General features: G+C 40.0%; 1 protein-coding gene across 1 annotated transcript; it reads left to right on the forward strand.

The window, feature by feature from the left end:
* Positions 1 to 3587: 3587 nt before the first annotated feature.
* Positions 3588 to 32541, forward strand: LOC128644258 (galactose-1-phosphate uridylyltransferase-like; the record flags this gene model as incomplete). The annotated part of the gene is made up of 6 exons (XM_053696936.1): positions 3588 to 3757; positions 8996 to 9071; positions 9229 to 9277; positions 13068 to 13197; positions 14075 to 14131; positions 32430 to 32541. Coding segments are annotated over 6 exons (581 nt in total), but the record flags the coding sequence as incomplete, so codon positions are not given.
* Between the last annotated feature and the right edge of the window lie 20061 nt (positions 32542 to 52602).

The raw sequence follows: 52602 nt of genomic DNA on the forward strand, positions 1-52602 counted from the left end.
TGATAGAGAGCAAGTAATGTATGTCACTGATAGAGAGCAGGTAATGTATGTCACTTATAGAGAGCAAGGTAATGTATGTCACTGATAGAGAGCAAGGCAATGTATGTCACTGATAGAGAGCAGGTAATGTATGTCACTGATAGAGAGCAGGTAATGTATGTCACTGATAGAGAGCAGGTAATGTATGTCACTTATAGAGAGCAAGGTAATGTATGTCACTGATAGAGAGCAAGGTAATGTATGTCACTGATAGAGAGCAGGTAATGTATGTCACTGATAGAGAGCAGGTAATGTATGTCACTGATAGAGAGCAGGTAATGTATGTCACTGATAGAGAGCAGGTAATGTATGTCACTGATAGAGAGCAGGTAATGTATGTCACTGATAGAGAGCAGGTAATGTATGTCACTGATAGAGAGCAGGTAATGTATGTCACTGATAGAGAGCAAGGTAATGTATGTCACTGATAGAGAGCAGGTAATGTATGTCACTGATAGAGAGCAGGTAATGTATGTCACTGATAGAGAGCAAGTAATGTATGTCACTGATAGAGAGCAAGGCAATGTATGTCACTGATAGAGAGCAAGGCAATGTATGTCACTGATAGAGAGCAAGACAATGTATGTCACTGATAGAGAGCAGGTAATGTATGTCACTTATAGAGAGCAAGGTAATGTATGTCACTGATAGAGAGCAAGGTAATGTATGTCACTGATAGAGAGCAGGTAATGTGTGTCACTGATAGAGAGCAAGGTAATGTATGTCACTGATAGAGAGCAAGTAATGTATGTCACTGATAGAGAGCAGGTAATGTATGTCACTGATAGAGAGCAGGTAATGTATGTCACTGATAGAGAGCAGGTAATGTATGTCACTGATAGAGAGCAAGGCAATGTATGTCACTGATAGAGAGCAGGTAATGTATGTCACTGATAGAGAGCAAGGTAATGTATGTCACTGATAGAGAGCAAGTAATGTATGTCACTGATAGAGAGCAGGTAATGTATGTCACTGATAGAGAGCAGGTAATGTGTGTCACTGATAGAGAGCAAGGTAATGTATGTCACTGATAGAGAGCAAGTAATGTATGTCACTGATAGAGAGCAGGTAATGTATGTCACTGATAGAGAGCAGGTAATGTGTGTCACTGATAGAGAGCAAGGTAATGTATGTCACTGATAGAGAGCAAGTAATGTATGTCACTGATAGAGAGCAGGTAATGTATGTCACTGATAGAGAGCAGGTAATGTATGTCACTGATAGAGAGCAGGTAATGTGTGTCACTGATAGAGAGCAAGGTAATGTATGTCACTGATAGAGAGCAAGTAATGTATGTCACTGATAGAGAGCAGGTAATGTATGTCACTGATAGAGAGCAGGTAATGTATGTCACTGATAGAGAGCAGGTAATGTATGTCACTGATAGAGAGCAGGTAATGTATGTCACTGATAGAGAGCAGGTAATGTATGTCACTGATAGAGAGCAAGGTAATGTATGTCACTGATAGAGAGCAAGTAATGTATGTCACTGATAGAGAGCAGGTAATGTATGTCACTGATAGAGAGCAGGTAATGTATGTCACTGATAGAGAGCAAGGTAATGTATGTCACTGATAGAGAGCAGGTAATGTATGTCACTGATAGAGAGCAGGTAATGTGTGTCACTGATAGAGAGCAAGGTAATGTATGTCACTGATAGAGAGCAAGTAATGTATGTCACTGATAGAGAGCAGGTAATGTATGTCACTGATAGAGAGCAGGTAATGTATGTCACTGATAGAGAGCAGGTAATGTATGTCACTGATAGAGAGCAGGTAATGTATGTCACTGATAGAGAGCAGGTAATGTATGTCACTGATAGAGAGCAAGGTAATGTATGTCACTGATAGAGAGCAAGTAATGTATGTCACTGATAGAGAGCAGGTAATGTATGTCACTGATAGAGAGCAGGTAATGTATGTCACTGATAGAGAGCAGGTAATGTATGTCACTGATAGAGAGCAAGGGTAATGTATGTCACTGATAGAGAGCAGGTAATGTATGTCACTGATAGAGAGCAGGTAATGTATGTCACTGATAGAGAGCAAGGTAATGTATGTCACTGATAGAGAGCAGGTAATGTATGTCACTGATAGAGAGTAGGTAATGTATGTCACTGATAGAGAGTAGGTAATGTATGTCACTGATAGAGAGCAGGTAATGTATGTCACTGATAGAGAGTAGGTAATGTATGTCACTGATAGAGAGCAGGTAATGTATGTCACTGATAGAGAGCAGGTAATGTATGTCACTGATAGAGAGCAAGGTAATGTATGTCACTGATAGAGAGCAAGGTAATGTATGTCACTGATAGAGAGCAGGTAATGTATGTCACTGATAGAGAGCAAGGTAATGTATGTCACTGATAGAGAGCAGGTAATGTATGTCACTGATAGAGAGCAAGGTAATGTATGTCACTGATAGAGAGCAAGGTAATGTATGTCACTGATAGAGAGTAGGTAATGTATGTCACTGATAGAGAGCAAGGTAATGTATGTCACTGATAGAGAGCAGGTAATGTATGTCACTGATAGAGAGCAGGTAATGTATGTCACTGATAGAGAGCAGGTAATGTATGTCACTGATAGAGAGCAAGGTAATGTATGTCACTGATAGAGAGCAAGGTAATGTATGTCACTGATAGAGAGCAAGGTAATGTATGTCACTGATAGAGAGCAAGGTAATGTATGTCACTGATAGAAAGCAAGGTAATGTATGTCACTGATAGAGAGCAAGGTAATGTATGTCACTGATAGAGAGCAAGGTAATGTATGTCACTGATAGAGAGCAAGGTAATGTATGTCACTGATAGAGAGCAAGGTAATGTATGTCACTGATAGAGAGCAAGGTAATGTATGTCACTGATAGAGAGCAAGGTAATGTATGTCACTGATAGAGAGCAAGGTAATGTGTATCACTGATAGAGAGCAAGGTAATGTGTGTCACTGATAGAGAGCAGGTAATGTATGTCACTGATAGAGAGCAGGTAATGTATGTCACTGATAGAGAGCAAGGTAATGTATGTCACTGATAGAGAGCAGGTAATGTATGTCACTGATAGAGAGCAGGTAATGTATGTCACTGATAGAGAGCAGGTAATGTATGTCACTGATAGAGAGCAAGGTAATGTATGTCACTGATAGAGAGCAGGTAATGTATGTCACTGATAGAGAGCAAGGTAATGTATGTCACTGATAGAGAGCAAGGTAATGTATGTCACTGATAGAGAGCAGGTAATGTATGTCACTGATAGAGAGCAAGGTAATGTATGTCACTGATAGAGAGCAGGTAATGTATGTCACTGATAGAGAGCAAGGTAATGTATGTCACTGATAGAGAGCAAGGTAATGTGTGTCACTGATAGAGAGCAGGTAATGTATGTCACTGGTAGAGAGCAGGTAATGTATGTCACTAAGTGACACCTCTATAAGTCCCATGTGAAATGTTTATGCATAAATTGATTTATAAACTTCAAATGACTTATAGTTTTGGCCTTGGCCAGTAGATCGGTAGTTACAAATAAACATTTTATTTTGTGACTTCTGCAGAACATCAGCACATTCGTTACAACCCGCTGCATGATGACTGGGTGCTGGTATCTGCCCATCGCATGAGACGTCCTTGGCAAGGTCAGCTCGAGAAACCGCCAGAGGAGAATATTCCCAGACATGATCCAAAGAATCCACTGTGCCCAGGAGCTCAACGGGCAGGAGGGGAGGTAACAATCCTATGTGCCCCTGTATAGTGGCTCCAAATCCCTCTGGGGGATAGCAACAGGGGCCGGGGGTTCAGATTGGCACAGTTGGCATTTTTGGCACTTAGCAAGTGAAGGTGAATTAAACTATTACATTCTAGCGAAAGGAAATGGTTGAGATAAAGGCTGTTGGCGCAACGTGGGCACATCTGAGACACCACATGGTTTTTATAAAACCACCTTTTCACCTTATTAGTGGGAAAGAGTCAAAGTGTCTAGAAATGACTAGAGCTGGGCTGTTTGGTAGTAAGTCCTGCTCACTGCACAGTGATAGAAGGGAGTGAGGCTCAGAAGATGAGGACATAGGAGGTGGTGGTTAGAAATGACTAGAGCTGGGCTGTTTGGTAGTAAGTCCAGCTCACTGCACAGTGATAGAAGGGAGTGAGGCTCAGAAGATGAGGACATGAGTGGTGGTTAGAAATGACTAGAGCGAGGCTGTTTGGTAGTAAGTCCTGCTCACTGCACAGTGATAGAAGGGAGTGAGGCTCAGAAGATGAGGACATGAGTGGTGGTTAGAAATGACTAGAGCGAGGCTGTTTGGTAGTAAGTCCTGCTCACTGCACAGTGATAGAAGGGAGTGAGGCTCAGAAGATGAGAACATGAGTGGTGGTTAGAAATGACTAGAGCTGGGCTGTTTGGTAGTAAGTCCTGCTCACTGCACAGTGATAGAAGGGAGTGAGGCTCAGAAGATGAGGACATGAGTGGTGGTTAGAAATGACTAGAGCTGGGCTGTTTGGTAGTAAGTCCTGCTCACTGCACAGAGAGAGAGGGGAGTGAGGCTCAGAAGATGAGGACATGAGTGGTGGTTAGAAATGACTAGAGCTGGGCTGTTTGGTAGTAAGTCCTGCTCACTGCACAGTGATAGAAGGGAGTGAGGCTCAGAAGATGAGGACATGAGTGGTGGTTAGAAATGACTAGAGCTGGGCTGTTTGGTAGTAAGTCCTGCTCACTGCACAGTGATAGAAGGGAGTGAGACTCAGAAGATGAGGACATAGGAGGTGGTGGTTAGAAATGACTAGAGCTGGGCTGTTTGGTAGTAAGTCCTGCTCACTGCACAGTGATAGAAGGGAGTGAGGCTCAGAAGATGAGGACATGAGTGGTGGTTAGAAATGACTAGAGCTGGGCTGTTTGGTAGTAAGTCCTGCTCACTGCACAGTGATAGAAGGGAGTGAGACTCAGAAGATGAGGACATGAGTGGTGGTTAGAAATGACTAGAGCTGGGCTGTTTGGTAGTAAGTCCTGCTCACTGCACAGTGATAGAAGGGAGTGAGGCTCAGAAGATGAGGACATAAGAGGTGGTGGTTAGAAATGACTAGAGCTGGGCTGTTTGGTAGTAAGTCCTGCTCACTGCACAGTGATAGAAGGGAGTGAGGCTCAGAAGATGAGGACATAGGAGGTGGTGGTTAGAAATGACTAGAGCTGGGCTGTTTGGTAGTAAGTCCTGCTCACTGCACAGTGATAGAAGGGAGTGAGGCTCAGAAGATGAGGATATAAGAGGTGGTGGTTAGAAATGACTAGAGCTGGGCTGTTTGGTAGTAAGTCCTGCTCACTGCACAGAGAGAGAGGGGAGTGAGGCTCAGAAGATGAGGACATGAGTGGTTGTTAGAAATGACTAGAGCTGGGCTGTTTGGTAGTAAGTCCTGCTCACTGCACAGTGATAGAAGGGAGTGAGGCTCAGAAGATGAGGACATAGGAGGTGGTGGTTAGAAATGACTAGAGCTGGGCTGTTTGGTAGTAAGTCCTGCTCACTGCACAGTGATAGAAGGGAGTGAGACTCAGAAGATGAGGACATGAGTGGTGGTTAGAAATGACTAGAGCTGGGCTGTTTGGTAGTAAGTCCTGCTCACTGCACAGAGAGAGAGGGGAGTGAGGCTCAGAAGATGAGGACATAGGAGGTGCTGGTTAGAAATGACTAGAGCTGGGCTGTTTGGTAGTAAGTCCTGCTCACTGCACAGTGATAGAAGGGAGTGAGGCTCAGAAGATGAGGACATAAGAGGTAGTTAGAAATGACTAGAGCTGGGCTGTTTGGTAGTAAGTCCTGCTCACTGCACAGTGATAGAAGGGAGTGAGGCTCAGAAGATGAGGACATGAGTGGTGGTTAGAAATGTCTAGAGCTGGGCTGTTTGGTAGTAAGTCCTGCTCACTGCACAGTGATAGAAGGGAGTGAGGCTCAGAAGATGAGGACATAAGAGGTAGTTAGAAATGACTAGAGCTGGGCTGTTTGGTAGTAAGTCCTGCTCACTGCACAGAGAGAGAGGGGAGTGCGGCTCAGAAGATGAGGACATAGGAGGTGGTGGTTAGAAATGACTAGAGCTGGGCTGTTTGGTAGTAAGTCCTGCTCACTGCACAGTGATAGAAGGGAGTGAGGCTCAGAAGATGAGGACATGAGTGGTGGTTAGAAATGACTAGAGCGAGGCTGTTTGGTAGTAAGTCCTGCTCACTGCACAGTGATAGAAGGGAGTGAGGCTCAGAAGATGAGGACATGAGTGGTGGTTAGAAATGACTAGAGCTGGGCTGTTTGGTAGTAAGTCCTGCTCACTGCACAGAGAGAGAGGGGAGTGAGGCTCAGAAGATGAGGACATGAGTGGTGGTTAGAAATGACTAGAGCTGGGTTGTTTGGTAGTAAGTCCTGCTCACTGCACAGTGATAGAAGGGAGTGAGGCTCAGAAGATGAGGACATGAGTGGTGGTTAGAAATGACTAGAGCTGGGCTGTTTGGTAGTAAGTCCAGCTCACTGCACAGTGATAGAAGGGAGTGAGGCTCAGAAGATGAGGACATGAGTGGTGGTTAGAAATGACTAGAGCTGGGCTGTTTGGTAGTAAGTCCTGCTCACTGCACAGTGATAGAAGGGAGTGAGGCTCAGAAGATGAGGATATAAGAGGTGGTGGTTAGAAATGTCTAGAGCTGGGCTGTTTGGTAGTAAGTCCAGCTCACTGCAGAGTGATAGAAGGGAGTGAGGCTCAGAAGATGAGGATATAAGAGGTGGTGGTTAGAAATGACTAGAGCTGGGCTGTTTGGTAGTAAGTCCAGCTCACTGCACAGAGAGAGAGGGGAGTGCGGCTCAGAAGATGAGGACATAGGAGGTGGTGGTTAGAAATGACTAGAGCTGGGCTGTTTGGTAGTAAGTCCTGCTCACTGCACAGTGATAGAAGGGAGTGAGGCTCAGAAGATGAGGACATAGGAGGTGGTGGTTAGAAATGACTAGAGCTGGGCTGTTTGGTAGTAAGTCCTGCTCACTGCACAGTGATAGAAGGGAGTGAGGCTCAGAAGATGAGGACATGAGTGGTGGTTAGAAATGACTAGAGCGAGGCTGTTTGGTAGTAAGTCCAGCTCACTGCACAGTGATAGAAGGGAGTGAGGCTCAGAAGATGAGGACATAGGAGGTGGTGGTTAGAAATGACTAGAGCTGGGCTGTTTGGTAGTAAGTCCTGCTCACTGCACAGAGAGAGAGGGGAGTGAGGCTCAGAAGATGAGGACATGAGTGGTGGTTAGAAATGACTAGAGCTGGGTTGTTTGGTAGTAAGTCCTGCTCACTGCACAGTGATAGAAGGGAGTGAGGCTCAGAAGATGAGGACATGAGTGGTGGTTAGAAATGACTAGAGCTGGGCTGTTTGGTAGTAAGTCCTGCTCACTGCACAGTGATAGAAGGGAGTGAGGCTCAGAAGATGAGGATATAAGAGGTGGTGGTTAGAAATGTCTAGAGCTGGGCTGTTTGGTAGTAAGTCCAGCTCACTGCAGAGTGATAGAAGGGAGTGAGGCTCAGAAGATGAGGATATAAGAGGTGGTGGTTAGAAATGACTAGAGCTGGGCTGTTTGGTAGTAAGTCCAGCTCACTGCACAGAGAGAGAGGGGAGTGCGGCTCAGAAGATGAGGACATAGGAGGTGGTGGTTAGAAATGACTAGAGCTGGGCTGTTTGGTAGTAAGTCCTGCTCACTGCACAGTGATAGAAGGGAGTGAGGCTCAGAAGATGAGGACATAGGAGGTGGTGGTTAGAAATGACTAGAGCTGGGCTGTTTGGTAGTAAGTCCTGCTCACTGCACAGTGATAGAAGGGAGTGAGGCTCAGAAGATGAGGACATGAGTGGTGGTTAGAAATGACTAGAGCGAGGCTGTTTGGTAGTAAGTCCAGCTCACTGCACAGTGATAGAAGGGAGTGAGGCTCAGAAGATGAGGACATAGGAGGTGGTGGTTAGAAATGACTAGAGCTGGGCTGTTTGGTAGTAAGTCCTGCTCACTGCACAGTGATAGAAGGGAGTGAGGCTCAGAAGATGAGGACATAGGAGGTGGTGGTTAGAAATGACTAGAGCTGGGCTGTTTGGTAGTAAGTCCTGCTCACTGCACAGTGATAGAAGGGAGTGAGGCTCAGAAGATGAGGACATGAGTGGTGGTTAGAAATGACTAGAGCTGGGCTGTTTGGTAGTAAGTCCTGCTCACTGCACAGTGATAGAAGGGAGTGAGGCTCAGAAGATGAGGACATGAGTGGTGGTTAGAAATGACTAGAGCTGGGCTGTTTGGTAGTAAGTCCAGCTCACTGCACAGTGATAGAAGGGAGTGAGGCTCAGAAGATGAGGACATGAGTGGTGGTTAGAAATGACTAGAGCTGGGTTGTCGGTTTGATAGTCATTGTGCTAAGTGCTGCTACACGGAGCAGGAGCAACTTTACGGGGTGCTTTGTTTAGTGCCCAGAGGTTAAAAAATGACATGAAACCAAAAATAGATGTTATCAATTCTGCTTAGTTCTCTTGGAATCTGTTGTTAAAGAGTAAAGTTATGTGAGCTCAGGAGTGTGCACGTATCTTTAGCCATCTGGCAGAAGTGCTTGCAACACAATGTAAGTTGTAAAGTTGCTGTATTTGATTCATGGTTTAATTTTGACTAAACTGTCCCTTTAAAGTACACGTTTTATTTGTACATTTCCAGTAATAGTTCCCATCTTTACAAATGGTGTCTCTATGATTTACCTTTTTATTACATATATTTTTCAATCCACTAAATATCGCTTGAGTATATTTGCTTTACTGGTTTCCTTTGTGTTGTAATTTAGGGAGCTTGTCCGCTCTGTGCCTTGGGCAATTGTATGTAGGTTTGCTGTTCCTGTCTTTAGTGGGTTCAGTCACTTTATTAGACAATGATAAACCTGAGATATTGTGCCAGGGGATGACTAACCTGACTATATCCATCCTTTCTCTCTTCTGGTTGAAGGTGAATCCTACATACGAGGGGACCTTTCTCTTTGGGAATGATTTCCCAGCTCTGCAACCTGATGCCCCTGGTCCAGGTAAGACCTCTGTTAGATTGTTGGGTAAGTGAAGAGTTAATGGTGGTTTACTGCTGCTTTGGAACATGGGGGGTGTTGGTTTTTAATAGGTCACAAGCCCCTGTATGCCAATAACTGCTATTCCACAGATCTCCCAGTATCCTCTGCTCTCTCCTAGATACCAGCGGTCATCCTTTGCTACAAGCAAAAACAGCCAAAGGCATTTGGTAATGTTTCTTTCATCCACTTCTAACAGCTCATCTGACTCTCGTAACCTGAACCTTTCTTTTTAATAGAGAGAATGTAAAACCATTAACTCCTGATCACTGTAAAATACAGAATATTCCTTAGGGTATGATACTGCCCATGGGGCCTGTTATATGTGGTGCTATTAGACTAATACACAGGTTCAGGATCTTCCATAGTCTTATGGGGAAACATTGTTACCTAAAACACGGTCTATGTAATGTTTCCCTAAACTTCTTTCACAACCTAGAGTACAACTTCCTGTTATTAATTTAAAGTTTTTTTTTTTCTTCAAATGTTATCTTCTGTATCAGCCACAAGAGCCTCAAGTGAAATGACATTATCAGATGGCACATATCATTTTAACAATAGTCTCTAATTTATTTTTATTAACAAATCTGGCTCTTTGCTTAGTTACTTCGTTACGTTTCATGAGAGCATGCTGAGGTATGCTCAGGAGCATGCAGGTGACTTAAAGGGACAGTCAACCTAAAATTTCTGCTAAATGATATATATAAAAAGTGAAATCGATCATTATGTACAAATGTAGCCCAGTTTTGTGATCTTTATCGTTTGCAAGTAAAAGCATTTACTGATCGCGCCGCTGCTGTTTGAAAATGTCCATTTGGCCGATTCCCCTATTTCGTCATCGCCTACATCATCATCTTCATGGAATAATAGTCACTGTGCGATCCTCCTCGTAACCTTCTTTAGCGCATGTGCAATGCGCCTATTATAGTGAAGGGGGAACGTTTGTAACCGTGTAATCACTGTGTAGTGTATATTTAGCTGAGTCAGGCAGTTTGCAGCATATTTAAGAACAGAATCTGAGCTGTTTTTTGCTAAATAAATAATCTATATTGTAATGTGTTTACATTTCAGTTTCAAGTATTACAGCCTTTCAGAGAGGAAGTAGATCAAGAACAGGAAACACAAGTAATTGTATAGTGTAATGATGTTTTGTTTTACTTTAACATTTTACAGGGAGAATAACTGGTGTCCCTTAAAGGGACGTGTTACTTAGCATAAATTCCCATTTTTCCGTGGTGCCACTGGGAGATAGGAAAAGTTTTATGAAATACACCCGTTTTTGTTTTCTTTAGTTAAAGCTAAGATCAACGCATCAGAGTAAGTGCTCTGTGCGCAACAACCATTTAGCTGCTCTTTTTACTGTCCGCTGCATGAACAGCCAATCGGTGCTGAGTTGGCACTTTGCTTTATTGTGAGCTTTCTATAACTGAGAAGTATCATAAAGTGACTGTGCAAATTTTTAGATAATTTTTTTTTCTTTCTTCCATTTCCTTTTTCACTGTTTTTAATCCATGCAAGGGGATTTCTGTGCAGCTCAGAGGTATTGATTTGTGGATATGTATGTAACAACAGTGCTTCTAAGTGTCTCATCAGCCAAGTTCTTCTCAAGAGTGACAATGCACTGCCCCTTGAGGGAGCAGCTTTAACATAGCCACATATGATACTTCTCAGTTATAGAAAGATCACGATAAAGCAAAGTGCCAACTCAGCACTGATTGGCTGTTCATGCAGATGCTGCTGACATTAAAAAGCGGTTGTTGCGCACAGAGCACTTACTCTGATGCGTTGATCTTAGCTTTAACTAAAGAAAAAAAACAAAAACGGGTGTATTTCATAAAACTTCCTATCTCACAGTGGCACCATGGAAAAATGGGAATTTATGCTAAGTAACACGTCCCTTTAAGGGACACCATTTATTCTCACTGTAAAATGTTAAAGTAAAACAAAACATCATTACACTATACAATTACTCGTGTTTCCTGTTCTTGATCTACTTCCTCTCTGAAAGGCTGGATTGGTTCAGTAATACTTGAAACTAAAAACTGAAATGTAAACACATTGCAATATAGATTAGATTCTGTTCTTAAATATGCTGCAAACTGCCTGACTCAGCTAAATATACACTACACAGTGATTACACGGTTACAAACGTTCCCCCTTCAGTATATTAGGCGCATTGCGCATGCGCTAAAGAAGGTTACGAGGAGGATCGCACAGTGACTATTATTCCATGAAGATGATGATGTAGGCGATAACGAAATAGGGGAATTAGCCAAACGGACATTTTCAAACGGCAGTGGCGCAAACAGTAAGTGCTTTTACTTGCAAAGATAAAGATCACAAAATTGGGCTAGATTTTTACATAATGATCGATTTACTCTAACTCTTCGCAGAATTTTTAGGTTGACTGTCCCTTTAAGCACTTAATAGCAGCAGATGCTGCCTATTTAATTCTAATATTTTCTTTTCAACCTGTGATGAATAAACAGCATTCCATGTACTTGGAAGGGATATAGAAACACATAAATATTTAGAAAGCCCAGCACTCACTTGCATGCACGTAGCTAGATTTAAAAACGTAAATTATAGAGGGCTTGATTATGAGTGGAGCAGTATTTTGCACGCCCGCTTGTGTGCTGACAGTAAGTAAGCTTTTTGTGCGTCGGGTAGCACTTGTATTACAAGTTGAAAGAAAAAAGATTTTGCAGGATCGCTAAACTGGTGTACGCAAAAAGCCGATCTTCGAATATTGCGATTGCATTAACGTTTTCCCCCTTAGAAGCCAATGGAGCATGGAAAGTGGGGGGAAAAAAAGAACATTTTTCCCTATGTGCAGAACATTGGAATGTGAAGTAGTTACAATAAATAGTATAACACTTTATTCAATATGAATATTGCATAAATATGCTTTTACATGTTTTCATCTACTGTAAAGTCCTGCATATTTAGAGATGTGTACGTATATCTATGTTAAAGCCCTTTGCAGTCCTTTTTTTTTTCTAACACCTGAGACCTCATATCTTTAAACCTTTTATTAAAAATAATTTTATTAGATGTTGTTATGAGCGTAACCGTTAACCAGAGTTCTGAGGTCACGCTATCCTGACGTGTTTACTTTCAACTTGCAATACGCGCGTTACTTACGAAGCGTGCAAACGGCTGCAATAAACCTGATGCGCATAACTGTTAGCCTGCCACTCGTAATCTGGCCCAGAGTTAGTTATATATAGCATTTAAATGGTGACAGGGCAACGTCAGTCTCTTCCTCCCTGAGTCCCGAACCTACAGCCACACATGCATGCTTCCAGTCAAACAAACTGAGATAAAAACAAGTGTGATGCAGGCCTATGTAATTGTCCTTGACAAATGCAAAGCGCAGAAGTAGACTGCACTATCAGACCAGAGAGGGCACGTGTCTTTTTGCCTACAGTGATGCAAGCAGTTAACCCTAGACAAGCTTGCGTGCAAAGCCTGTAGAAATAAAATACAAAAGTCTGTGTTAGGGACTCATGTGGGTAGAGACATTGATGTGGTCCTGTGCCTTTCACCATTTGTCCAAATACTGTAACTAGTTCAATTCATACTTATTAATCTAGCTGTATGCATGTAAGTTAGTACTGGACTTTCTATATGTGATCTTTATGTATTTTTTCCTATGGGCTTAAATAGCAGATTGGCTGGGGTCACTGTAACTGCTGGTGAGCACCCAGAGCTGTAAGTTTATCCTGTGGATCTCTTCCTACTCCGGTATGAGAGTGCAGTCCATTTGCTCCATATTCCTCCTTCGCTTGTGCCCCTTTTTAATACCTGCTAATATCTTTTGAAATGTGGCTAGTATTGAACATAACTGTTTCATAAGCTTCTTACCAAATTACTTTTCCCTTCTTAGTGTCCCTAGAGTTATTCTCCTAAGTGTATTATTACACATGTCAGTGGTTCTCCTCTTCTGTCTCTGTCAAGTCAGGTCATGTGTTTCCATCCTTGGTCAGACATTACTCTTCCGCTAATGTCCACTCAGGAGATCCGAGCTGTGATTGACAAGTGGGCGGAAATTATGACTGATCTGGGAGCCACGTATCCCTGGGTTCAGGTAAAAGGTCACACAGGGTGGGGTGGGGCAGATTATAGAGAGTCATATGATGTATCTTCTAGTCCTGTATATTATATGTGTGTGTGTGTGCCTGATCTCTCATGTTAAGCACTGTCCTAAGTAAGGAATTACATTTTTGGGGTGCATTATTTTTGCTGAGACAAGGGGGATTAAGAGGCATATGCACCAATAGGAAAGTCATTTTACAGCCAGGAGCAGATCAGGGTCAATCAATGCATTTCAGGCTATGGTAGGACTGGGCTTAAAGGCAGCAGGGCTGGACTTTTGGAACAACACTTGAGTGGGTTTCAGTTTGAAGGGTTGTCATCCAGGTCATAGTATAGCAGCACCTGGATATGAAATGATTGCGCTTGCTCAGCCAGTGCTTCCAAGGGTAAGAGATGACAAGCCAGAGGAACTGATCTCTGTAGCAAATCTAACCATGTATTTACAAGATGGACATAAACAAGGGAGGGTGATATTGCAGGATTGACACACAGGAATGTTGGGGCTTGTAGGCATTTTCCTGTACAACATAGAACACACAGAGAACCCAACATAAACACACACAAGACCTTTCATCACCTGGCGTTGCAGTGATAGGCACGTGCTGCTATATGCACATTATTTGTCCTGTGTGTTAGATCTGCTCCCGTGTGCTTGTTCTGTTCTTATGGGTAGACTTGATTGGCCATTTTGGTTCTTATCTACCATCAAATTCTAGGTTTCTATGTTTCTAACTTGACCCGTCAGTGTTGGATCACCTGTGATTGTCTGTGTGACTGTATATTGGAAGTGAATCTGTGCTGTCTGTGTGTTACAGGAGCCACATAGGAAGTAAATCCTGTACTATAATGGATTTTCTCTTTTTCTGTAGATCTTCGAGAACAAAGGGGCCATGATGGGTTGTTCTAATCCTCACCCTCATTGCCAGGTAAGGTCCTGCTGGGCATCTGGCCTCTTTATGATATATGTGCTTGTTTCTATATCGCCTGCATATACAGTAGCATAGCTGTAGGGTATAATAATAATAAATATATACATTATCACACAAAAAGGATGCACCCTCCAGGATTTTGATATCCGTCGCCTTTAATGTAATGTTTCAGGCTTTCACCCCCTTCGTCAGACGCCACAAAAACGACAAGTCACATTTTATATATATATGTATGTATGTATGTGTATGTATGTGTGTATATATGTATATGTATGTATGTGTGTATATAAATATGTATATGTATGTATATATATATATGTGTATGTATGTGTGTATATATGTGTATGTATGTATGTATGTGTATGTATGTATGTATGTGTATGTATGTATGTATGTATATGTATGTATATATATATATGTATGTATGTATATGTATGTATGTATGTGTATGTATGTATATGTATGTATGTATATGTATGTATGTATGTGTATGTATGTATATGTATGTATATATGTATGTATGTATGTGTATGTATGTATGTATGTGTATGTATGTATGTATATGTATGTATATATATATATATGTATGTATGTATGTAGTATAGGCTTTGACAGAGGGAAAATGTTACTTAGAAAAGAGGCTATGTGGATGCATAGATTTAGTGCTATGCATCCTAGGACCTCAATAGGGATTATAATTAGCTATCCTATTATAAATAATAAATTGGTTTATTTTATCTTGTCCTTCTATATATACAAATCAGTAAATATAGTGATTGCTGGTTTTGAATAGTTATTATAAAATAGTATATATTGTATTATCAGTGATTATCTAGATTTTTTGTTTCATAGACAGACTTTGTTTGTTAAGATTTATTGCTATTGTTATTTTGTTTTAAGTTGAACAATGTACTTTAACATATGATAGACCTGATTTTCTATGGGGAGTGTCTATGATGTCAGAGGTGGGCGTGGTATATGTGGCTATTTAAAGATGGAAGATATTTTCATTTGTATTGAGCCTGAGGAGGGGGTAAAATCGGAAATGTTGCTCTGCCTATGAAGTAAAGTGTTTTTGAATTTGACTACCTGAGTGTCTGCCTCATTTCTCAATAAATAAATCTACCTATCTTTTTCTTGATGCAGTTGTTCTATGACAGCTTAGCAAAAACATGAGGAGAGTGAAATAAAGGTGTATTGCACTCTAAAAAAACAGAATCATGTGCTGTAGTTGATGCATCAGAACTGAAAGACCAGAGAAAGATATTAAGTCCTTTTAGTCTCTGAACAACAAATTCTTTTGTAAGGAGTGATGGAAGCTCTGGTCTTCGGAGCTAATGACTTCCACGGAGTGGGTGAAATTTTCTGTAGAGTGGCAGTAAAGGATTTATAGCAGAATACCTGGGTAGTGTAGGCTGCAGATATGTTACGTACTAGAGATGCAGTACTTGTTTTGTTACAAATGCAACATCTATCAAATTTACTGAAATGTGGTTAATCAGTAACGGATTGTAAACACATAGAAAAGATGCTCAACTTATCACAATATGGTTACTTGGGCAGTGGGCAAAGCGCCTGGATAGTGCACCAATAGCTTCAAACAAAGGACGCCTAGCCATCCAGAAAATAGGAGTAGATAGTGAGTAGTGAGAAGCGCCAAAGGCAGGTGCAGTAAATCTGTTCTAAATTTAATGTATAAGCGATAAATGAGTTACAATGTGCCTAAAAACCATACACTGAGATGGATATACACAATAACTTGCAATAAAAGTACAATAAAAGTACAATAAAAACACAAAATTACACTAAATTACAATGTAATACAATGTACTGAAATTGTGGATCCACCTGGCTAACAGGAATAAATCAATAGTACTTTAATGGAGTTAACCTATCTTTTGTATGGTCTATGATAAGACCCTAGTGTACGCCTGTGACTTATTGTGAGGCTGGCTCACACCTGGTGGAGTGTGGCAATAGGAGTGACCAGTAAAAAAGTTAAAAATGCAAAGAGGTGAATAAAAAGGATGTGAAAAAACGGTTGTGGAAATACCACACAATAAAACAAAAACAAAAATTAGAAAAACAAAAATAAAAATAAAAATTGGATGGTGGTGATATCACTGTGAAGTGAGTGAAACCCCAATAGGTGTTGTGAGTGATAACCAAAAAACAGAAAACAACATCAAATCCACAAACAGTTAAATAAGTGTCACAATCCAGCTGAACATTATCCAAAAAAATGTGTGATCCAAAAAATAAAGTTAGTCACAAAAAAGAGAGTACAAACTTGTTTCCTGGTGGTGAGAAGTGTTGAGGGGGTTCTGATGGTGAAAATCCTGTGATGAATGTCCTATTGTTCCTGGACTTCCATTGCTCCTAATGTCCTATAAAGATAAAATACAATGTACAAGACTCAGTCTTGATAAAGGCCCACACAGTTGGGCCGAAACGCGTTGACAAGCAGCTGGTAAGCTCTTTTCCAATCTTTTAAAACAGTTTGGACAATCTTGTACATTGTATTTTATCTTTATAGGACATTAGGAGCAATGGAAGTCCAGGACCAATAGGACATTCATCACAGGATTTTCACCATCAGAACCACCTCAACACTTCTCACCACCAGGAATACAAATATACTACACCACGACACTTCTCACCACCAGGAAACAAGTTTGTACTCTCTTTTCTTCTGTTATGTGTGATCAGTCCACGGGTCATCATTACTTCTGGGATATAACTCCTCCCCAACAGGAAATGCAAGAGGATTCACCCAGCAGAGCTGATATAGCTCCTCCCCTCTACGTCAGTCCCAGTCATTCTCTTGCACCCAACGACTAGATAGGATGTGTGAGAGGACTTTGGTGATTATACTTAGTTTTTATGACTTCAATCAAAAGTTTGTTATTTTATAATAGCACCGGAGCGTGTTATTACTTCTCTGGCAGACTTTGAGGAAGAATCTACCAGAGTTTTTACTATGATTTTAACCGGAGTAGTTAAGATCATATTGCTGTTCTCGGCCATCTGAGGGAGGTAAAAGCTTCAGATCAGGGGACAGGGGCAGATGAATCTGCATTGAGGTATGTAGCAGTTTTTTATTTTCTGAATGGAATTGATGAGAAAATCCTGCTATACCGCTATAATGACATGTATGTATACACTTCAGTATTCTGGGAATGGTACTTCACCGGAACTACTTTGTTAAAGGTCACTAATCTTTTTAATAAGTTTTATATCATGTTAAACGTTTTTGCTGGAATGTAGAATCGTTTACACTGTTGAGGTACTGAGTAAATAAATGTTTGGGCTTTATTTTCCACTTGGCAGTAGTTTATTTTGAATTGTGACAGTTTCGTTTCTCTTCACTGCTGTGTGTGAGAGGGAGGGGCCGTTTTTGGCGCTCTTTGCTACGCATCAACAATTTCCAGTCAGCTATTATTTTTCCTGCATGATCCGGTTCATCTCTGACAGATCTCAGGGGTCTTCAAACTTCTTGAAGGGAGGTACATTCTCTCAGCAGAGCTGTGAGAATTTTTTATATTGACTGTGGATAAAGACGTTACTCAATAATTTTTGTGTCAAATTTAGTTATGTTATCTTACTAATGGGAACAAAACCCTTGCTAAAAGTTGTGTTGTTTTAAAATTGATGCTATAACTGTTCTCAGTGTATTATCTCAAACTGTCATTTAATCATTTAATCGTTTAAGTACCTCTTTGAGGCACAGTACGTTTTTGATAAAAAAGATTATAACCAGGTTGCAAGTTATTGCTAGTGTGTTAAACATGTCTGACTCAGAGGATATCTGTGTCATTTGTTCCAATGCCAAGGTGGAGCCCAATAGAAATTTATGTACTAACTGTATTGATGCTACTTTAAATAAAAGTCAATCTGTACAATGTGAACAAATTTCACCAATCTGCGAGGGGAGAGTTATGCCGACTAACTCGCCTCACGCGGCAGTACCTGCATCTCCCGCCCGGGAGGTGCGTGATATTATGGCGCCTAGTACATCTGGGCGGCCATTACAGATAACATTACAAGATATGGCTACTGTTATGACTGAAGTTTTGTCTAAATTACCTGAGCTAAGAGGCAAGCGTGATCACTCTGGGGTGAGAACAGAGTGCGCTGACAATACTAGGGCCATGTCTGATACTGCGTCACAGCTTGCAGAGCATGAGGACGGAGAGCTTCATTCTGTGGGTGACGGTTCTGATCCAAACAGATTGGATTCAGATATTTCAAATTTTAAATTTAAATTGGAGAACCTCCGTGTATTACTAGGGGAGGTCTTAGCAGCTCTCAATGATTGTAACACCGTTGCAATACCAGAGAAACTATGTAGGTTGGATAAATACTTTGCGGTACCGGCGAGTACTGACGTTTTTCCTATACCTAAGAGATTAACTGAAATTGTTACTAAGGAGTGGGATAGACCCGGTGTGCCGTTCTCACCCCCTCCAATATTTAGAAAGATGTTTCCAATAGACGCCACCACTCGGGACTTATGGCAAACGGTCCCTAAGGTGGAGGGAGCAGTTTCTACTCTAGCTAAGCGTACCACTATCCCGGTGGAGGATAGCTGTGCCTTTTCAGATCCAATGGATAAAAAATTGGAGGGTTACCTTAAGAAAATGTTTGTTCAACAAGGTTTTATTTTGCAACCCCTTGCATGTATCGCGCCGATTACGGCTGCGGCAGCATTTTGGATTGAGTCTCTGGAAGAGAACCTTAGTTCATATACGCTAGACGACATTATGGACAGGCTTAGAGTCCTTAAACTAGCTAATTCATTCATTTCGGAGGCCGTAGTACATTTAACCAAACTTACGGCTAAGAACTCAGGATTCGCCATACAGGCACGTAGGGCGCTGTGGCTAAAATCCTGGTCAGCTGATGTTACTTCTAAGTCCAAATTACTTAATATTCCTTTCAAGGGGCAGTCCTTATTTGGGCCCGGTTTGAAAGAGATTATCGCTGACATTACAGGAGGTAAGGGCCACGCCCTACCTCAAGACAAAGCCAAAGCTAAGGCTAGACAGTCTAATTTTCGTCCCTTTCGGAATTTCAAAACAGGAGCAGCATCAACCTCCACTGCACCAAAACAGGAAGGAGCTGTTGCTCGTTACAGGCAAGGCTGGAAGCCCAACCAGTCCTGGAACAAGGGCAAACAGGCCAGGAAACCTGCTGCTGCCCCAAAGACAGCATGAATCGAGAGCCCCCGATCCGGGACCGGATCTAGTGGGGGGCAGACTTTCTCTCTTCGCCCAGGCCTGGGCAAGAGATGTTCAGGATCCCTGGGCGCTAGAGATCATATCTCAGGGATACCTTCTAGACTTCAAATTATCTCCCCCAAGAGGGAGATTTCATCTGTCAAGATTGTCAACAAACCAGATAAAGAAAGAAGCGTTTCTACGCTGTGTACAAGATCTGTTATTAATGGGAGTGATCCATCCGGTTCCGCGGTCGGAACAAGGACAAGGGTTCTACTCAAACCTGTTTGTGGTTCCCAAAAAAGAGGGAACCTTCAGACCAATCCTAGATTTAAAGATTCTAAACAAATTCCTAAGAGTTCCATCGTTCAAAATGGAAACTATTCGGACAATCTTGCCCATGATCCAAAAGGGTCAGTACATGACCACAGTGGATTTAAAAGATGCTTACCTTCACATACCGATCCACAAAGATCATCACCGGTATCTACGGTTTGCCTTCCTAGACAGGCACTACCAGTTTGTAGCTCTTCCATTCGGATTGGCTACGGCCCCAAGAATCTTCACAAAGATTCTAGGTGCCCTCCTGGCGGTACTAAGACCGCGAGGGATTTCGGTAGCTCCGTATCTAGACGACATTCTAATACAGGCTTCAAGCTTTCAAACTGCCAAGTCTCATACAGAGTTAGTTCTGGCATTTCTAAGGTCGCATGGATGGAAAGTGAACGAAAAGAAGAGTTCTCTTTTTCCTCTCACAAGAGTTCCATTCTTGGGGACTCTTATAGATTCTGTAGAAATGAAGATTTACCTGACAGAGGACAGGTTAACAAAACTTCAAGATGCATGCCGTGTCCTTCATTCCATTCAACACCCGTCAGTAGCGCAATGCATGGAGGTGATCGGCTTAATGGTAGCGGCAATGGACATAGTACCTTTTGCACGCCTACACCTCAGACCGCTGCAATTATGCATGCTAAGTCAGTGGAATGGGGATTACTCAGATTTGTCCCCTACTCTGAATCTGAATCAAGAGACCAGAAATTCTCTTCTATGGTGGCTTCATCGGCCACACCTGTCCAGGGGGATGCCATTCAGCAGGCCAGACTGGACAATTGTAACAACAGACGCCAGCCTACTAGGTTGGGGCGCTGTCTGGAATTCTCTGAAGGCTCAGGGATTATGGAATCAGGAGGAGAGTCTCCTTCCAATAAACATTCTGGAATTGAGAGCAGTTCTCAATGCCCTTCTGGCTTGGCCCCAATTAACAACTCGGGGGTTCATCAGGTTTCAGTCGGACAATATCACGACTGTAGCTTACATCAACCATCAGGGAGGGACAAAAAGCTCCCTAGCAATGATGGAAGTATCAAAGATAATTCGATGGGCAGAGTCTCACTCTTGCCACCTGTCAGCAATCCACATCCCGGGAGTGGAGAACTGGGAGGCGGATTTCTTGAGTCGCCAGACTTTTCATCCGGGGGAGTGGGAACTTCATCCGGAGGTCTTTGCCCAAATACTTCGAAGTTGGGGCAAACCAGAGATAGATCTCATGGCGTCTCGCCAGAACGCCAAACTTCCTCACTACGGGTCCAGATCCAGGGATCCGGGAGCGGTTCTGATAGATGCTTTGACAGCACCTTGGAACTTCGGGATGGCTTATGTGTTTCCACCCTTCCCGCTGCTTCCTCGATTGATTGCCAAAATCAAACAGGAGAGAGCATCAGTGATTCTAATAGCACCTGCATGGCCACGCAGGACTTGGTATGCAGATCTAGTGGACATGTCATCCTGTCCACCTTGGTCTCTACCTCTAAGACAGGACCTTCTGATACAGGGTCCGTTCAAACATCAAAATCTAACTTCTCTGAAACTGACTGCTTGGAAATTGAACGCTTGATTTTATCAAAACGTGGTTTTTCTGAGTCGGTTATTGATACCCTGATACAGGCTAGGAAGCCTGTTACCAGAAAGATTTACCATAAAATATGGCGTAAATACCTATACTGGTGTGAATCCAAACGTTACTCCTGGAGTAAGGTTAGGATCTCTAGGATCTTGTCCTTTCTACAAGAGGGCTTAGAAAAGGGTTTATCGGCTAGTTCATTAAAGGGACAGATTTCAGCTCTGTCCATCTTGTTACACAGGCGTGTGTCAGAAAATCCAGACGTCCAGGCCTTTTGTCAGGCTTTAGCTGACAAAAAGAGCAAAAAGAGGCTGCTTCTAGGGTGGTAACTAGCCATAGAACAAGCTATTATGCTATTGTTCGTTCCCAGGTTGAGCGCTTCTCTCTTTTTATTTATGCAAATTATGACACTTAGGGAAGTCTCCCTAAGTGTGATGCGGTAATCCAGACGTGGACCCGTTGCTCAGTGTGCCTAGAGGGATATGGCTGCACCTCACTGACGAGGCCCACAATAGGCCGAAACGTACGTCTGGGGTTTTGCTATTTCTCTTGTTCAGAGAGGGATTGCCTGGTATTTCGGGGCTGGACTGCACTGTTAAGTCAGGATCAGACTGATATGCTACAGGAAAGTTCTTCTCTGTGAAAGGCACATATTGAGCAAAAAGAGGCTGCTTCTAGGGTGGTAACTAGCCATAGAACAAGCTATTATGCTATTGTTCGTTCCCAGGTTGAGCGCTTCTCTCTTTTTATTTATGCAAATTATGACACTTAGGGAAGTCTCCCTAAGTGTGATGCGGTAATCCAGACGTGGACCCGTTGCTCAGTGTGCCTAGAGGGATATGGCTGCACCTCACTGACGAGGCCCACAATAGGCCGAAACGTACGTCTGGGGTTTTGCTATTTCTCTTGTTCAGAGAGGGATTGCCTGGTATTTCGGGGCTGGACTGCACTGTTAAGTCAGGATCAGACTGATATGCTACAGGAAAGTTCTTCTCTGTGAAAGGCACATATTGAGCAAAAAGAGGCTGCTTCTAGGGTGGTAACTAGCCATAGAACAAGCTATTATGCTATTGTTCGTTCCCAGGTTGAGCGCTTCTCTCTTTTTATTTATGCAAATTATGACACTTAGGGAAGTCTCCCTAAGTGTGATGCGGTAATCCAGACGTGGACCCGTTGCTCAGTGTGCCTAGAGGGATATGGCTGCACCTCACTGACGAGGCCCACAATAGGCCGAAACGTACGTCTGGGGTTTTGCTATTTCTCTTGTTCAGAGAGGGATTGCCTGGTATTTCGGGGCTGGACTGCACTGTTAAGTCAGGATCAGACTGATATGCTACAGGAAAGTTCTTCTCTGTGAAAGGCACATATTGAGCAAAAAGAGGCTGCTTCTAGGGTGGTAACTAGCCATAGAACAAGCTATTATGCTATTGTTCGTTCCCAGGTTGAGCGCTTCTCTCTTTTTATTTTAGCTAGGATCAAGCCTGTGTTTAAAGCTGTTGCTCCACCATGGAGTTTAAACTTAGTTCTTAACGTTTTACAGGGTGTTCCGTTTGAACCCCTTCATTCCATTGATATAAAATTGTTATCTTGGAAAGTTCTGTTTTTAATGGCTATTTCCTCGGCTCGAAGAGTCTCTGAGTTATCAGCATTACATTGTGATTCTCCTTATCTGATTTTTCACTCAGACAAGGTAGTTCTGCGTACTAAACCTGGGTTCTTACCTAAGGTAGTTACTAACAGGAATATCAATCAAGAGATTGTTGTTCCATCCTTGTGTCCAAATCCTTCTTCAAAGAAGGAACGTCTTCTACACAATCTGGATGTAGTTCGTGCCCTCAAGTTCTACTTGCAGGCAACTAAAGAGTTTCGTCAAACTTCTTCCCTGTTTGTCGTTTATTCTGGACAGAGGAGAGGTCAAAAAGCTTCTGCTACCTCTCTCTCGTTTTGGCTTCGTAACATAATACGTTTAGCCTATGAGACTGCTGGACAGCAGCCTCCTGAAAGAATTACAGCTCATTCCACTAGAGCTGTGGCTTCCACTTGGGCCTTTAAGAATGAGGCCTCTGTTGAACAGATTTGCAAGGCTGCAACTTGGTCTTCGCTTCATACTTTTTCCAAATTTTACAAATTTGACACTTTTGCTTCTTCGGAGGCTATTTTTGGGAGAAAGGTTCTTCAGGCAGTGGTTCCTTCTGTATAATGAGCCTGCCTATCCCTCCCGTCATCCGTGTACTTTTGCTTTGGTATTGGTATCCCAGAAGTAATGATGACCCGTGGACTGATCACACATAACAGAAGAAAACATAATTTATGCTTACCTGATAAATTCCTTTCTTCTGTTGTGTGATCAGTCCACGGCCCGCCCTGTTTTTAAGGCAGGTAAATATCTTTTAAATTATACTCCAGTCACCACTTCACCCTTGGTTACTCCTTTCTCGTTGATTCTTGGTCGAATGACTGGGACTGACGTAGAGGGGAGGAGCTATATCAGCTCTGCTGGGTGAATCCTCTTGCATTTCCTGTTGGGGAGGAGTTATATCCCAGAAGTAATGATGACCCGTGGACTGATCACACAACAGAAGAAAGGAATTTATCAGGTAAGCATAAATTATGTTTTTTGTGACTAACTTTATTTTTTGGATCACACACTTTTTTTGGATAATGTTCAGCTGGATTGTGACACTTATTTAACTGTTTGTGGATTTGTTGTTGTTTTCTGTTTTTTGGTTATCACTCATGACACCTATTGGGGTTTCACTCACTACACAGTGATATCACCACCATCCAATTTGTATTTTTATTTTTGTTTTTCTAATTTTTGTTTTTGTTTTATTGTGTAGTATTTCCACAACCATTTTTTCACATCCTTTTTATTCACCTCTTTGCATTTTTAACATTTTTTACTGGTCACTCCTATTGCCACACTCCACCAGGTGTGAGCCAGCCTCACAATAAGTCACAGGCGTACACTAGGGTCTTATCATAGACCATACAAAAGATAGGTTAACTCCATTAAAGTACTAATGATTTATTCCTGTTAGCCAGGTGGATCCACCTCTTCAGTACATTGTATTACATTGTAATTTAGTGTAATTTTATTGTGTTTTTATTGTATTTTTATTGTACTTTTATTGTAATTTATTGTGTATATCCATCTCAGTGTATGGTTTTTAGGCACATTGTAACTCATTTATCGCTTATACATTAAATTTAGAACAGATTTACTGCACCTGCCTTTGGCGCTTCTCACTATCAACTTATCACAATAGTTATGTATAACACCCAAACATGTTAAAATATATAAAATATATATATATATATATATACGTTGATTGGAGTAGCCGTGTTAGTCCAGAGATTTAGATTTTAAAATAACAAGAGTATTGCATTGAGCAATGATACTTTTTTATTGGACTAACTATACATTTATAAATTGACAAGCTTTCGGAAGAGTTCCTTCCTTTATCAAGTCTGAAGCAATACTGACCAATTCAATGGAATTTACAGATTATGGCATCTACTTATCAAGCCATCAACTTACTTGCATTTGACGGCACCAATATGCTCGCCTAACCTGAATACGTTCTCAAAAGTTACCAAAAAAGCCACGCACCAAGTATGGGGCGATGAGCAGCGGACTGTTGTTAACTAACAGTCATCGATCTCGCTGCTCTTCGGCTTTTTCCCAGCTTTATTGGTATACTGTCACTTAACACCGACACTATACTATACTGTTTTATCCTTATACTGCCGCTCACGGACCCCGCCGCAACTAAATAAAGTGTTTAACCGCTAAACCGCTGCTCCCGGAGCCCACCGCCACCTACATTATACTTATTCACCCCTAATCTGCCCCCCCTACTTTTTTTTTACAGGTAAAAGAGCTGATTACTTGGGGGCAATGCCCCGCAAAAGGCCCTTTTAAGGGCTATTTGTAATTTAGTGTAGGGTAGGGCTTTTTTTTATTTTGTTAGGGGGATTAGATTAGGTGTAATTAGTTTAAAAATCTTGTAATTTGTTTATTGTTTTCTGCAATTTAGTGTTTATTTTTTTTGTACTTTAGATAATTTTATTTAATTGTATTTAATTTAGGGAATTAATTTAATTATAGTGTAGTGTTAGGTGTAATTGTAAATTAGGTTAGGTTTTATTTTACAGGTAAATTTGTATTTATTTTAACTAGGTAGTTAGTAAATAGTTAATAACTATTCTACCTAGTTAAAATAAATACAAACTTGCCTGTAAAATAAAAATAAACCCTAAGATAGATACAATGTAACTATTAGTTATATTGCAGCTAGCTTAGGGTTTATTTTATAGGTAAGTATTTAGTTTTAAATAGGAATAATTTAGTAAATGATAGGAATATTTATTTAGATTTCTTTAAATTATATTTAAGTTAGGGGGTGTTAGGGTTAGACTTAGGTTTAGGGGTTAATGAATTTAATATAGTGGCGGCGACGTTGGCGACGTTGGGGGTGGCAGATTAGGGGTTAATAAATGTAGGTAGGTGGCGGCGACGTGAGGGGGCAGATTAGGTGGCGGCGGTGTCAGGGGCGGCAGATTAGGGGTTAATAAGTATAATGTAGGTGGCGGCAGTGTCAGGGGTGGCAGATTAGGGGTTATTAAGTATAATGTAGGTGGCGGCGGTGTAGGGGGGGCATATTAGAGGTGTTTAGACTCGGGGTACATGTTAGGGTGTTAGGTGTAAACGTTACCATAGGAATCAATGGGATATCAGGCAGCAGTGAATATGAGCTTTCGCTGCTTTCAGACTCCTATTGATTCCTATGGCAAACCCCGCCTCCAGGGCAGCGGATTGAAAACCAGGTACGCTGGGCCGGAATAGTGGCGAGCGTACCTGGTAGAAATTTGATAACTAGCAAAAGTAGTCAGATTGTGCCGAATTTGCATTCGGAACATCTGTAATGACGCAAGCATCGATCTGTGTCGGACTGAGTCCGGCGGATCGTATGTTACGTCACAAAATTCTACTTTTGCCGGTCTGTAGGGTTTGATAACTAAGGCGAATCAGACTCGCCACAAATACGCTGTGGAATACCAGCGTATTTGCAATTGACGGCTTGATAAATAGATGCCTATATCTTAAAACACAGAATAGCTAAGAAGACAGAAAGTGCAGGGAGAGGAGGAGGTGTCGTAAAAATCATGAGGGGGGCTTAGGTAACAGGCAGACGGTGTCCAGTGTAGGAGAACAGACAAGGGAAATATATAGCTTAACATACTGACATAAAGTTATATATCAACATTGAATCAATATCTAGAAAGATGTGACATTGTATATACAGGGGGAATACAAAAGTTAAAAAAGACAAAAGTGTGGACATAGGCTTACCTGTGTACCTATGTATAAAGAATGTGGAATATACAATGTAATTGTTTGACTAAATGAAAGTACATTACAGAAAATTTTGATAATGTGTTAACAATCCAGAGTCCATCTGAAGGTGCAGTTTTTGACTTGTTTCTCCAATATAACATTCCACTTCACATGCAGTGCAATGTATCATGTATACCACATTTGCAGATATACATGAATATGCCCCTTTAATGTTATAGGATTTATTATTGTGATTTGCTGTGCTGCTTTCACAAACGTGTTGACATAGTTTGCAGAGAGCTTTATAGCAGCACTTGGTTCCATTCTGAGTGTTCTTTTTCTCAAGGGGTAGCTTCCTATATACCAGTTTCTGCTTCAGGTTAGGTGGTTGCTATATTGGAGAAACAAGCCAAAAACTGCACCTTCGGATGAACTTACACAGACACTCAATCAAAAACCACTGTGAAACAAAATACTGCACCCCCGTTGGTCACCATTTCACCCAACCTGACCACTCCATCAAAAACCTCAAAATCAAAATTCTCAGAGGCAACTTCAAAAACACCATGGAAAGAAAAACCTTTGATATGAAAATGGTAATGCACTTCAACTTGTTTAATTCTGGACTAAATGTAGACTCTGGATTCTTAACACCTTATAACATTTTTGTGTAGTGTACTTCATTTAGTCAATTACATTGTATATTCCACATTCTTTATACATAGGTACACAGGTAAGCCTATGTCCACACTTTTGTCTTTTTTTAACTTTTATATTCCCCCTGTATATACAATTTCACATCTTTATAGATATTGATTCAATGTTTCAATTGATTCAATGTTGATATATAACTTTATGTCAGTATATGCTCTATGTAAAGCTATATATTTCCCGTGTCTGTTCTCCTACACTGGACACTCTCTGCCTGTTACCTAAGCCCCCCTCATGATTTTTCCTCTCCCTGCACTTTCTGTCTTCTTAGCTATTCTGTGTTTTAAGATATAATCTGTAAATTCCATTGAATTGGTCAGTATTGATTCCGACTTGATAAAGGAAGGAACAGCCGGATGGATGAAGATAGAAGATGCTGCTTGGATGAAGATGTCTGCCGGTCCGGATGTCCTCTTCTGCCCGGATAGGATGAAGACTTCTGCCGCTCCGGATGTCTTCTTTTGGTCCATCGGTGCCCGGTTGGGTGAAGACGACTCAAGGTAGGGAGATCTTCAGGGGGGTAGTGTTAGGTTTATTTAAGGGGGGTTTGGGTTAGAGTAGGGGTATGTGGTTGGTGGGTTGTAATGTTGGGGGGTGGTATTGTGTTTTTTTTTTTTTTTTTACAGGCAAAAGAGCTGATTTCTTTGGGGCATGCCCCGCAAAAAGCCCTTTTAAGGGCTGGCAAGGTAATAGAGCTGTTAACTTTTTAAATTTAGATTAGGGTAGGGAAATTTTTTTTTATTTTGGGGAGCTTTGTTATTTTATTAGGGGGCTTAGAGTAGGTGTAATTAGCTTAAAATTCTGGTAATCTTTTTTTATTTTTTGTAATTTAGTGTTTGTTTTTTTTGGTAGTTTAGTTTATTTAATTGTAGGAGTTAATTTATTTAATTTATTTATTGATAGTGTAGTGTTTTGTTTAATTGTAACGTAGGTTACGATTTATTTTACAGGTAATTTGGTAATTATTTTAACTAGGTAGCTATTAAATAGTAAATAACTATTTAATAGCTATTGTACCTAGTTAAAATAAATACAAAGTTGCCTGTAAAATAAATATAAATTCTAAAATAGCTACAATATAATTATTCGTTATATTGTAGCTATATTATGGTTTATTTTACAGGTAAGTATTTAGCTTTAAATAGGAAGACTTTAGTTAATTATATTTAATTAATTTCGTTAGATTAAAATTATATTTAATTTAGGGGGTGTTAGGGTTAGGGTTAGATTTAGCTTTAGGGGTTAATACATTTATTAGAGTAGCGGCGAGGTCCGGTCGGCAGATTAGGGGTTAATAAGTGTAGGTAAGGTAGCGGCGACGTTAGGGAGGGCAGATTAGGGGTTAATACTATTTATTATAGGGTTTGCGAGGCGGGAGTGCGGCGGTTTAGGGGTTAATACATTTATTAGAGTGGCGGCGAGGTCCGGTCGGCAGATTAGGGGTTAATAAGTGTAGGTAGGTAGCGGCGACGTTGGGGGGCAGATTAGGGGTTAATAAATATTATGTAGGTGTCGGCGATGTTAGGGGCAGCAGATTAGGGGTACATAGGGATAATGTAGGTGGCGGCGATGTGCGGTCGGCAGATTAGGGGTTACATTTTTTTATTAGAGTGGCTACGATGTGGGGGGGCCTCGGTTTAGGGGTACCTAGGTAGTTTATGGGTGTTAGTGTACTTTAGAGCACAGTAGTTAAGAGCTTTATAAACCGGCGTTAGCCCAGAAAGCTCTTAACTACTGACTTTTTCCTGCGGATGGAGTCTTGTCGGTAGAGGGTGTACCGCTCACTTCAGCCAAGACTCTAAATACCAGCGTTAGGAAGATCCCATTGAAAAGATAGGATACGCAATTGGCGTAAGGGGATCTGCGGTATGGAAAAGTCTCGGCTTGGAAGTGAGCGTTAGACCCTTTCCTGGCTGACTCTAAATACCAGCGGGCGGTAAAAAGCAGCGTTAGGACCCCTTAACGCTGCTTTTGACGGCTAACGCCAAACTCTAAATCTAGGCAATAGTGACTTATCAAACTATGTAACATACATACTAATGGGAATACAGTCCCCATAATCTATATATTTACAGCCTATTGGGAAATACCATCCTCTCTCTACGATACTAGTACAGCTAGCACATAGATTAGATCAGTCGCTAATACTCATAATACCTGACAGCTTATTACTAAGTGAATCTCCCCATCACTAAAGGCTAATGCTGCATTATCTAGCGCTAAGTCTTTGGACTATAAGGCCAGAACTCCCATGGTAATAACAACTGCAAGCGGAGTCATCCACATATTATCCACCACTTTAATCCTGATGCCAGGAATATCAGGGGATAAGCTAGCCTGGAACAAAAATATATCCCTATAGCAGACATAAAGACAGTTATTAATGTAGGCAGCGTATATCTCAAGCTTGTTTACTTAGGCTCACCGCCATCCCTACATCCATACACCCACCATAAGGGTGTTATTAATGGGATACCTAGTGTCAGGATATTATTACACTTCTATTGGATTATACACTGCCATAATAGATAGGGTAAAGCCTCCACTACAAAAAGCAATGATAATCCAAATGCACATTAAGTCCCTTTGGATACATAGTATCCAAGTTAAAAATCCACTGGGACTCCTTTTGAAGTAGACATTTAGCCCTATCACCTCCTATAGGACATCTAGGGATATGATCTATTATGATGCATCTCAAATCAGAAACCCCAGCCATGCCTGTTAGTGCAAAAATGTCTAGCCACCGGTTGGTCAGAATCACCCACTTTGATGGCCTGCCACAAGGACAGTGAAGCAGGTATACAACAAATGTAGTAAAGGTGACCCTGTGTTGAATATAGAATTTTTTGTTAGACCAAGGATGTGCTCAACTCCAAGTTACTGAAGGATTATCTGCAGGTAGATCATCCCATTGTACCTGTCATTTATACTCTGGCGAAGGTGCATGAGAATCTCACATCGCCCCCGGGTAGGCCGATTGTATCGGCACAGGGATCTATTTTACAACCTTTAGTGACATTTGTGGATGCGATATTACAGCCACTGGTTAGGAACACCTTCTTTCCTCTTGGATTCCATTGAACTGATCAAGCTGCTAAAAACCTGGCAAAATGTTAGAGCTAATGATATTCTGGTCACACTGGACCAGTGTGACCAGTCTATACACCAGTATTCCTCACACTCAGGGGATGGCATCAGTGTCTTATCTCCTCAAATACCCCTATGTGGGTCCTCCGATCAATGTCATTCTGGAGTTGTTGGATTTTTGTTTGAGATGTAATTATTTCAAATTTGAAAAAGAATTCTTCCTGCAAACATCAGGGATTGCGATGGGGTCCAATGTGACCCCATCATATGCAAATCTTTTTATGGCACAGTTTGAAACTGAAGAAACGGATGCCTTCAGGGATAATAGAGTGAAACTGTACAGGAGATATATAGATGATCTGCTGGTGATATGGGGGGGCACCCCTTAAGAACTCTTATCCTGGTTTGCAATCCTAAATAGCGTAAATCCTCAGGTACGCTTTAAGTTAACCTTCAACACAGAGAGTATCGATTTCTTGGATTTGAGGATCTATAAAGACAACATGAAGTTATGCACCACTTTGTTTCAGAAGGAAACAGACAAACTCACTGTTGGATGTTTCTAGTTGCCACCCCCCTAGCCTAAAGAAGGCTTTGCCCAAAGTCACAATTTAAGCGGGTGATCCGTAACAACACTAATGAAGTGAACAAGGAATGACAACTAGTTGCCATGCAGAATACATTTGAATAACAGGGCTATGGCTTCACACAGCTAAGGCCAGCACTGGCTGAGTCAGCATCTATGACCCAAGAACAGGCACTGTCTAAGGTGGACAAAGGAACAACTAGCCAGCGAATGATTTTTACCACCACATTCTCCCCAGAGAAACTGGATTTTTCAAAAACCCTGAAGGAGCATTGGGACATCTTATCCAGTGATAACTCACTACCTTTTGGCACAATGGAAAAACCTATGGTGGGATTTAAGAAAGGAAGATCCTTGAAGGATATGCTATTGAGACCTGATAATACTGACAGCTATATGCTAACCACTTGGTTAAGTACCACTAAAAAGGGTTGTTTCCGTTGTGGATGCATTACCTGCAGTGGCTTAACACAGAACAATGTTTTCACACATCCTTGGTCTAACAAAAAATTCTATATTCAACACAGGGTCATCTGTACTACTAAGTTTGTTGCACACCTGCTTCACTGTACTTGTGGCAGATTCTACGTAGGGTAGACCCAGGATGACTTTAGGACAAGAATGGCTAACCACCGGTCGGAAATGCGTAAGGCCATCGAAGTGGGGGATTCTAACCAACCGGTGGCTAGACATTTTTGCACTAACAGGCATGGGGGTTTCTGATTTGAGATGCATCATAATAGATCATATCCCTAGATGTCCTCGAGGAGGTGATAGGGCTAAAAGTCTACTTCAAAAGGAGTCCCAGTGGATTTTTAACTTGGATACTATGTATCCAAAGGGACTTAATGTGCGTTTGGATTATCATTGCTTTTTGTTGTAGAGGTTTTGCCCTATCTATTATGGCAGTGTATAATTCCATATGAGTGGAATAATATCCTGACACTAGGTATCCCACTAATAACACCCTTATGGTGGGTGTATGGATGTAGGGATGGCGGTGGGCCTAAGTAAACAAGCTTGCGATATACGCTGCCTACATTAATAACTGTCTTTGTCTGCTATAGGGATATATTTTTGTTCCAGGCAAGTTTATCCCCTGATATTCATGGCATCAGGATTATGGTGGTGGATAATATGTGGATGACTCTGTATGCAGTTGCTATTACCATGAGAGTTCTGGCCTTATAGTCCAAAGACTTAGCGCTAGATAATGCAGCATTAGCCTTTAGTGATGGGGAGAATCACTTAGTAATAAGCTGGCAGGTATTATGAGTATTATCGACTGATCTAATCCATGTGCTAGCTGTACTCGTATCATAGAGAGAGGATGGTATTTCCCATTAGGCTGTAAATATATGTCAGATTATGGGGACTGTATTCCCATTAGTATGTATGTTACGTAGTTTGATAAGTCACTATGTGTTTACATTTTGCTTTTTTAGATTTTTCCTTGTCGGCTCTCCGTCTGGCCGCTTGCGCATGCACAGTTGTGCTGTACGGACGCTCCGGAGTCTGACGATGTCTGTGCACGGTGGAGGTAGTAGGTGTTAAATGGTGAGACCCCCAAAACATTTACCGTTCATTAAAAATTATTGTTGTCAAAACGACGAGTGCTTTCTCTATTTCTACAGTATGTATGTATGTATGTATCTATATCTCCAAGTTATAACACAAGCACTCACTGGACTTGATACAGGTGAAATAAAGTGTTTTATTCCATATAAACTAGTAACGTTTCGGGGTGTTCACCCCTTCAACACCCCAAAACGTCACTGGTTTATATGGAATGAAACACTTTCTCCAACATTGGTGTGTCCGGTCCACGGCGTCATCCTTACTTGTGGGATATCTCTTCCCCAACAGGAAATGGCAAAGAGTCCCAGCAAAGCTGGCCACATAGTCCCTCCTAGGCTCCGCCCACCCCAGTCATTCTCTTTGCCGTTGCACAGGCAACATCTCCACGGAGATGGTTAAGAGTTTTTTGGTGTTTAAATGTAGTTTTTATTCTTCTATCAAGTGTTTGTTATTTTAAAATAGTATGGCATGTACTATTTGCTCTGAAACAGAAAAGGATGAAGATTTCTGTTTGTGAGAGGAAGATGATTTTAGCAGACAGTAACTAAAATCGATTGCTGTTTCCACATAGGACTGTTGAGATGAAGTAACTTCAGTTGGGGGAAACAGTTAGCAGACTTTTCTGCTTAAGGTATGACTAGCCATATTTCTAACAAGACCATGTAATGCTGGAAGGCTGTCATTTCCCCTCATGGGGACCGGTAAGCCATTTTCTTAGTCAAACAAACAGAATAAAGGGCTTAATATGGGCTAAAAAACTGGTAGACATTTTTATGGGCTAAATCGATTGCTTTATTTGGGCATTTTATTCATATTTATGCTGACAATTCGCATTTATAAACTTGGGGAACGTTTATTAAACGGCAGGCACTATGTTAGACACCTTTTCCAGTCAGGGGGCCTTCCTAGTTGTAGACTGAGCCTCATTTTCGCGCCATTACTGCGCAGTTGTTTTTTGAGAGCAGGGCATGCAGATGCATGTGTGAGGATCTGAAATTTGCTGGAAAAGCTTCTAGAAGGCGTCAATTGGTATCGTATTCCCCTCTGGGCTTGGTTGGGTCTCAGCAAAGGCTATAGCTGGGACTGTATAGGGGTTAAATTTGTAAACGGCTCCGGTTCCGTTATTTTAAGGGTTAAATCTCTGAAATTTGGTGTGCAATACTCTTAATGCTTTAAGACACTGTGGTGGAATTTTGGTAATTTTTGAACAATTCCTTCATACTTTTTCACATATTCAGTAATAAAGTGTTTTCTGTTTAAAATTTAAAGAGACAGTAACGGTTTTGTTTTAAAACGTTTTTTGTGCTTTGTTGACAAGTTTAAGCCTGTTTAAAATGTCTGTGCTTTCGGATAAGCTATGTTCTATATGTATGAAAGCCAATGTGTCTCCCCATTTAAATTTATGTGATAATTGTGCCATAGCGTCCAAACAAAGTAAGGACAGTACTGCCACAGATAATGAAATTGCCCAAGATGATTCCTCAGATGAGGGGAGTAAACCTGATACTACATCATCTCCTACTGTGTCTACACCAGTTTTGCCCATACAGGAGGCCCCTAGTACATCTAGTGCGCCAATGCTTATTACCATGCAACAATTAACGGCTGTAATGGATAACTCCATAGCAAATATTTTATCCAAAATGCCTACTTATCAGAGAAAGCGCGATTGCTCTGTTTTAAACACTGAAGAGCAGGAGGGCGCTGATGATAATTGTTCTGTCATACCCTCACACCAATCTGAAGGGGCCATGAGGGAGGTTTTGTCAGATGGGGAAATTTCAGATTCAGGAAAAATTTCTCAACAAGCTGAACCTGATGTTGTGACATTTAAATTTAAATTAGAACATCTCCGCGCACTGCTTAAGGAGGTGTTATCTACTCTGGATGATTGTGACAACTTGGTCATTCCAGAGAAATTATGCAAGATGGACAAGTTCCTAGAGGTTCCGGTGCACCCCGACGCTTTTCCTATACCCAAGCGGGTGGCGGACATAGTAAATAAGGAGTGGGAAAAGCCCGGCATACCTTTTGTTCCCCCCCTATATTTAAGAAATTATTTCCTATGGTCGACCCCAGAAAGGACTTATGGCAGACGGTCCCTAAGGTCGAGGGGGGCAGTTTCTACTCTAAACAAACGCACTACTATTCCTATCGAAGATAGTTGTGCTTTCAAAGATCCTATGGATAAAAAATTGGAGGGTTTGCTTAAAAAGATTTTTGTACAGCAAGGTTACCTTCTACAACCCATTTCGTGCATTGTTCCTGTCACTACAGCAGCGTAGTTCTCGTTCGAGGAACTAGAAAACTCGCTTAGTAGAGAGACTCCATATGAGGAGGTTATGGACAGAGTTCACGCACTTAAGTTGGCTAACTCTTTTATTTTAGATGCCGCTTTGCAATTAGCTAGATTAGCGGCGAAAAATTCAGGGTTTGCTATCGTGGCGCGCAGAGCGCTTTGGCTAAAATCTTGGTCAGCGGATGTGTCATCCAAGACAAAATTACTTAACATCCCTTTCAAAGGTAAAACTCTATTTGGACCAGAATTGAAAGAGATTATTTCAGACATCACTGGGGGAAAGGGCCACGCCCTTCCACAAGATAGGCCTTTCAAGGCCAAAAATAAGTCTAATTTTCGTTCCTTTCGCAATTTCAGGAACGGACCGGCCTCTAATTCTGCATCCTCTAAGCAAGAGGGTAATGCCTCACAACCCAAACCAGCCTGGAAACCGATGCAAGGCTGGAACAAGGGTAAGCAGGCCAAGAAGCCTGCCGCTACTAACAAAACAGCATGAAGGAGTAGCCCCTGATCCGGGACCGGATCTAGTGGGGGGAAGACTCTCTCTCTTTGCTCAGGCTTGGGCAAGAGATGTTCAGGATCCCTGGGCGCTAGAAATAGTTTCTCAGGGTTATCTCCTGGAATTCAGGGAACTACCCCCAAGGGGAAGGTTCCACATGTCTCACTTATCCTCAAACCAAATAAAGAGACAGGCGTTCTTACAGTGTGTAGAAGACCTGTTAAAGATGGGAGTGATGCACCCAGTTCCAATAAAGGAACAAGGAATGGGATTTTATTCCAATCTGTTCGTAGTTCCCAAAAAAGAGGGAACTTTCAGACCAATTTTGGATTTGAAGATCCTAAACAAATTTCTCAGGGTACCATCGTTCAAGATGGAAACCATTCGAACGATTCTACCCACTATCCAGGAAAGTCAGTTTATACCTACATATTCCTATCCACAAAGAACATCATCAGTTCTTAAGGTTCGCTTTTCTGGACAAGCATTACCAGTTTGTGGCCCTCCCATTCGGGTTAGCCACTGCTCCAAGGATTTTCACAAAGGTACTAGGGTCCCTTCTAGCGGTTCTAAGACCGAGGGGCATTGCAGTAGTACCTTACTTGGACGACATTCTAATACAAGCGTCGTCCCTGTCAAAAGCAAAGGCTCATACAAACATCGTTCTGGCCTTTCTCAGATCACACGGATGGAAGGTGAACATAGAAAAAAGTTCTCTGTCTCCTTCAACAAGAGTTCCCTTCTTGGGAACAATAATAGATTCCTTAGAAATGAGGATTTTTCTGACAGAGGTCAGAAAGTCAAAACTTCTAAGCTCTTGTCAAGTTCTTCATTCTGTTCCTCGTCCTTCCATAGCCCAGTGCATGGAAGTAGTAGGGTTGATGGTTGCAGCAATGGACATAGTTCCTTTTGCACGAATTCATCTAAGACCATTACAACTGTGCATGCTCAAACAGTGGAATGGGGACTATACAGACTTGTCTCCAATGATTCAAGTAGATCAAAAGACCAGAGATTCACTCCGTTGGTGGCTGACCCTGGACCATCTGTCCCAGGGAATGAGCTTCCGCAGACCAGAGTGGGTCATTGTCACGACCGACGCCAGTCTAGTGGGCTGGGGCGCGGTCTGGGAATCTCTGAAAGCTCAGGGTCTATGGTCTCGGGAAGAGTCTCTTCTCCCGATAAACATTCTGGAACTGAGAGCGATATTCAATGCTCTCAGGGCTTGGTCTCAACTAGCAAAGGCCAGATTCATAAGGTTCCAATCAGACAACATGACGACCGTTGCGTATATCAATCATCAGGGGGGAACAAGGAGTTCCCTGGCGATGAAAGAAGTGACCAAAATAATTCAATGGGCGGAGGATCACTCCTGCCACCTGTCTGCGATCCACATCCCAGGTGTGGAAAACTGGGAGGCGGATTTTCTAAGTCGTCAGACATTCCATCCGGGGGAGTGGGAACTTCATCCGGAGATCTTTGCCCAAATAACTCAATTATGGGGCATTCCAGACATGGATCTGATGGCGTCTCGTCAGAACTTCAAGGTTCCTTGCTACGGGTCCAGATCCAGGGATCCCAAGGCGACTCTAGTAGATGCACTAGTAGCACCTTGGACCTTCAACCTAGCTTAGGTATTTCCACCGTTTCCTCTCATTCCCAGGCTGGTAGCCAGGATCAATCAGGAGAGGGCCTCGGTGATCTTGATAGCTCCTGCGTGGCCACGCAGGACTTGGTATGCAGACCTGGTGAATATGTCATCGGTTCCACCATGGAAGCTACCTTTGAGACAGGACCTTCTTGTTCAGGGTCCATTCGAACATCCAAATCTGGTCTCCCTCCAGCTGACGGCTTGGAGATTGAACGCTTGATTCTATCGAAGCGTGGGTTTTCAGATTCTGTGATAGATACTCTGGTTCAGGCCAGAAAACCGGTAACTAGAAAGATTTACCATAAAATATGGAAAAGATATATCTGTTGGTGTGAATCCAAAGGATTCCCATGGAATAAGATAAAAATTCCTAAGATTCTCTCCTTTCTACAAGAAGGTTTGGAGAAAGGATTATCTGCAAGTTCTCTAAAGGGACAGATCTCTGCTTTATCTGTCTTACTACACAAAAGACTGGCAGCTGTGCCAGATGTTCAAGCATTTGTTTAGGCTCTGGTTAGGATCAAGCCTGTTTACAGACCTTTGACTCCTCCCTGGAGTCTAAATCTAGTTCTTTCAGTTCTTCAAGGGGTTCCGTTTGAACCTTTACATTCCATAGATATTAAGTTACTATCTTGGAAAGTTTTGTTTTTGGTTGCAATTTCTTCTGCTAGAAGAGTTTCAGAGTTATCTGCTCTGCAGTGTTCTCCGCCCTATCTGGTGTTCCATGCAGATAAGGTGGTTTTGCGTACTAAGCCTGGTTTTCTTCCTAAGGTTGTTTCTAACAAAAATATTAACCAGGAGATAGTTGTACCTTCTTTATGTCCGAATCCAGTTTCAAAGAAGGAACGTTTGTTACACAATTTGGACGTAGTCCGTGCTCTAAAATTATATTTAGAGGCTACAAAAGATTTCAGACAAACATCTTCCTTGTTTGTTGTTTATTCTGGTAAAAGGAGAGGTCAAAAAGCGACTTCTACCTCTCTTTCCTTTTGGCTTAAAAGCATCATCCGATTGGCTTATGAGACTGCCGGACGGCAGCCTCCTGAAAGAATCACAGCTCACTCCACTAGGGCTGTGGCTTCCACATGGGCCTTCAAGAACGAGGCTTCTGTTGACCAGATATGTAAGGCAGCGACTTGGTCTTCACTGCACACTTTTGCCAAATTTTACAAATTTGATACTTTTGCTTCTTCAGAGGCTATTTTTGGGAGAAAGGTTTTGCAAGCTGTGGTGCCTTCCGTTTAGGTAACCTAATTTGCTCCTTCCCTTCATCCGTGTCCTAAAGCTTTGGTATTGGTTCCCACAAGTAAGGATGACGCCGTGGACCGGACACACCAATGTTGGAGAAAACAGAATTTATGCTTACCTGATAAATTACTTTCTCCAACGGTGTGTCCGGTCCACGGCCCGCCCTGGTTTTTTAATCAGGTCTGATGAATTATTTTCTTTAACTACAGTCACCACGGTACCATATGGTTTCTCCTATATATATTTCCTCCTGTCAGTCGGTCGAATAACTGGGGTGGGCGGAGCCTAGGAGGGACTATGTGGCCAGCTTTGCTGGGACTCTTTGCCATTTCCTATTGGGGAAGAGATATCCCACAAGTAAGGATGACGCCGTGGACCGGACACACCGTTGGAGAAAGTAATTTATCAGGTAAGCATAAATTCTGTTTTTTTATTTCACCTGTATCAAGTCCAGTGAGTGCTTGTGTTATAACTTGGATATTTGAACTTTCTATAGCACCCTGGCAGAATTGAAATTTACTGTTCGTGGGAGTGCACTTATTTCAGTGGATTATGAGAGAGAGATGTAATGTAATATTTATGTTATTATTATATAACATATAAATATTACTGTTTGATTACAGTTCTGTCTGTCTGAGGGTGCTATGTATAAACATGATATAAAACTACCTTTAGGTTACATGTATAAGCTGTATTATATAACATATAAATATTACCTGTCTGATTACTGTACTGTCTGTGTGAGGGTGCAGTGTATAAACATGATATAAAACTACCTTTAGGTTACATGTATAAGCTGTATTATATAACATATAAATATTACCTGTCTGATTACAGTACTGTCTGAGGGTGCTGTGTATAAACATGATATAAAACTATCTTTAGGTTACATGTATAAGCTGTATTATATAACATATAAATATTACTGTCTGATTACAGTTCTGTCTGTCTGAGGGTGCTGTGTATAAACATGATATAAAACTACCTTTAGGTTACATATATAAGCTGTATTATATAACATATAAATATTACTGTCTGATTACAGTACTGTCTGTCTGAGGGTGCTGTGTATAAACACAATATAAAACTACCTTTAGGTTACATGTATAAGCTGTATTATATAACATATAAATATTACTGTCTGATTACAGTACTGTCTGTCTGAGGGTGCTGTGTATAAACATGATATAAAACTACCTTTAGGTTACATGTATAAGCTGTATTATATAACATATAAATATTACCTGTCTGATTACAGTACTGTCTGTCTGAGGGTGCTGTGTATAAACATGATATAAAACTACCTTTAGGTTACATGTATAAGCTGTATTATATAACATATAAATATTACTGTCTGATTACAGTACTGTCTGAGGGTGCTGTGTATAAACATGATATAAAACTACCTTTAGGTTACATGTATAAGCTGTATTATATAACATATAAATATTACTGTCTGATTACTGTACTGTCTGAGGGTGCTGTGTATAAACATGATATAAAACTACCTTTAGGTTACATGTATAAGCTGTATTATATAACATATAAATATTACCTGTCTGATTACTGTACTGTCTGTCTGAGGGTGCTGTGTATAAACATGATATAAAACTACCTTTAGGTTACATGTATAAGCTGTATTATATAACATATAAATATTACTGTCTGATTACAGTACTGTCTGTCTGAGGGTGCTGTGTATAAACATGATATAAAACTACCTTTAGGTTACATGTATAAGCTGTATTATATAACATATAAATATTACCTGTCTGATTACTGTACTGTCTGTGTGAGGGTGCAGTGTATAAACATGATATAAAACTACCTTTAGGTTACATGTATAAGCTGTATTATATAACATATAAATATTACCTGTCTGATTACAGTACTGTCTGAGGGTGCTGTGTATAAACATGATATAAAACTACCTTTAGGTTACATGTATAAGCTGTATTATATAACATATAAATATTACCTGTCTGATTACTGTACTGTCTGTCTAAGGGTGCTGTGTATAAACATGATATAAAACTACCTTTAGGTCACATGTATAAGCTGTATTATATAACATATAAATATTACTGTCTGATTACAGTACTGTCTGTCTGAGGGTGCTGTGTATAAACATGATATAAAACTACCTTTAGGTTACATATATAAGCTGTATTATATAACATATAAATATTACTGTCTGATTACAGTACTGTCTGTCTGAGGGTGCTGTGTATAAACATGATATAAAACTACCTTTAGGTTACATGTATAAGCTGTATTATATAACATATAAATATTACCTGTCGGATTACTGTGCTGTCTGTCTGAGGGTGCTGTGTATAAACATGATATAAAACTACCTTTAGGTTACATGTATAAGCTGTATTATATAACATATAAATATTACCTGTCTGATTACTGTACTGTCTGTCTGAGGGTGCTATGTATAAACATGATATAAAACTACCTTTAGGTTACATGTATAAGCTGTATTATATAACATATAAATATTACCTGTCTGATTACTGTGCTGTCTGTCTGAGGGTGCTGTGTATAAACATGATATAAAACTACCTTTAGGTTACATGTATAAGCTGTATTATATAACATATAAATATTACCTGTCTGATTACTGTACTGTCTGTCTGAGGGTGCTGTGTATAAACATGATATAAAACTACCTGTAGGTTACATGTATAAGCTGTATTATATAACATATAAATATTACTGTCTGATTACAGTACTGTACCGTCTGTTTGAGGGTGCTGTGTATAAACATGATATAAAACTACCTTTAGGTTACATGTATAAGCTGTATTATATAACATATAAATATTACCTGTCTGATTACAGTACTGTCTGTCTGAGGGTGCTGTGTATAAACATGATATAAAACTACCTTTAGGTTACATGTATAAGCTGTATTATATAACATATAAATATTACCTGCCTGATTACAGTACTGTCTGTCTTAGGGTGCTGTGTATAAACATGATATAAAACTACCTTTAGGTTACATGTATAAGCTGTATTATATAACATATAAATATTACTGTCTGATTACAGTACTGTCTGTCTGAGGGTGCTATGTATAAACATGATATAAAACTACCTTTAGGTTACATGTATAAGCTGTATTATATAACATATAAATATTACTGTCTGATTACAGTACTGTACTGTCTGAGGGTGCTATGTATAAACATGATATAAAACTACCTTTAGGTCACATGTATAAGCTGTATTATATAACATATAAATATTACTGTCTGATTACAGTACTGTACTGTCTGTCTGAGGGTGCTGTGTATAAACATGATATAAAACTACCTTTAGGTTACATGTATAAGCTGTATTATATAACATATAAATATTACCTGTCTGATTACTGTACTGTCTGTCTGAGGGTGCTGTGTATAAACATGATATAAAACTACCTTTAGGTTACATGTATAAGCTGTATTATATAACATATAAATATTACCTGTCTGATTACTGTACTGTCTGTCTGAGGGTGCTGTGTATAAACATGATATAAAACTACCTTTAGGTTACATGTATAAGCTGTATTATATAACATATAAATATTACCTGTCTGATTACTGTACTGTCTGTGTGAGGGTGCTGTGTATAAACATGATATAAAACTACCTTTAGGTTACATGTATAAGCTGTATTATGTAACATATAAATATTATGTCTGATTACAGTACTGTCTGTCTGAGTGTGCTGTGTATAAACATGATATAAAACTACCTTTAGGTTACATGTATAAGCTGTATTATATAACATATAAATATTATATGTTTGTGGCAAGTGCGAGCATATTGTCTCTTTAGAAACTCGTATTGGGGATCTGGAGGAACGAATTGCAACACTACATGAAATTCAGACACTTGAAAGGGAAATGGATAGGACTGAGCTGGTTGTTAATGGTTCCAGCAGTGGGAATGGGGAGGATTCAGATGAGGAGACTCCAGGATGTAGCTGGGTCACAGTTAGAGGGCGAAGCAAGCGGAAGAGACAGGCCAGTTCTGGGCTGGTACACCCCAATAGATTTGCAAGATTAAGTGAAGATGTTGGGGATATCAGTTCAGGGGTGGCAGTGTCAGAGAGGGCCGTGTTGTCTAGTATAGTGAACAGTCCTTTAGCTGTGGAAGAGGAGCATACTATGGTGGGCAGTCCTTCAGTCATGGAAGAGGGGCATACAAGTCAGGGCCAGAGGCAGATGTTGGTGGTAGGAGACTCTATTATAAGGAAGGTTGATAGGGTAATTTGTCATCCAGACCCTTTACATAGAACAGTTTGCTGTCTTCCAGGGGCTCGTGTTAGGCATATTGTGGAGCGTATTGATAGATTGTTAGAGGGATGCGGGTCTGATCCTGCAGTCATGGTGCATATTGGTACTAATGAAGAAATCAGTGGGAGATGGAGAGTCCTAAAAAATGACTTCAGGGAGTTAGGTAGCAAGCTTAAAGCAAGGACATCCAAAGTAATATTTTCTGAGATATTACCAGTGCCGTGTGTTAACTCAGTAAGGCAGAAGGAGCTAAGGTCTGTTAATTCATGGCTAAAAACATGGTGTAAAAATGAGGGGTTTGACTTTTTAGAACACTGGGCTGATTTTTCACTAGGGTACAAATTGTACAGTAAGGATGGATTGCACCTGAATGACATGGGTGCAGGTGTGTTGGGGGAAAGGATGGTAGCACGTTTAGAGAACCTTTTAAACTAGGCAAAGGGGGGGAGGGTCAATTTGAACAAAATAGAACAGAGAGATCAGTGTCTGAATATGTCACTCCATTAATATCTCAAGGAAGGGATGACTTAAGAAATGTCACATTAGAAAGTATAGAGGAAAGTACACCAAGTAGCAGCAGAAAGCACATGAAAATTAAATGTATGACAACAAATGCAAGAAGCATGACAGGTAAAATGGGGGAGCTGACGCTCTTAGTTGCAGAAGAGGACTATGATGTTATCAGTATAACTGAAACTTGGTGGGATGATTCACATGACTGGGCAGTTAACTTAGAGGGGTATACATTATTTAGGAGGGACAGGAATAATAAAAGGGGTGGAGGAATCTGCATGTATATTAAACCTGACCTTAAACCTACAATAAGGGAAGATATTTATGATACAAGTGACAATGTAGAGACCCTGTGGGTTGAAATAAAGAGTGGGGGGAAAAATCCTAAAAAAATATTACTAGGAACATGCTACAAGCCTCCCAACATTAGTGACCCAGAGGAAACTCAACTACTTATCCAAATAGGTAAGGCTGCTAATAACAGTGCTGTAATTATGGGAGATTTTAACTACCCTGATATAAACTGGGCCAATGAAACTAGTAATTCAGCTAAGGGGGATAGATTTTTAAATGTTCTCAGGGATAACTTCTTGTCACAATTAATAGAGGAGCCAACTAGGAGTAAAGCTATATTGGATTTAGTGCTATCAAACAATACAGATATAATATCAAACATAGAAGTTAAAGAACATTTGGGTAACAGTGATCATAACATGGTCACATTTGAAATCTCTTTTCATATGCAGTGTTTTAAAGGCTTAACTAAGACTTTTAATTTCAAGAAAGCAAAATTCAACGATTTAAGGAAATCATTAAATAATATAAATTGGGACAATGTATTTTCTAATAAAAATACAGAGGATAAATGGATAATATTTAAAAATTTGTTAAATAAATATACATATCAATACATACCATATGGTTATAAAAATAAAAATAAAAAAAATAAGCCGTTATGGCTAAATAAAAATGTGTTAAAAGAAATTAGGAAAAAACGTAGGGCATTTAAATTATTAAAAGAAAATAGTACAGACTCAGCATACAATATTTATAAGGAATGTAACAAAGCATGCAAAAAAGCAATCAAATTAGCCAAAATTGAAAATGAAAAATTAATTGCCAAGGATTCTAAGTCTAACCCTAAAAGGTTCTTTAAGTACATAAATAGCAAAAAATCTAAGAAGGATAATATAGGTACATTAAAATGTGTGGAGGGTAGCATGATAAATAATGACAGGGAAAAGGCTGAGGTACTAAACCAGTTTTTTTCTTCAGTATACACAAGAGAGGAACCATTGAATGATACTTTGGAACAGAATAGAACATGCCAGTCCATACCACTAACTGGGTTTTGTTTAGAGGATATCAGGAAAAAACTAAAAAATATTAAGGTAAATAAAACTCCAGGCCCAGATGGAATACACCCAAGGGTGTTAAGTGAACTTAGCACTGTTATAGACAAACCTTTACTCTTAATTTTTCAAGACTCATTATCCTCAGGCATGGTACCCCAGGATTGGCGTAAAGCTGATGTGGTGCCACTCTTCAAAAAGGGAAGCAGGGATGATCCAGGAAGCTATAGACCAGTTAGTCTGACATCAATAGTGAGGAAGATATTTGAAGGGATTATAAGGGATTATATTGATGAGCATATTCGTGTAAACAAGATTATGAGTTCTAATCAGCATGGCTTTAGGAGAAATAGATCATGTCAAACTAATCTAATTAGATTCTACGAGGAAGTAAGTAAAAATATAGATAAAGGGGAATCAGTTGATGTGATATACTTAGATTTTGCAAAGGCATTTGATACAGTGCCACATGAGAGATTAATGCACAAAATTAAGGGACTGGGAATAGCTGAAAATGTTAGCTCATGGATAAATAACTGGATAAAAGATAGGGAGCAACGAGTAGCAGTAAATGGATCATACTCAGATTGGACAAAGGTAATCAGTGGCGTCCCCCAGGGATCAGTACTGGGCCCTGTTCTTTTTAATATTTTTATAAATGACTTGGAGCAAGGATTAAATAGCGACATCTCTATTTTTGCAGATGATACTAAGTTAAGTAAGGTCATTAGGTCAGAGCAGGATGAACTCTCTTTGCAAAGGGATTTGCTAAAATTAGAACTATGGGCAAGTGAATGGAAAATGAGATTTAATACGGAAAAATGTAAGGTTCTACATTTTGGAAGTAAAAATAAGCAGGCTATGTATTTTTTAAATGGGACAAGACTTAGCCAAACACAGGAGGAAAGGGATTTGGGAGTAGTAATAGATAACAAGCTAAAGATGAGTGCACAATGCAGGGCAGCGGCTTCAAAGGCTAATAAGATACTAGCATGTATTAAAAGAGGCATTGATTCAAGGGAGGAAAGCATAATTCTGTCATTATATAAAGCCCTGGTAAGACCTCACCTTGAGTTTGGAGTGCAGTTCTGGGGACCGATTGCTAAAAAAGATATTGCAGAACTAGAAAAAGTTCAGAGAAGGGCCACAAAGCTAATAAGGGGATTGGAGAAATTAACCTATGAGGAGAGGCTAGCCAAACTGGATCTGTTCTCTTTAGAAAAAAGGCGCTTGAGAGGTGACATGATTACTTTATATAAATATATTCAAGGCCCATATACAGAGATGGCAGAAGCTCTTTTTATTCCAAGAAAATTGGTTCTGACAAGAGGTCATAATTTAAGGTTGGAGGAAAGGAGATTTAATCTCCTGCAACGGAAACGTTTTTTCACTGTAAGAGCAATAAAATTGTGGAACTCATTACCAAAGGAGGTAGTGAATGCCAATACCATAGATACATTTAAAAATAGTCTGGATAAATTTCTGTATATAAACAAAATTCATGGATATGATTGCTAGTATTAAATGGGTCACATTTTAATGGGGTTATTTAAGCTTAACTGGAGCTTTTTGTAAGTATTTTAGATTTGTATAGGTTGAACTCGATGGACTTCAGTCTTTTTTCAACCTTACCTACTATGTTACTATGTTACTATGTTATTACCTGTCTGATTACTGTACTGTCTGTCTGAGGGTGTTGTGTATAAACATGGTATAAAACTACCTTTAGGTTACATGTATAAGCTGTATTATATAACATATAAATATTACTGTCTGATTACAGTACTGTACCGTCTGTTTGAGGGTGCTGTGTATAAACATGATATAAAACTACCTTTAGGTTACATGTATAAGCTGTATTATGTAACATATAAATATTATGTCTGATTACAGTACTGTCTGTCTGAGTGTGCTGTGTATAAACATGATATAAAACTACCTTTAGGTTACATGTATAAGCTGTATTATATAACATATAAATATTACCTGTCTGATTACTGTACTGTCTGTCTGTCTGTCTGAGGGTGCTGTGTATAAACATGATATAAAACTACCTTTAGGTTACATGTATAAGCTGTATTATATAACATATAAATATTACCTGTCTGATTACTGTACTGTCTGTCTGTGCTGTGTATAAACATGATATTAAACTACCTTTAGGTTACATGTATAAGCTGTATTATATAACATATAAATATTACCTGTCTGATTACAGTACTGTCTGAGGGTGCTGTGTATAAACATGATATAAAACTACCTTTAGGTTACATGTATAAGCTGTATTATATAACATATAAATATTACCTGTCTGATTACTGTACTGTACTGTACTGTCTGTCTGAGGGTGCTGTGTATAAACATGATATAAAACTACCTTTAATTTTATTACAAGACCAGAGACTTCATATTTGCTTTACTTTCCTTTACTACTAAGTGTGCAGCATTTTAAAGTACAATAAAACACATTACATAAATAAAGAGAAAAAAGAGACAAGGTAATTAACCCATGACAAGGCAACAGTAGATGACAGTGTAATAATGGACCAATCAGAAGACCCATACTGTCCATAAACCGACCAATGAGCTCCCCATCTTCCTCTTTCTTTTGCTAGATGATTGACAGTTCTTTAGGGAAACTTATGTCCCACATGACTAATTTATTGGCACAATCCCCCCAAAAGAAAGCCATCAAAAGAAAAGCGGCATCTGCTGCAATTAAAACTAGTAAAAAACTAGTTTCAAAATATAAACAAACTTTGTCTGATATTCCTATTCCTGGCGGCAAAGGAATTAAAACATCCGCGATGAGAACCCTAACTCCCAAGGGGCATAAAAAGGGAGCTGTCAAACAAAAAACAAAATCTTTTGTTAGAGAAATAAATTCAGACTCATCTACATCAGTAAATTCTGATTCATTTGATGATTTATCTGTTAATAATTCCTCTAATTATGATTCTGATTCCTCCAAATCAGAACCTAAAAAGAAAAAATTTAAAAAACATAACAAAAAATCAAATTTTTCTGAAGATGAAATTAATTTTAATGACCCATTAGGAAATCCACGTTTCAACGCAGACACCTTACAGCATCCTCGTTCCTCAGAATGGTTTCCTCCCCTAGATATAGCTAAATTTGTTGATTTTCAGTTAAAGAAAACTTTAAAGAAACGTGCTAGAAATAATATGAGGGCAGAATGCCCAAGACCTCTTCTTCCACATAACAGTAATTTAACCCCAGATATTGATCCTAAAGTAATAAAGTTCATAGGATCACCTGGCTATAAATTAAAAAAGGGCCTTGATAGATCCTGGAAAAACTGTCAGGATAGATTATTGGATACTATTGGTCCAATAACTAAATTGTTTGAACTTTCTGAGGAAGCTGTTTTAAATGATACAAGCATGGATCCTCACACAGTGAGAGAGTGGGTTCAAAGGATATTATCTTTTGTTGGCAATACAAACGCCAACATGATTATTGAAAGACGTAAAAATATATTACGTAGAATTGACCCTAAAATTTGCGATTTCGCAAATAATGAACTTCATTCTGAACGGACGAACCAAGCGGACATACCTAGGGCAGTGAGTAATTACAGTTTGCATCCTATTATGGTTTGGGACTTATTTCTCACATAACGGGTTCTCTAGTTACATATGAGCCCTGTTATTTTGTATGAGCGTTACCCCACCTAGCATCTGTACCCTACCCTAACGCACTGACTGAACATCTGCCTGCTTACTAGACCTGTTTCTCCACTGCTCAGGCTTGCCACTGCACTTGTATCATTCATTAGAAAGAGAGCAACAGGACTGTTGTTATGATAAACACAGGCATCTGATTATGCAGGACCTGGCTTTCCTGACAAATACGCCTTTATCTACTACCATCTAACCATCATATATCCGGTTGGCTCTACTTTCTTTTTTGCTTGGCAGCAACAGCAAATGGCTTGGGTTACGACATAAGCACAATAGTGACATTATCCCTTTTATACTTATACTAACTCTGCATATTGCGCTAGTAATAGCGGTCTCCACTCACGCTAGCTCACTCTGCTACTTTTGTTTGCATCATTTGTTTGTTCTCTGTTTTTCATTCTGATAAGGATGGTTTTCTTTTCGGGGATGTTTTCTTGAAAGACCTTAATCAGTATGCCAATACTTTCACAACTCTTAATAAAGTTAAAAATAATATGAGAAAAATTTTGCAATCCCAGAATTTCTCTGACAGGGCCGGTAAAGGAAGAGGTCGCTTTCCCGGCCGTGCCTCCTTTCTTTCAAGACCTCATTACCAACAGCCAAATTTCAATTACTACAGAACCTACCAAGATCAAGGCCACTCCATAAATTTTTTCCCATCTCGCGCCAGACCTTGGCAACAAAGAGGATCCCGTTTCAGAACAAGATCACGTTCATCTACAGGTAAATTCAATATCTCTTCTTCCTCTACCTTTTTTCCCATCAAAAGTTGGGGGAAGACTAATTCTATTTTCTCAAAATTGGACCCATATTACTTCAGATCCTTGGATCCTTCAAACAGTTCAAGGAGTATTAATAGATTTCGTCTCTCCTCCAATTCAAAATGTTCTTCCCTTTCCTATTCACTTTTCCTTAAAAGACAAGATTCAAATTCAAAAATAAATAAAAAAATCTTCATTTAAAAGATGCAATATCACCAAGTTTAAATCCCCATTCAGCCTTTTTCAGCAATATTTTCCTCGTAAAAAAGAAAAACGGTCAATTCAGACCAGTAATAAATATCAGATCTTTAAACGCTTTCGTTTCCTACAACCACTTCAAATTAGAAGGTATCCATCTTTTAAGAGATTGTCTTTTAGACAACGACTGGCTAGTCAGATTGGATCTGTCCGATGCTTACTTAACTGTTCCCATCTCCCCAGAACATTGGAAATATCTAACCTTTTCATGGGACAAACAAATTTGGAATTTCACTTGTCTTCCTTTTGGCCTTTCCTCTGCCCCTTGGATTTTCACAAAACTTCTCAAACCAGTAGTATCTTGGTTGAGACAGGGGTTTTCGTCTAATTATTTATCTAGACGATATTCTGTTGATGAATCAAAATTTCTCTTCCCTCCAATCTCAACTATCTACAACTATCAATCTCTTGGAGAATCTGGGTTTCCTAGTGAACAAAGAGAAATCAGTCTTATTTCCTACCAAGAATCTGATCTTTTTAGGTTTTCTTATAAATACTTCCAAATCTATGTTGAGCCTTCCTCAAGAGAAGATAAAGAATATAAAGAAGGAAATTTCGAGGACTCTTTCCAAACAGTTAGTTTCTGTCAGACAAATCTTTCATCCTCCATTCAGGCTATTTTTCCTGCCCCCCTTCACTATCGAGAACTTCAACATTTGAAAATCTCTTATCTTCAAAAAGGTTTCTCTTATTCTCACCTCATTCCTTTATCTTCGGATTCCAAGGAGGAGCTTTCATGGTGGCTTGCTCATATGGAAGCTTGGAACGGGAGAGCTATTTTTGGAAAATCTCCGGATATCATTATAGAATCGGATGCCAGTCTTTCAGGATGGGGAGCTCGTTGTGGTCCTTCTATAACAGGAGGCAAATGGTCCCTAGAGGAGAAGAATCTACATATAAATTGTTTGGAACTTTTGGCCGGATCTTTTGCTGTAAAAAGTTTTGTAAAATCTTTTGCTCCAGCTTCTATTCTTCTTCGTATGGACAATATTTCTACAGTCAGATACATCAATCGCTTAGGCGGTACCAAATCAAGAAATTTATCCAACATTACCAAAGACTTTATCCATGTGTGTCTGGACAGGAATATTTCCATCAAAGCAGAATATATTCCCGGTCTCTCAAATTCAGCTGCAGATTGGGGTTCCCGTTTCCTGATAGATTCCAGCGATTGGATGTTAAACAGGGACATTTTTCTTTCGATTCAATTTCTTCGCGGTCCTTTTTCTCTAGATATTTTTGCATCTCGTCTCAATCATCAACTTCCTCATTATTTCAGTTGGCGTCCGGATCCGGATGCTTTAGCTATAGATGCATTTCTTCAACCGTGGCCTCTCCACGGAGTTTACGCGTTTCCCCCCTTTTCTCTGATTGCTCAGGCGATTTCAGTAGTTCGCAGAAATCTTTTATCCCTTGTTCTGATAACTCCACTTTGGCCAACCCAAGCTTGGTTTCCTTCCCTTCTGGAAATGTTGTTCAAATCTCCCCTCCTTCTCCCTCTGTTTCCAGAACTTCTACTAGATCCTGTAGGCAATCCTCACATTCTTATTCTAAACCAATCCCTCAAACTGATAGCTTGGTCAATTACAGGGAAATCAGAGATCTCCACGAACTTTCGGAATCAGCTCAGTCTCTCATGTGGGAATCATGGGCTCCAGGAACCCATAAATCCTATTTTTACGCATGGTCCAGATGGTCTAGCTGGTGCTTGTCTAGGAACTTGGATCCCTTTTCAGCTCCTTTGACTCAAGTTTTAAATTTTCTCTCTCATCTTTTTGACAATGGACTTGCTTATAGGACTATAAATCTTTCTAGATCTGCTATTTCTGCTAGACATGATGTTATCAATAATTCTCCTATTGGTAAACATCCGTTAGTTTGTCGTCTTTTGAAATCTATTAGATTAAAAAATCCTCCTTCCCCTAAATATAATTCCTTTTGGGATGTAGACTTGATTTTTTCTCTTTTTAGATCTTGGCCTTCAAATGATTCTTTATCTTTGAAACAAATTTCCGCTAAACTTGCTACTTTATTATGTCTTATCTCTTTTCGTAGAGTCTCCGATGTTTGGGCTCTTGATTTTAATTCTAAATCTTTTTCTCCTGAAGGTGTTACTTTTCTAATTTCTCGAAGAACTAAAACTCTATCTTCTTCTATTTTTTATCCTTATTTTCCTTCTGAACCTTCTCTATGTGTGGTTTCATGTTTAAAATCTTATGAATCTAAAACTGTTTTATTTAGAGACTCTTCAAAAAATCAACTTCTTTTGTTCCTCCTCACGCTCCTGTAACTCCTACTTCTATTGCGAGGTGGATTAAATGGGTTATGTCTAAAGCTGGAATTAATTGTTCTTTTTCAGCTCATTCAGTAAGGGGATCTGCCGCTTCTAAAGCCATTTTAAAATCTGCTCCTCTTCAGGAGATTTTAAAGGCGGCAGATTGGTCTTCTGATTCTACTTTTAAACATTTTTATTTTAAACCTATTCAACACGCCTCTCAAAATCTTTTTAAATAATTGCTTTAAACTAGCAAATATGAAGTCTCTGGTCTTGTAATAAAATTCCGATTATCCTAGCTTAGTGAAGGAATAATCTAGATTTTATTAAAGACACAGAGACGAATATTTCCCTCCTCTTCTATGCTGTCTTTCCCACCCAATTTCTGTTATATGATATTAATATTTTTTATATTTATTTTAGCTACCAACTTCTCAAATATCTCTAATTAAGACGGGCTTCGCACCTTCAATCAAATCTCGATCTTCACTTGGGAATTTGAAATGGATTAATTATCTATCTTATATATAAATATTACCTGTCTGATTACAGTACTGTCTGTCTGAGGGTGCTGTGTATAAACATGATATAAAACTACCCTTAGGTTACATGTATAAGCTGTATTATATAACATATAAATATTACCTGTCTGATTACTGTCTGTCTGAGGGTGCTGTGTATAAACATGATATAAAACTACCCTTAGGTTACATGTATAAGCTGTATTATATAACATATAAATATTACCTGTCTGATTACTGTCTGTCTGAGGGTGCTGTGTATAAACATGATATAAAACTACCTTTAGGTTACATGTATAAGCTGTATTATATAACATATAAATATTACTGTCTGATTACAGTACTGTCTGTCTGAGGGTGCTGTGTATAAACATGATATAAAACTACCTTTAGGTTACATGTATAAGCTGTATTATATAACATATAAATATTACCTGTCTGATTAGTAATTACAGTACTGTCTGTCTGAGGGTGCTGTGTATAAACATGATATAAAACTACCTTTAGGTTACATGTATAAGCTGTATTATATAACATATAAATATTACCTGTCTGATTACAGTACTGTACTGTCTGTCTGAGGGTGCTGTGTATAAACATGATATAAAACTACCTTTAGGTTACATGTATAAGCTGTATTATATAACATATAAATATTACCT

This window comes from Bombina bombina, unplaced genomic scaffold (assembly GCF_027579735.1).
Source record: "Bombina bombina isolate aBomBom1 unplaced genomic scaffold, aBomBom1.pri scaffold_1529, whole genome shotgun sequence".
NCBI lineage: Eukaryota > Metazoa > Chordata > Amphibia > Anura > Bombinatoridae > Bombina > Bombina bombina.